Below are 72,089 nucleotides of genomic sequence, written 5' to 3'. Positions count from 1 at the left end.
AGTTTTTCACTGACACCGACTAAGAAGTAAATGTTTATTCTAATTTTCAAACTCACTCAAACTGAAAACATTCAGCTAAGTAGTAAGAACAAATCAGATTATGGTCTATTAAATTTAAAAAGCTCTCAGATGGAGTCAACCAAGATGACAACATAAGAGTCTCCTGAATTTTTCTCCTCCCAAGGATACACTGATTGTATAGCCACACATAAAAAATTTCATCTGAAAGAAAACAAGAAATTAGCTGAGAAAATCCTACATATAACAAGAAGGAGACAGTAACCACATCAAAACATGTCGGCAAGATCGAATCATGGAGAAATAGAAAATCTGAATAGACCAATTACTAGTAAGGAGATTGAATCAGTAATCAAAAACCTCCCAATAAACACAAATCTAGGACCAGATGGCTTCACTGGTGAATTCTACCAAGCATTCATAGAAGAATTAATATGACTCCTTCTTAAATGCTTCCAAAAAATGGAAGAGAAGGTAATACTTTCAAGCTCATTTTATGAGGCCAGCATTACCTTGATCCCAAAGCCAGATAAGGACACTACAAGAAAAGAAAATTACAGATCAGTATTCCTGATGAGCATAGATGCAAAAATCCTTAAGAAAATATTAACAAACTGAATTCAACAACACATTAAAAGGATCAGACACCATGATTCAGATATTCATGATTTATGCCAGGGATGCAATGATGGTTCAACATCCACAAATCAATCAATGTGATATATCACATTAAGAAAAAGAAGAATAAACATCATATGATCATCTCAATAGATGCAGAAAAAGTATTTGACAAAATTCAACATCCACTCATGATTAAAAAAAAAACAAAACTTCTAAACAAACCGGGTATAGAGAAAACGTATCTCACATAATAAAGGCCATATATGACAAGCCAATACCTAACATAATACGCAATGGTAAAAAGCTAGAAGCTTTCGCTCTAAGATCAGAAATAAGACAAGGATACCCACTCTTGCCACTTTTATTTCACATAGTACTGGACATCTTAGAGAAATTAGACAAGAAAAAGAAATTAAAAAAATCTAAATCAGAAGAAAAGAAGTAGAATTGTCTCTGTTTGCAGATGACATAATATTGTATATAGAAAATCTTGAAAACTCCACCAAAAAACTGTTAGGATAAACAAATTCAATAAAGTTGCAGGATACAAAATCTATATACAAAAATCAGTTGCATTCCTCTACATAAATAGTGAATTGTCAGGAGGAGAAATTAGTAAAACAAACCCACCTACTATTTACAATTGAATTAAAAAGAATAAAATACTTAGGAATAAATTTAATCAAGGAGATGAAAGATCTGTACACTACTATAAAACATTGATGAAAAGAAAATGAAAAATACACAAATATGTGAAAAGGTGTTCCATGCTCATGGATTGGGTACGTGCAATCAAGCACACATCTTGGTTGAAAGTTGCTGCTAGTCACCAGGAACAGATATTTTAGTTAATGGTTTTGTGTTTTTCTAAATATGGGAAAGATACAAGAATCTGGGTTCATAAAATATCTCCTGAAAATATCTAACTAACTCCCTGAGAGCCTGTTCTGTCCGTTTTCCCAGAGTACAGAGCACTTCCTTCCTGATCTCTGCCCTGATTTCTCTCCAGGTTGTACGGTAGGTCAGCGACTGCAGTGGCTGATAACTCAATTCTGGTAGAACCAGGTGGTGAGTGACATTCCTTAGTTGGCATTGGTCAAAGGACAAACTTTCAGTCATAAGATGAATAAAATCTGAGGATCTAACCTATATCATGCTGACTCTAGTTGATAACAGTGTACTATATAATTGAAATTTGCTAAGAGAGTAGAACCTAAATGTTCTCACACACACGCACAAAAGGTAAATATGTGAGGTGATGGATGTGTTAATTAACTTGGGGAAAATCCTTTCACAATACATATGTATATCACACCATCACATTGTACACTTTAAATATCTTACAATTTTATTGATCATTTATACTTCAATAAAGCTGGGGCAAACAAAGAATAGCCAAAAAAATTTTAAGGCTTTCTACAAACTCGTATTTATAGTAAATGCTGATGGGTTTTGCAGCAGTTTAATTTTTGTAATGCACTAAATTAGCTGTGGTGTGATGGCCCCATACCAATTTATTCAGGATTTTCCCATACACTTACGGGGTTGTAAGAGGCTAATGATACCTTGAGACACCAGCCTGCAGCACTCTGTCTTGGTACGAGATGTAGAAACCCCCCTTGACAAAAGTGTTCAGATTCTGACATTGTGGAAAACTTGAAATATTCCTTATAGAAAGAGCTGTTACTTATCAATACTTTTAAAACTTTGGCACCTAAACTTCTTTTCTGGAGTACAAATCTGATCATTGCAGAATAAATGTAGAACAGATCAAATCCAGAGATGATTATCAGCTGTATTGTTTTTCAGTTTCTACCTCTTGTGTAGCTACACTAAGAACCCTGGGCTCCTAGCAAACCAGGCTCCCTCTCTTCTGATGGGTTTCTCTTCCTCCTTGGTACCCAGCCAGGCTTGAAGCTAACTGCCTTGCCTGAAAAGCCCAGGAGCAGGCTTTATTGGCCAATTCAGTGCTAAGCCATGGGCACAGGGTTCCCATTAAGCCCTCTATATAGTTCACTACTTCTGTTCCCCTAGTGAAAGCAGGGATGGTTTCTTGTCTCATTGAGGGGATAAATTTTAAAATTCTGGTTTGAACTTAAGGGGAAGAAAACTGTTTCAATCTCTATGTCAGATAAAGAAACCATGCTGTGTGATAAAGGAGAGTTTAATAGACTACTGCGGTGTGAGATCAAAGGCCTAGCTAATAAGAAAGCCTGTATTTACTGCCTTTGTTTCCTTTGTGTATTTCTTTTCTTCAGGGACCTTAAGAGGAAAAAGGAGTCTTTCTGGATAAGGGCAGAACTAACATTCCTAGAACTTCTCTAATAGATTTAAATACTTGTGATCATCATAATAATATATCCTGACTTCACTCAGCATCTAGCACACGTCTTTTATAAGTGCTGTGTTGGAATGTTCTTCCTCCCCTTTATTCAACCGGAAACTTCTCTTCCTTCTTCAAGCATGTACCTTTCTCTAGGAAGTCTCCCAGAAAAAAAAATAGTTTCTCAGCAGCCTATAAAGACTTACATCTTAGCTTTTGTTAAATTGTATTTTAGCTATGTGCTTACATATTTGTGCATCTTGCTTAACTATAAGATTCCTTAAAGAAAAGAACCATCTTCTATACTTCTTTAAATTCTCATCACCTAACCTAATGCATCTCACAAAATGCTTATCAAATGACAGATAGTAAATAGTTTTGAATATGAAATGAAAATTTAAAGAAAGAACAGATGAGTTGATTGAATAATTAATTGAGATTTCTTGAGCCCAATTTCCAAAGCATAGCATGGAAATTGGAGATAGGGAGAGATGCAAGAGATGACTTCATAAAAGCCAAACTCTTCCATCTGCTTGTTACAATCTCTCTTCTGTTTTATTTTAAAGCCTATCTTCTATTACTCCTTTATACACAAGCCATATGAACATATTTGTTTTCTCAATACATGCCCAAAGTTTTGTTTCTGTGAGTTTGCTCATGCTTTCTCTTAACATGTTTTCCCAAAATCTGATGCACTTTTAGGGCATCTCAAAAGTCTTCCCCACCCCATGATTTCCTTGTTCTCTTCACATCCATGCCCAGCAAATGAATATCATTTGTGTTTCATCCAAAGAAAACAGTGTAACTTTTTTGTAACAAAAATGTCACTTGTGTATGTGTCTTAACTTGCCTACTGGAGAATATGTTCTAGAGTAAACAATGTTTTCTTGACATTTGCATCCTTTAGTGGTCTGGAAACACAGAAAGTTTTAAGTATTATTTTGTGAAATTTAATTCATGCAGAAGCCTCTGATATGAGTCCCAAATAAAATACGAATGACTATGTGATCTTGGGTGAGTCATTTTTTCCTTTTTAGGCTTTTATTATTCTCATTTGTAAATTAATATTATTGAGTTAAAATATCTTTAATGCCCCTTCAGCCTCTAATCTTTTAAGTTTTACATATTTTCTTTCAATAAAAAACTTTGTACATCTTTACTTTTTTATTCCAAGATTGGAGTACAGAAAGTTTACCATCTCCATGTAATCTGAAAAAATCGTTTTTTTCTATGAATGGTTTTGCCTTATAAATGTAAATTATTACTTTTAGTATTTATCTATGAGTGTTATGAAAATTTGTGCACTAGGAATAAATCAGAGCATAGAAGCAAAACTAAAACAAGCACAATCATTACTTTTATGAATAGCAGTAATGCTACAGCAAAACAAAAGTGCACCCTTTCTAATGCAGCTTCTATTCATTAGCATGATTAATTAATAAATCTTTTGGCATTAATATTTTAAATAATCTTCATTTTTCACTAAAGGACAAAGATGACAAATTTTGCTCAGCAATGAGTCTAAGAATGATAGAAAGTCACAAATCAATTATCTTAGTCCCATCTCTCTTGCTGAGTTGCTCTGTGACCTTGAGAACAGTTTTTCAATGACCTGATTTATTCATTTGTACGATGGATAGTATTTGTTTCTTTTACAGTCCCTGAATATTAGATTTAATTATGTTATGCAAAGAAGATTAAATGGAAAACATTTTTTAAAGACACTCTGAATTCAGAGGGGAGTTGGGCCCTATGTAAACTTGGGTTCTGTTTTTGTTTTTCTGAGCAACATTAATGACGAGATGTGAATCGATTCCTATCACTGCCATTTCCATACTATTCATTCTGCATTTATTCCCTCCCTTTCAGAAATGATTGTGCTCAACCGCTCACCCTCTGTCACGCCCCAGATGTACCTCAAGAAATGAATAATTTCCTCTTGGCTTTGTACTTCAATAGTTTATGGTAGTCAATGTCTGCTACTTTAGGGAATTCACTAATAAATATAAATATTGGTAGTGTCCTTTTCTTAACCTTCCCTGTTTTTCCAAGAACATCTATCTGAGAATCTTAGAGTGAGAACTCCATTTTTATTTGCTGAATTGAATCACATTTAGATTGATGGATTTAAGTACTGAAAATTTATAATTAATATGGAGGCAGATTCTTTCTCTTAAATTTCCTCAATTAGCTGATGAGGCAAACAAGTTTATTTGATATTCAGCTGAAGTACAAAATCCTCTCAGATTTATTGATGTCTGTGAATAGAAGATGGAGCACATAGAACAGGGTTAGGAGAGCCATTTACCTTCAAAATTGAAAGCCATGAAAATAAAGAGAAAGGAATCCTGGGGTCTCCTAAAACAGAAACCAGCTATCATATTTATTAGTGATCCACTTTTTGGATTTCTTATATCAGTATTTCTCAAGGTGTGGTACCTGGTCCATCAGCATAAGCCCCAACCCAATCCTATTGAATCAGACACTGGGAGGAAAGCTTAGCAATTTGTGTCTTAAGCCTGTCAGATAACTTTGATGTATAATAAAGTTTGAGAACCCTTGTCCTAAATCATAGAGGTAACTAGTTAGGAGAGTTAAGACTTGAACCTAGACATCCAAGGCCAGGAAATTTAAATAAATGGAGCAAAAAATATACTGTGTAATGTTATGAGCCACCTAAGCTTATGCTCTTTAAGTAATACCTCTCCTTAAGGCATTCCTAGAGACATGCATTTTTAAAAGACCATTTAGAAAAATATATTACTCTAATCACTATACTCCCTGTGCTATTGGGAGAGTGACTTTTTCATTTTCCCAGAATAAATTATTGGCCCCATTTCTCATGCCTGCATGCATCCACATCCATGCCATAGCCTCACTGTGCCCCTTGACTGTTGCCTTGGCCACATGACTTGCTTTGGCCAAGAGAGTATGGATAGATGTAAAAACATTCTATTTATGAGCATAGGCCTTAAGAGACATGTTTGGTTTTGCTTGACCTTTCCTGCTTCTGCCCTTGTTGTGAGAATATGTCCAGTTAGCCTATTGGTCAAATTAGACGCAGGAAGCTGAGTTACTCTGCTGACCTACTGGCAATGGATAAGCAGATCCAGGATACCTGACACAGTGTTAAGCAGAACTGGCTCAGCCAAGCTTCAACCAACCCAGAGATCAGTGTTATATCCTACTGGGATTTCATGATTATTATTTAGAAAAGGCTATCCAATGATCCCAGTTAGAGAAATTAGAGGAATAGACAAGATAATAGTTTTCAAAATACCTCTCAGCTCTAACTTCCATTAACTGTGAAATGGTCTTTAAATGGTGAATTTAGATATTCTAGTAGAAGATAAATAAAATGACCATCCTGTAAGAAAGGTATTTAAGGGCACATCAAACTCCATAGTTACTGTCAAAACATGTATAAAGTTGGCTATGTTTCCAAGAATAAAAACGAAATCTAACTTTAAACACTATTAATATGGATTCTTCTTTCTAATTCAGGTACATCAGCATATCTGAAAGTGCATACTGGAATCTTTTAAGATGAAAAATATGTATACACTAAGGACAGTAATAGAAAATGTTAGCATTGACATTTACAACCATTTAATTCTTCATTATAATAACAGATCTAGAATTTCATGGTATATGCTCAAGGTAATCACTAGATTACTGTATCAGGGGAAAAGATTGTTACGCTAGCAAGTTCTCTGGTTCAGCTCCTGTATAGTTTCCCTGAAAATGATAACTGTTATTTGCTGCTTGTATTTAAATCAAATAAATTTCTTGAACTTTCATAGAGAAGGATGGGTAAGAATAGTTTTTCTGGCTCTGTGGCTCTAAGGCTCTTAGTTGATCATGAAAATATAAAAAAATAAGGTAAAGGCTTCTATTTTCTGAGATTTGACTACTTTGCTTCTCTTCCTTATTTTTGTCTTCATTTATTGAGGTTATTATACAATTATTCTTCTTTGCTCAGTGACTATGTTGAATTGCATTGTTTGATTATCTAGTGTTATATCAATGTTACATTCCTGGCATAAATTACATATAGTCACAATGTTTTATGCTTTTAAATTATTTACTGGATTCAAATTTCCAATATTTTATTGAGGATTTTAATGTTTACGTTCCTTAGTGATATTGATGTGAAATTTGCTTTTCTTGGAATTTCTGACTCACATCAGATTACATTAAAACACTGAAATTTTTCAGTTTGTTTTTACCTTCGCATAACTTAGTCTCGATAATATAGTATTTAATATAGAGAAAAGGTATACTGGCATATTTTTACATTCAATAACATTTTTGTGAATAAAACAATGTTATTATTTGAAAATAATAATTTTCAAAAATGATCTCTGGAGATAACATCTTTACCCACTTATCAGATTTGCAGTTGAATCATTAGTTTGCAATGTTATGTAGAGGTTCCATGATATCCTATTTGTTTCAAATTATTGACTTACCACTTTTTGTTTTATTCTCAGTAGGTTGAGTTTGTTTGTTGGCTGGTTGATTTGGTGGTTGGTTGTCATTCCTTGACAAAAAAAAATATTATTTTCAAGCTGTATAGTCAAGCTCTATAGAAAGACAAATCCCAGAAAGAAATCATTTTATTTATGAGAAGAAATCACTGTATCAGGAAATGACAGTAGTCAAAATCCTTCTGATCAATGGAATTTCTGAGTGTAGACATACCAGGGGCACATTCTATTCAGAATTTATGTTAATGAGCAGGGAATCAGAACAGCATCAGCTTGGTACACTGAATTTGGACTATCTCATTATTGGTTTATTCTTGCAAGGGATTAGAAATATTTGAAAGTTTTGGCATCAACTCTGTTAGCCACAGCTGTGTATGTACCTCCCCAGAAAAAAATACAGCTTCACCCTCAAGAGCAGAAGTGTGTTTAGTCCAATGACTAAAGTTTCCTAGTCTCTGAACAGTATTTGGATAGAAATTGGTTACGTTTGCTTCAAAGACTGATTTTTCTAGATTCTGTGACTAAGAAAGACTCCTTCTGAATCATACTTTTTATTTAGATATACTTAATATATTAAAGAAGATTATATACATTCTGCTGATCTGAGAAAAATCTTGTCTCTTCCAGATGGCTTTATATTTTCATGGACCTACAGTCAGATTCATTAGATAGTATAGTTTCTGTTTGATTCTCAGAGACCAAACTTACTTCCATGTCTTCAAGTTTGCTGGAGTACAACATCGTAACACCAAATCCTAAGGATAGTTATCAGTAGTCTATTCCTGTAAAATATTTTATAATATAAGAAAAATTATTGTGGCATAAATGAGAAGTATTTAATAAGCAGTGCTGAGAAAAATGTTTAGCTACTTGAAAAATATGAATCAGAGCCTCAGTTCACAGCATTCACTAAAGACATTCCAAGTGAATTAAAAAGATAAACAGAAACAAGACATAGATAAACAAACAAACAAAACATACGGATAGGTTTATTTTGTTGCAAGTAATTCAATCAACTCTGGGTAACATAAAAATGTTTTTCAGATATTGCCAAATTTGGGGGAAAATAGAATACCAAGGTCTTGGGTAGGGCTGAAACCTGGAGAGTACAAATATCTCAGTCAAGAACTATTGAATGGTCTCACTGCAAGACTGCAGCAAAATCAATCAACTTCTCTCTCTTTTTGCTCCTGTTTGTTCTTCAAGGTCATATTCCAAGAGAAATAACTGAGCATGTTTGGCTTTGTTCTGGATATTCTTTTTGAAGAGCCAGCATGTTAATGGAACAGATGCATTCTCTGCTCTTCCATGTTCTAAGTTTAGCAATATTAGACTTAGAGAAAATGCAAGTTCTCCAATGGGAAAGATTAGAGGGTTATGAGTATGTACAATTCTGGGGAGTGTTTTTCACAGATTTAATGTCACATTTTCCAGTCTATTTTTTATCAGTAGTAAATCTAGTCATTTCATTTACGTCTGCTTAAATGCTTTGCCTTCTTGCTCAGTTGATTCTGAACTCAGGATGGAAAGAGGAATATCATTTAATAGCTTCCTAAAACACGAGCTAAAAAAAAATCTGTGCAAGTGTTAGGAATGTGGGAAATGGGACCAGCTCTTGTGAACCAACCAGCAGTGCTTAAGAATCCCAGTATGACCTCAGTGCATGTATTGACCCTTAAGACTTAGTAAGATGACCCATGTACTTATGTTTGACAACTTAGGTGATTGGTAGTGTCTACAACTTACTGATGCTCTTTACAATTTAGTGGTTGCCTTTTAACAGTTGAATGTCACATGAAGACACAACAAAAATTTACTGTTGACTTGTATGTGAACTTTCCCATCTTACTTGATACAGACTAGACTAGCTTTTACCTCAGCAGACTTGGCTTAAGTTGACTAAAATTAATTTTTTGTAAGGCTTACCTCAAAATAGTCATGATATATACAAACTTCAAGGCTCTGATGACTGAGATAATTTGGATGGTTTTATTTTGATTCTCAGGCACACCCAAAAGTTGCAGCTTTAAACTTCAGACACAGCGATGTTCTCTGCCTCTACAGAGCACAAGTATGTTAATTGGGTAGAACCGAGCATCAATAGGTAGTACTTGATCAATTGCCCCAAATTTATTTCTCTCTATGATGGTTTTATTTGCATTCATGTTCAAGGACTAAGAAAGAAGCAGTGGATGGAATAGTCACTTAGGCACAATAATTATACCCCTCTTCAAATATGGCTTCGAGTTGGTTCTGGCTTTTTTAGTTACACAAGATTTATCTAAGTGAAGTTGGCTTTATATTTGGAGACCAGTATGTGGCATCTCCATTCAGAAGGGACAAGATCTAAATGAGGAAAACTACAAAAATCTGATGAATGAAATCAAAGAAGAACAAGATAAATGAAGAGATATTCCATGTTCATGGACAGGAAGACACAATATTGTCATGATGTCAGTTTTTTCCAGCTTGATCTATAGATTCAATGTAATCCCAATCAAAATCACAGCAAGGTATTCTGTGGATATCAAAAAACATTATGAAGTTTATACTGAGAGGCAAAAAACCTAGAGTAGCTAATACAATATTGAAGGAGAAAAACAAAGTTGGAAGACTGAGGCAACCTGACTTTAAGACTTACTATAAATCTACAGTAATCAAGAGAGTGTGGGATTTGTGAAAGAACTGGCAAATATATCCATGGAACAGAATAGAGAACTCAGAAATAGACCCATGTAAATATGGTTAACTGATATTTAACAAAGGACTAAAGACAGTATACAGGAGCAAAGATAGTCTCTTCAATAAATGGTGTTGGAACAACTGAACATACACATGCAAAAACAATGAATCTAGACACAGACCTTACATCCTTTACAAAGATTAACTCAAAATGGATCACAGGCTTACATGTAAATCATAAAGCTATAAAACTCCTAGAAGATAACACAGGAGAAAATCTATATGATCTTGTATGATGATAAATTTTTAGACAAAATACCAAAGGCAAAGTGCATAAAAGAAAAAATTTATAAGCTGGACTTTATTACACTCAAAAACTTCTGTTTTACAAAAGACAAATGTCAAGAAAATGGGAAGACAAGCCATAGACTTGAGAGAATATTTGAGAGAGAATATTTGCAAAAGACACTCTTGATAAAGAACTGACATTCAAAATATAAAAAGAATTCTTAAAACTCAACAACAAGGGACTTCCCTGGTGGCGCAGTGGTTAAGAATCCTCCTGCCAATGCAGGGACACGTGTTCAAGCCCTGGTCCGGGAAGATCCCACATGCCATGGAGCAACTAAGCCCGTGTGCCACAACTATTGAGCATGCACTCTAGAACCCGCGAGCCACAACTACTGAGTCCGTGTGCTACAACTACTGAAGCCCGTGCAGCTAGAGCCTGTGCTCCACAACCAGAGAAGCCACCGCAATGAGAAGCCCACGCACCGCAATGAAGAGTAGCCCCCACTTGCCACAACTAGAGAAATCCTGTGTGCAGCAGTGAAGACCCATTGCAGCTAAAAATAGATAAATTAAATAAATAAAAATTTTTTAAAGAAAGATTAAAAAAAAAAAACCAAGTCAACAACAAGAAAACAAACACCTGGATTAAAAAATGGGCTGAAGACCTTAACAGACACCCCACCAAAAAAGATATGCAGATGGCAAATAAGCATATGTAAAAAATGCTCCATATCACATGTCATCTGGGAGACGCAAATTAAAACAACGAGATACTGTTGCACACCTATTAGAATGGCTAAAATTTGGAACACTGACAACACCAAATGCTGGCAAGGATTCGTGCTAACAGGAACTCTCATTCATTGCTATTGGGAATGTAAAATGGTACAGCCACTGTGGAAGACAGTTTGGTAGGTTCTTATAAAACAAAACATACTTTTACCATAATTCAGCAATTGTGTTCCTTGGTATTTACCTAAAGGAGTTTAAAACTTATGTCCACACAGAAACCTGCACATGAATGTTTTTATCAGCTTTGTTCATAACTGCTAAAACTTGAAAGCATTCAAGATGTCCTTTAGTAGGTGGATAGGTAAATAAACTGTGGTGCATCCAGACAAGGAAATGTTATTCAGTGCTAAAAAGAAATGAGCTATTAAGCCATGAAAAGACATGGAGGAAGCTTAACTGCATATTACTAAGTTAAAGAAGCCAATATGAGAAGGCTACATACTATATGATTTCAATTATTTGACATTCTGGGAAAAGCAAAACTATGGAGACAATAAAAAGATCAGTGGTGGCCAAGGACTGATGAGTTGGTGAAAGGATGAATAGGCAGGACACAGAGAATTTTTGGGGCAATGAAAATGCTCTGTATGATAACATAATGATGGATACATATTATTATCCATTTGTCCAAATACCTAAAATATACAGCACCAAGAGTGAACTATAAATTTACATTGTGGACTTTGGGTAATTATGATATGTCAGTGTAGATTCAACAGTTGTAACAAATGTACCACTCTGATGGGGAAGTTGATAATGAGGGAGGCTATGCATGTGTAGGGTGGAAAATCTCTGTACCATCCCCTCAATTTGCTGTAAACTTATAACTGCTCTAAAAATTATCCTTAATGAAAAAATTCAGTCTTTTCACACAGAAAGCAAGAATAATAAATCCATATTCTGAAATGTTTCTTTCCACTCACAGTGCTCTATTCTTACTTTTTCTCTGTGCTGTTAGTTTTCTGTCAAAAAATGACCTATTCTGGCATTTTTCCTGTATTAGATAAAAGGGTCACTGAAGCTGGAGAATCTCTCTGTTATTCAGCTGAGATGTGAGGGACACACTTAAGTCCCCAGCACTTGAAAAGTCGCCCAACTCAAGCTATTGTTTTTGAACTAAGACCTCAACTTCATTATTTTTGTAGGCTGAAATGAGAAGGGCTTTAAGAGTACTCCATCCTTAAGAATAAAAACTGCCCCAGCAAGAGCTCAGGAAACAGTATTACTATTTTACAAAGATCTTTATAATTATTTATGGAGAATAAAGAAATATATATAAGTGAAAATATGATGAGATCCTTGGGAAATTTTCTAAAATTTTGTAATTTTTCCATTCACCTAAGTGCATGGAGAAATTATGCAAACACCTATTAAGGGTCTACAATAAACCAATCATGACAAATGCATGCAAGGTGAATTCAGCCTAGTCCATACCACTAGTGAGTTTTCAGTTAGTGGGGTTGGGTGAGGCAAACTATATTTACATAATTAACTAGAGCCATACTCTTATAAGAACTGTACGAAAAGGAAGAATTAAATATATGGTGTAATTGGTTATACGAATCATGCTCTGCTATTAATGAGAAAACTCTTCTGAGTCCTTGATCTACAAATAGCACGTAAGCTAACTTGGCTCTTAAATGACTAAGCATATGTCCACTGGAATTGGAGATGGTCCTGGAATTCCTCATCTAAGGCCATTCCACATTTGAGTTTTCTAAGGCAGCACCAAACCTAGTATAAGCTGGGTTTAGTACACCATACATAAATGAGTTGTAATAATAATTATAACACAATTTTAATAAGAGTAATAATGGGTAATATTTATTCATCTCTAAGAAAGTTACAGGCACTGTGCTAAGCATTTTACATTTCTTATCTCATTCAATTCTCACAATGGCCCTTTGAGATAGTTATTAATATTATCACCTCAATAAAAGATAAAATGAGGGTTAGGGAGGTTAAATCAGTTGCCAAAAATCACACAAGAGCAAGAGGTGTGGCAAGAATGCACCCCAACAGTCAGCTTCCAGAATCCCCATTCTTCCCCAAGACCAGTCCTGTCCATTATGTAGTCCAGGGGAGAGCTCTCACACTCAGGCTGGATACCTTCTTCTGGATTTCGACCATTTCCCACACTGCTCCCTTTATCCCATCCAGGCAGTCTATGGTACTGGTAACAGCATAGACTTAGAAGACAGATACAGTTAGGTCCAAATTTTTTGCTGTCTTACCCAGGGCATGCCATTTTACCAATTTTAGAGTGATGGAGACAAATAATCACTTTGCATGTTGTTGTGAGGCTTAAATGATATAATATATAAAAATGGAATTTTAATCAAAAGGACCACCTTAGCTCTGTTTCCTGAATACACTTGAACTTCTCCAGTTTTAGGTCTTTTCTTACTCATTTTCTTCTACCTGGAAGATCTTTCAAATTAAGTCATTTCTCAAAATATTCTCTATATGGAAAACATTTTAAGCTATCAAAATCCTAACCATCCTTCAAGTTCCAACTTATATTTCACTCCCTCTGTGACTCCATGACCCATCTCTTCCCCGAGGAATAAGCCTCCCTCCTGAATCCACTGGTTTTCTTCTTAACACTTACCATAGTCTGCCTTGTATGAAACGGATGGGTTCATGGAGGGCTAGACCATAGCTTTTGTCACTTTGGCATCCTTGTTCTCTCCACCAGAGTCTTGCATAGTAATTAGTTTAGAATAGACACTCCATAGAGGTTTATTGAAGTGAGTTGTTTAGACTTAAACCATCGGAAACTTGATACTTCGGCAGATACATACAAATTAGGATGTTCTTATCCCCTGTAGAAATTATAGCTGACAGAATCAATTGCTGGTTGATAGCTCTTTACTCTGCTGTCTCTCTTACTTTGTGGACTTGAATAGTACAGAGGAACATTGTCTACATTATGGTATTAATATATCTTTACTGCTGTTTGTAGTGTGTGTAGACAGAAAAGGGCAAATTAACAATAAGGCCTTTTAGGCAAAATAAGGCGTAAGCTTGTCATGACCTACTCAGTCATTATTCTGAGTATTCAATAGACTCATCCTGCCCATCACAAAATTAGTTATGCAGTTTATTGTCTTCATAATATCATTTTCATTTGCAATATTTGCTAAACAATGCTATTAATTAAATGTGTGCGTGTGTGTGTGCCTGGAGGATATTAATGTAATAATTTCTTAATGTTTGTGTATAAGACCCATAACATTTAGTAGCACTTTAAGTCTACTTAATATTGTAAAGTTTATATGACTGGAAATCAAATAGCAACCTGCTTAAAATTCTGCAGAGAAAATAGCCCAATATCTAAGAGATAGCCACTATTAAGTAGTCTTTGAGACAGAGTGACGGATACGGTCTTCCACGCTCTGATCTTTATGTTTTCAGCCCCATTTCTCAGTATTTCCTCAGATGACTCCCATAGTCCAAGCAAACCGCTATCTTGACTGCCAGTTCTCCTGCCTCCAAGCCCTTGAGCATACTGCCCAGAGCCACCATCAGCATCTGTCAAAAATTAAAAACTCTATGGCCCAGTTCAATTGCTGCCTCTTGAATCCCTCAACATTTAATAATAATTTTGGTCCTCTGCCTGTGTCACTTTAAGTGACTCTTATTTTCTCTCTCATAATAATAATAGGAAAGGGCTAAGCATGTTAAAAAGATTTTCTCATTTCATACTTGCATAGACCCTAAGAAGAAAGTACTAACATTCTGTTTATTTACGGTAAGAAAAGTGAAGATCAGAAAGGTCAAATAACTTGCCCAATAGCACCCAGCTTGAAATTGGCAGGGGTGGGATCCAAGCCTGGACCATCTGTCTCTAGAGACCAAATTGTTAACACTTTTTTCTGCTAACATCCTTAAAGTGAGTACTATTGTGATCCGTATATTTTACCCCTGCTACTATACTCTGTGTTATTTGCAGCAAAACCTGTGTTCTATTTACATATAAGTGATTCTTTATATATAAGTAATTTGTATTCTTAATTTATATATAAATACCGTGTGCTCTCCATATAAAATTATAACCCTATTAGAATTTCCTCTTGCCTCTCAAAGGCTGCAAGGGGAAATAGGGACAAACAAAAGGAAATGTTCATTAATTAAACCATTGGATCATAGACAGAGCGCCCAGTCTCCCACAGTTGTTAAGAAAGCCTAACTATTGCTATTCATTTCTTATATTAAATGTGTATTAGCATAGTTAGAAATTTCATTTTCCGAAAAAGATTGAAAAGAGCAGAAAATAACTCTAAAAACAGATTCAGAACATGCTAGCTCAACGCTATTGAAACAAAATTTTACTCAAACGGGCACAGATATTGAACATTAAAATATGTATGTTCACTATAGTTGGCAAATATTCAAACAACATGATAATATTATGTAGAGCATTTTAATTTGAAGAATTATGGAAAATAAGCATTTTCAAAATTGGGAAATTAGAGTTATAATAATACTAGAGGCATATCACTATAGGTTAAGGTTGATTTTTTACCCCATACATATTGGCATAAATAATTTGCCAATTATTTGTTCTAGAAAAGTTTTATTCAAGAATATAAGCAATAAAAATATGAAAAGGGACATAGAAAATAAGAGCCAATGCTAAAAGAAAGAAATTGATATCCTAATTTACAAAGCATCATCTGAATATCCTGGTATTCTATGCAAAATATAAGAACACAGCAAACTAGATAGATTTGTATCACAAAAGAGGTAACTTATCATGTCTTCAAGAAAGATAAAGATTTTACTAAAACTAAATTCTGAAATATATTTTATTTGGTATGTAATATAGTCTATTTCTGAGAGTAGAAATTCTCAACCACAAATTTACAACAAATATAAAATCTGATTTATTTAAATCTTTTAATGATTTCTATGAGACTGAAGAATACAGTTAAAATATCTCAGTGGAGGCTTCTACAAGAAATATGAGCTGAGAGGAAAAACCAACATTTTTCAAGTATGTAAACATATATCATATAATTTGAATCAAATTAAAACTTAGAATATGTAGAAAGAGAAGGTCCCTTAGATAATTACCTCTAAATAAAATGATCTGTAAACTCAGGGGCATGGGATATATTTTGTTCACTTTAAAAGAGTATTTAAGTGTGGGGGGAGGTGAGAGGAAAACATAATTGAGAAATCCAAAGGCTTATACAAGACAGACTTTTAGAAGCAAGCAGCAACTTTTGTCTCCCCAAATTCTTGCCCCGTAAACCCTGCAAGTAAGGCAAAACAAAAGAAATGAAATGAGGGGATGCATGGAGAAATGAGTTCCTTGAAAATGAAAATGTTGCTTGAAAATGTTTAGTTTATCTGTATAGTTATTCCCTTTGCTTTGCTGTTACCATTAGAAGCATTTCTCCTCTAAGTCAACCTCTGAAATAACCAGTTTATTCATGGGTTGTTATCCTCCTTTTCAAGGATTTGCATTTATACAAGTTGCGACAAAGTTCTAGTGCGTTTAGAATAATCGGTTTTACCTCTCTTCTTCTCCATGTGGTGTCTTGATGATTAGGGATTGTTGGTTAACTGCTTTGAGTGTGTCAAAGCACTTTTTATTTTATTTTTTCAATTTAATTTAATTTTATTTTATATTGGAGTATAGTTGATTTACAATGTTGTGTTAGTTTCAGGTGTACAGCAAAGTGATTCAGTTATACATATACATATATCCATTTTTTTCAGATTCTTTTCCCATATAGGTTATTACAGAATATTGAGTAGAGTTCCCTGTCAAAGCTATTCATGAAATGAGTGCTATTCATACACAGCGGACGCTCCATAACAGTTTCAATATATGGGGAGCTTAAGGGAGAAGACTCACATGTATTGTTTCCTAAGATTATTCTGAAGGTCATATCTAAGAAACTACTATTTAGAGGGTCCCTTAAATAAAATGGTTGGATCTAACATTTTAAGATTTACATTTTAAGATTAATTTTGGAAATAGAAGTTAATAATAAGATGAATTATAATGTTATCCTTTCTTTTACAAGCATTGCAAATAATTGGTTAAAATTTTACAGAGAAATTTGGAAATTTCTTATTTTTCCTTTAATTATATGTAAAGTATAAATATCATAGCTAATAAACTGCTAACAATTTACACAACATGTCAACATACTGCCAGATTCCAAGTGAACATAAAATGTGTGTATGTGTGCATATTGTTATAACTGTTTGTAAACATATTTCATATAATAGTGCTTATAGGTATATAATAACGTAAACAAATAGGGATTACAGATAAAGAAGCCAAAAAAGAAAATGATGCCCACAATAGAGAAACCAGTTAGTATAGACATTTTTTTTTAAACTTACACTTTTTATAGAGTTCTAGACTATTATGGTGGTAGAGACTTTTAGGTCTCTTTCTGGGCATTTAATAGTCAAAACAGATATGAGATCCCAAATGACAAAGGCTGAATGTCACTCACTTTCAGTTCCAGCTCTAATAAAATCATTGCTTTATATAGTACATAAATCTTGCCACCATCTACATTCCAAAATGCTTCTCTCCATACAAATAATTCAGTATGCTTTTATTTATTTGTAAAACTTCTTTTATTTATTCCCCCAAACAGATTTTTTAAATAGCTATAGTTACCAACACACAGGAAATGGCAGTATTACTTTCTGCAGATTTTTTTCACCAATTTTATAAAGTATTCAAAGCATATTCTAAGCCATCTAATTTATACAATTTAAAGGTATCATTTTTGCATGTGTTCTAATCATCAGATGCTTATGAATATAATCAAGGGTAATAAAAGCTCCTTTAGTCTTAATCTGATTGTGAAAATGCTTAAAGATAGTCACCATTTCTTTGCCATTTCCGAATGTGATCCAAAAACACATGATAGACTAAACTTTCCTCTTTTCCACACCCTTACTCTTATTTCTGTATCCTATCAAACGTCAGAGAGATTGTGAAAGCAAGTGTTTTGTCTGTTACCTTGAAGTCAAGCTGTTAACAGTTCTGTGTGCATCTTCCTTCAGCGGTGAGCTATCCTAAGGCAGTCTGAAAAACAGAAGTAACAAACTGGGAGGAGAGTTAGGTACCACAGTAAGAATATTCACATATGTTTCAGTCCTACAGTGACAATGCTCTGAAAAGCAAGACAGTTCCAAAAGTAGCAGCAGGCTGCAGAATATTCATTTGCTTCCCCAAAATGTATTGACTAAAATTTTACAGGAACTTGTTTGATATTTGGAGGAAAGCTTTCCAGTCAATAACGAATGTCTATAACCGAGGATCAAATCTGGAGCTTGAGGATCCACACAAAATGTTTTACTACAAATAAAAAAATCCTGTTGCTGGAATGAATAAGCCGTATTTATTTATACCTTGCCCGTGAACATTTTGAAAGCTACAGATTCAGCAGTGACATATGGTGCATCCAAAAGGCCTAAAAAATCTTTTTTTTTTTTTGGACAGAGATGTTCCTTGGCTTTTTCTCACTATTCATGTTACTAGAGGCTGCTGTGATAAGACTATTTTTTATAGACTCTCAAAATAAAAGTCTGATAAAATACTACACTGTTTAGAAGTTTCTATAATACTATAATCTGTCTACTACTTTTAAACATGTGATTCAAACGAAAAGGTACATGGTGTAATATATACTTGCATCCCTCAATTTTAAATAAATTTAAATTCCAGACTTCTTTGTTAGAGTATGAAACTTCTACTCACTGCCCTAGTTGCTCTCTGTAAATATATCTTAGGAAAAGTAATTTTGAGATAGGTATTCCATTGAGTTCTCAGATTATTAGAAGGTCAAGTCTAAACTGCTATTACCGCTATTAATCTTCCTCTCTCGGTGACAGCATTCCTTGTGGCAGTCTCTGAATCTTACAGATGCATTGTAGTTCAATCACCCAAAGGGAGTTTCAACTTTAAAAATATATCCTTTGTGCAGTGGAAGAATGTACTGTAATTTAGGGTGAAGGAAGGCAAGCCATTTTCTATAAGGTCATTTCAAATGGAAATCACAGTAAGTGTGAAACCCTTATTATTTATGGCTACAGTATCACAACATTACCAATCCTTTTTTATCCATTTGACAAGTTTTACTATAATTATGAAAATCAGCAAGTCATCCTGGAATTTTAGAAAACACACTACATTGGATAAGGACACAAGTTTTCCTCAATGTGGCTCCTGTTCTCCTCTCTCCCCTGTTTTTTGCTGTTCAGTTGCTCATTTTATTTCAAATTGACTTTCATTTTATTTCAAATTGACTTTCATGGAATTATAGCATGCGGAACTGGAAAGGAATATTAAGAACATCATGCTGGGGGCTTCCCTGGCGGCGCAGTGGTTGAGAATCTGCCTGCTAATTCAGGGGACACGGGTTCGAGCCCTGGTCTGGGAAGATCCCACATGCCGCGGAGCAACTAGGCCCGTGAGCCACAACTACTGAGCCTGCACGTCTGGAGCCTGTGCTCCGCAACAAGAGGGGCCGCGACAGTGAGAGGCCCGCGCACCGCGATGAAGAGTGGTCCCCGCTTGCCACAACTAGAGAAAGCCCTCGCACAGAAACGAAGACCCAACACAGCCAAAAATAAATAAATTAATTAATTAATTAAAAAAAAAAAAGAACATCATGCTGCTCATGAGGAAACCAAAACATAGAGGCTTGGAGTGATTTAGCTAAAGGCAGACAGAGAAGTGGTGGAAGCACCTGATTTTCTTCTGGGTTTTGCTGCTTTTTATCATTAAATGATATAACGTATATGCCTGTGATCAAAATAACTTCTAGACTTTAAACAACAATAAAACTGCTATCATGTGACTAACAAAGGTACCCAAACATCCTCTAGCCATTTGATTTCCTCAGTGTTATGCAGTTTTCTTAAATTATATACTTAATCCTATATCCTTGATAGTTTTTAAACATCTCAGCCTTTATGCTCTCTGTGACTCCTGAAATTCAAAAAGCTGGTAATTTTTGGATTTTGGCATCATGAACAAACGAATCAATGTTTTTCTTTTTCTCTCTCTTATTAGGGAAAGAACAGAGAGATTTAGTGATAGATACTATGTTAGGAATTATGCAGTGTTTCAATCCTAGTTCACCCACTTTCAAACAGTTTCCAAAGAGGTCATAGAACACTCTAAGAAACAATGACTTGGGAGGAATTCTATTATTGTTGTTGTTGTTGTTGTTATATTAATTAATTAATTAGTTAATTAATTTTATATTGGAGTATAGTTGCAGCAAGGTAAGTCAGCCATATGTATATATACATTCCCTCTTTTTTGGATTTCCTTCCCATTTAGGTCACCACAGAGCACCGAGTAGAGTTCCCTGTGCTATACAGTAGGTTCTCATTAGTAATCTATTTTATACATAGTAGTGTATATATGTCAATCCCAATCTCCCAATTCATCCCACCCTCCCTTTCCCCCTTGGTATCCATATGTTTGTTCTCTATGTCTGTGTCTCTATTTCTGCTTTGCAAATAGGTTCATCTGTACCATATTTCTAGATTCCATATATATGTATTAATAATGATATTTGTTTTTCTCTTTCTGAGTTATTTCCCTCTGTATGACAGTCTCTAGGTCCATCCATGTCTCTGCAAATGACACAGCTTAGTTCCTTTCTAAGGCTGAGTAATATTCCATTGTATATATGTGACACATCTTCTTTATCCATTCCTCTGTTGATAGACATTTAGGTTGTTTCCATGTCCTGGCTATTGTAAATAGTGCTGCAATGAACATTGGGGTGCATGTGTCTTTTTGAATTATGGTTTTCTTTGGGTATATGCCCAGGAATGGGATGGTTGGGTCATATGGTAGTTCTATTTTTAGTTTCTAAGGAACCTCCATACTGTTCTCCATAGTGGCTGTATCAATTTACATTCCCACCAACAGTGCAAGAGAGTTCCCTTTTCTCCAGCATTTATTGTTTGTAGATTTTTTGATGATGGCCATTCTGACCAGTGTGGGTGATACCTCATTGTAGCTTTGATTTGCATTTCTCTAATAATTAGTGATGTTGAGGATCTCTTCTTGTGCCTCTTAGCCATCTGTATGTCTTCTTTAGAGAAATGTCTATTTAGGTCTTCTACCCACTTTTTGATTGGGTTGTTTGTTTTTTTTGATATTGAGCTGCATGAGCTGTTTGTGTACTTTTGGAGATTAATCCCTTGTCAGTTGCTTCATTTGCAAATATTTTCTCCCATTCTGAGGGTTGTCTTTTTGTCTTGTTTATGGTTTCCATTGCTGTGCAAAGCTTTTAAGTTTAATTAGGTCCCATTTGTTTATTTTTGTTTTTATTTTCGTTCTCTAAGAAGTGGGTCAAGAAAGATCTTTCTGGGATTTATGTCATAGAGTGTTCTGCGTATGTTTTCCTCTAAGAGTTTTATAGTGTCCGGTCTTACATTTACGTCTTTAATCCATTTTGAGCTTATCTTTGTATATGGTGTTAGGGAGTGTTCTAATTTCATTCTTTTACATGTAGCTGTCCAGTTTTCCCAGCACCACTTCTTGAAGAGACTGTCTTTCTCCATTGTATATCCTTGCCTCCTTTGTCATAGATTAGTTGATCATAAGTGTCTGGGTTTACCTCTGGGCTTTCTATCCTGTTTCATTGATCTATATTTCTGTTTTTGTGCCAGTACCTTACTGTCTTGGTTACTGTAACTTAGCAGTATAGTCTCAAGTCAAGGTGTCTGATTCCTCCAGCACCATTTTTTTCCCTCAAGATTGCTTTGGCTATTCAGGGTCTTTTTTATCTCCATACAAATTATGTAATTTTTTGTTCTAGTTCTGTAAAAAAATGACATTGGTAATTTGATAGGGGTTGCATTGAATCTGTAGATTGCTTTCAGGAGTACAGTCATTTTCACAATATTGATTCTTCCAATCCAAGAACATGGTATATCTCTCCATCTGTTCATGTCATCTTTGATTTTTTTATCAGCATCTTATAGTTTTCTGCATACATGTTTTTGCCTCCTTAGGTAGGTTTATTCCTAGGTATTTTATTCTTTTTGTTGCAATGGTAAATGGGATTGTTTCCTTAATTTCTCTTTCTGGTCTTTCATTGTCAGTGTATAAGAATGCAAGGGATTTCTGTGTATTAATTTTGTATCATGCAACTTTACTAAATTCATTGATTAGCTCTATTAGTTTTCTGGTGGCATCTTTAGGATTTCCTATGTATAGTATCATGTCATCTGCAAACACTGACAATCTTACTTCTTTGCCAATTTGGATTCCTTTCATTTATTTTTCTTCTCTGGTAGCAGTGGCTAGGACTTCCAAAAACTATGTTGTTTATTAGTGGAGAGAGTGGGCACCCTTGTCTTGTTCCTGATCTTAGAGGAAATGCTTTCAGTTTTCACCATTGAGAATAATGTTTGTTGTGAGTTTGTCATATATAGCCTTTATTATGTTGAGGTAGGTTCCCTCTATGCCCACTTTCTGAAGAGTTTTTATCATAAATGGGTGTTGAATTTTGTCAAAAGCTTTTTCTGCATCTACTGAGATGATCATATGGTTTTTATTCTTCAGTTTGTTAATACGGTGTATCACATTGATTGATTTGTGTATATTGAACAATCCTTGCATCCCTGGGGTAAATCCCACTTGATCATGGTGTATGAACCTCTGTAGGTGTTGTTGGAGTCTCTCTGCTAGTATTTTGTTGAGGATTTTTGAGTCTATGTTTATCAGTGATATTGGCCTGTAATTTCCTTTTTTTGTGATATTTTGATCTGTTTTCAGTATCAGGGTGATGGTGGCCTTGTGGAATGAGCCTGGGAGTGTTCCTCCCTCTGCAATTTTTTTGAAAGAGTTTAAGAAAGATGGGCTAATGCTCTTCTCTAAATGTTTGATAGAATTCACCTCTGAAGCCATTGGTCCTGGACTTTTGTTTGCTGGAAGATTTCTAATCACAGTTTCAATTTCATTACTTCTGATTGGTCTGTTCATATTTTCTATTTCTTCCTGGTTCAGTCTTGGAAGGTTGTACCTTTCTAAGAATTTGTCCATTTCTTCCAGGTTGTCCAGTTTATTGGCATAGAGTTGCTTGTAGTAGTCTCTTATGATTCTTTGTATTTCTGCAGTGTCAGTTGTAACCCTCCTTTTTCATTTCTAATTTTATTGATTTGATTCCTCTCCCTTTTTTCCTTGATGAGTCTGGCTAAAGTTTTATCAATTTTGATTATCTTCTCAAAGAACCAGCTTTTAGTTTCATTGATCTTTGCTATTGTTTTCTTCATTTCTATTTCATTTATTTCTCCTCTGATCTTTATGATTTCTTTCCTTCTACTAACTTTGGGTTTTGTTTGTTCTTCTTTCTCTAGTTCCTTTAGGTGTAAGGTTAGATTGTTTATTTGAGATTTTTCTTATTTCTTGAGGTAGGCTTGTATTGTTATAAACTTCCCTCTTAGAACTGCTTTTGCTGCATCCCATAGGGTTTGGGTCATCGTGTTTTCATTGTCATTTTTTTCTAGGTATTTTTTGATTTCCTCTTTGATTTCTTCAATGATCTCTTCGTTATTTAGTAGCATATTGTTTAGCCTCCATGTGTTTGTTTTTTTACAGTTTTTTTTTCCTATAATTGATTTCTAATCTCATAGTGCTGTGGTCAGAAAAGATGCTTGATATGATTTCAATTTTCTTAAATTTACCAAGGCTTGATTTGTGACCCAAGATGTGATCTATCCTGGATACTGTTCCTTGTGCACTTGAGAGGAAAGTGTAATCTGCTGCTTTTGGATGGAATGTCCTATAAGTATCAATTAAGTCTATCTGGTCTAATGTGTCATTTAAGCCTTGTGTTTCTTTTTAAATTTTCTGCCTGGATGATCTATCCACTGGTGTGTGTAGAGTGTTTAAGTTCCCCCACTATTATTGTGTTACTGTCAATTTCCCCTTTTATGGCTGCTAGCATTTGCCCTATATATTGTTCCTATGTCAGGTGCATAAACATTTACTATTGTTATATCTTCTTCTTAGAATGATCCCTTGATCATTATGTAGTGTCTTTCCTTATCTCTTGTAATAGTCTTTATTTTAAAGTCTATTTTGTCTGATATGAGTATTGCTGCTCCAGATTTCTTTTGATTTCCATTTGCATGGAATATCTTTTTCCATCCCCTCACTTTCAGTCTGTATGTGTCCCTAGGTCTGAAGTGGGTCTCTGGTAGACAGCGTATATACAGATCTTGTTTTTGTATCCATTTGGCTAGTCTGTGTCTTCTGGTTGGAGCTTTTAATCCATTTACATTTAAGGTAATTACTGATATGTATGTTCCTATTACCATTTTCTTAATTGTTTTGGGTTTGTTTTTGTAGGTCTTTTCCATCTTTTGTGTTTCCTGCCTAGAGATGTTCCTTTAGCATTTGTTGTAAAGCTGGTTTGGTGGTGCTGAATTCTCTTAACTTTTGCTTGTCTGTAAAGCTTTTGATTTCTCCATTGAATCTGAATGAGATCCTTTCTGGGTAGAGTAATCTTGGTTGTGGGTTTTTCCCTTTCATCTTTAAATATGTCCTGTCACTCCCTTCAGGCCTGCAGAGTTTCTGCTGAAAAATCAGCTGATAACCTTATGTGGATTCCCTTGTATGTTATTTGTTGCTTTTCCCTTGATGCTTTTAATATTTTTTCTTTGTATTTAATTTTTGTTAGTTTGATTAATATGTGTCTCAGTGTGTTTCTTCTTGGATTTATCCTGTATGGGACTCTCTGTGCCTCCTGGACTAGAGTGACTATTTCCTTTCCCATGTTAGGAAAGTTTTCGACTATAATCTCTTCAAGTATTTTCTCAGACACTTTCTCTTTCTCTTCTTCTTCTGGGACCCCTGTAATGTTGTCCCAGAGGTCTCTGAGACTTTCCTAATTTCTTTTCATTCTTTTATCTTTATTCTGCTCCACGACAGTTATTTCTACCATTCTATCTTCTAGCTCATTTATGCATTCTTCTGCTGCAGTTATTCTGCTATTGATTCCTTCTAGTGTATTTTTCATTTCAGTTATTGTGTTGTTCATCACTGTTTGTTCTTTAGTTCCTGTAAGTCCTTCTTAAGCATTTCTTGTGTCTTTTCAATCCATGTCTCTGTTCTATTTCCGAGATCTTGGATCATCTATACTATCATTACTCTGAATTCTTTTTCAGGTAGATTGCCTATTTCTGCTTCATTTATTTGATCTTGTTCATTTTTACCTTGCTCCTTCATCTGCAATATATTTCTCTGTCATCTCATTTTGTCTAACTTACTGTGTTTGGGGTCTCCTTTCTGCAGGCTGCAGGGTTGTAGTTCTTCTTGCTTCTCTTGTCTGCCCCCTGGTAGGTGAGGTTGGTCCAGGGGCTTGTGTAGGATTCCTGGTGGAAGGGACTGGTGCCTGCACTCTGGTGGGTGGAGCTGAGTCTTTTCCTTCTGATGGGCAAGGCCACGTCAGGTGTTGTGTTTTGGTGTGTCTGTGAACTTAGTATGACTGTAGGCAGCCTGTCTGCTGATGGGTGGTGTTGTGTTCCTGTCTTGCTGGTGGTTTGGAGTGAAGTGTCCAACACTGGAGCCTGCAGGCAGTTGGGTAGAGCCAGGTCTTCGTATCAAGATGGCTACTCTCTCAGGCTGGGGAGGGGTACAGCAGCTACAACAGAGATGTGTGTGAAGTGCCTGCATCAGCAGAGAACTTATATTATTATTATTAATTATTCTAATTATTGTTCAGTAAATAAATGTGTGGAACCAACATTGTCCCTCGTTGACATTATTTTTAAAATAGGAATAATGATGCCCACTTTGTTTAATCAAATTCTTGACGATTAAAGGAGTTCGTAAATTGTAATACCCCTAGAAACTGCAAATATATCTGCATTCCTAAAGCCTATATTCTGAAGTATGAAATAACAATTCTACATAATTTATCAATTTTTTCTATTATTTTCTTTTTAAGAGACTTTGTTTTGATACTTATTTCATATGTCAGGCACAGTACTAATGAGTTACAGGATACAAAATTGAATATAATATGGTTTCTACTCTCAAAAATGGTTCAATCTATACTTTTAAATAAGAGACATTTAAACAAATAAAAGTAAAGTGGTAAATCAAGGATGATACAAATGCAGAATGCTACAAAAAGAATGTGCTATAGTAATGTGAATAAAACAATGTGACTGTAGTGTGGGCTACATAGAGAACGTTTCATAGATGAAACACTCCAATAATATTTATAATATTGATAGCTTATATTTTCTCAGCACTTTCTGTATGCCACATACAGTGCTAAGCATTTAGCAAATAATATTTCCTTATAGCAATAATAATTCCCATTTTGCAAAACGGGAGACTAAAGAGTAACTATATAATTAGGCTCACACCAAGAGGTTATATAACTTATCCAAAAAAGTACAACATGTATATGGGAGAGGTAAGATTGAAATGAGCATAGCCTCATTCAAAAGTCCACATATACAACTGTGTTTAGTGAAAAAGACTGATTGGAGCTAGTTTGTAGATGTTCATTGAATCTTATATTAGAAAATTTGAAATTTATTCTGTAGTCAAAGGAATACAACATACAATACCATTTACTCATTGTGTCATCAAGTTAAAGTTCAAATTTTGGAGCTCCAATATTGCCTTATAAAATACTCTGTATCCCAGCTCAGAATTTTAAAGCCAGAAATATTATCAAAGGTAATGAAGCTATAAAAAACATACATTCAATTAAAAATTTTTTATCATGAATACAGATTCACTTTGCAAAAATATTTCCTTACAATGTTTTCCTTTAAATAAAATAAGGTGGCATAACTCCAATACTTAGTTTTTATTCAAATTTTAATCAAAATTAACTAGGATAATTTTAATAATCAAGTATTACAAAAGGGCTAATAGAAAGGCAATGATTCACTGCCCTACCATGTATTTTCACCAGTCTTGGTCCTCAGAGGTAACCAGTAAGCCTAAATGACAATTTTATTCTACTATGTCTTGATTTATGAATTTAGGCCTTGTCTCTTAATTTTACACTAAGAGGTAAGAATTTACCTTACTTGTACTATCACCCCATCTTTTTAAATCCAGTAGTTATGTCACTATTCTAAATTTCTTGTTATTTCAACATTTAGATAACATACCTACACCCTAATTTTTTCATTTCATCATCCATAGACTCCCCATGTGCCTCTCTATCCATAGACACACAAATAGCTCTCCATTTAGGAAGCAACACCAATGACACTTCCAAGGCCTATCTCTTATACATTTCTTTTACATTTTTAGAGTAATTAACTTTTATATTCTATTTGGAAACCATAGCTATCTTTCAAGATTCGACTATAGATTGATTCTAAAAATTGGCAACCAAATCACATCTATGGTAAAGTAAATATTCTCTACTAAAAAGTGAAGATTTGTGCTAGAATTATCTTTCTTCTCTCTGGGTCCAAAGTCATAATTCCTATACTTCTCTGTTCTTACAACTAAATTTCATAGGATTCTTATGATTTATGCTAGCTGCCCTGAATTCATTTGTGTTTCCCCAAGCTAGCTCTAGGGTATTCTAAGTGATTATGAGGAGAGAAAGAAAATAACTTACTTTTTAAAGACTTTCAATTAGACCACTTGTTTTCTTACCACATGTTACCATCATTGTCTGGCCCATTGGTCTTCTCTGAGTCCAGAGCCTCACTGATGTTCAGTGGACCAGACTGCTTGTCTCAGCCTTCAGTTCACCCTGGGCATAGTATATCTTTCACCTTTCTGTGCTATGTATCAATCAACATTCTTCCATCTTTATTCTGTCTACTAATATGTCTACTGAAATCTTTGGTTTATCATTTCTCTCCTATAAATATCTGTGTGAAGGTTTGCAAATGTGTACTTTTTCTTTGACATAAATCAGTAACACATGAACATTTATTTATGATGAAAAATGCATCCAGACTCTGAAAATATAAACCAATAATGCTGAAATATATTTGTTTGAAAAGCACAGTCTTGGAATGTCCTACATATGCAAATATACATATTTGCAACCTCTAGATATTCTCACGACCTCCTTCAGCTATGAACTGAAATTTTGACAATTCTCTCAAGGAATAGCTGGCATGAATTCAAAGTAGTATATATAAACCCCATTGGTACCACAGGAAAATCATCAAAGTAGTTGTCTTCTGTTAAATAGGCCAGACTCATCCAACTTGGACAATAGGTTTAAATTGTTAATTTATAGATTAGAGTAATAGTGTAGAAAAACTCAAGGCTAGGTTATCTTTTTTTCAAGGTCTCCCTAAGTACACTTTGTTAGCTATTCAGCCATTTGATCAATGTTTCAGCTACAGACTGACAATTCCTTTTCACATTTTCATCTATCATCTTTGGTCAATTTCCTCTGGGTTTTAAGACCCTCACATACAATCACTTAACAAAGTGGGGCATTGCAATTCCCCAGTTGTGTGTTTGAAAAAAAACGATTCACTTTTATCATGTTGCCATTATGTATATAGAATTTGTATAACTTTTCATATTTGCTTCTATAGGATAGACTTAGAAGATAATTGAGTCTAAAATCTAGCATTTGTCTAGTATCCTTAAATTCTTCAAAATAATGGTATAGTGTTCTCCCCTTATCCTATGGGGATGTTTGTAACTCTAATTGGTTATATCAGTCCACCTCACTTCCAGTAGGTCTCCAGTGTAATTTGGTTTTGGAAACAACTTTTAAGATCCTTTCCAGCTTTTATATCAAAGACTCACAACAAATATCCACTGCTTTCTAATGAGAGGCACCACAGTATTTTACCACTATAACTTTTTAGGATACAGCCAAATATTTCTCTTTACATTGTCTGAAAATATTTGTAAAATAACAGAATAAATAGTCCCTATATCTCTTTCAAACATGGTATACTTAGATCCATAATCTTGTATATAATCCTGCTTCTGTGTTGACCAATAATTACCAAATGTTACTCAGAGCTCTATCCATAACATCTACCTTCTTTTCTTGTCTGAGCTAAAAGAGTTGTTTTGATGTTATGAAACCAAAAAGAGAAAGGTAATCTGAGTCCTCAGTTTATTTTGATCACACTTAGTTTCTCACAAAATATTATTCATTCAGGTTGGGAGAACTTGTTATTACAGAGGTTCCTTTCAGCTCAAGAACAAACTATTTATGTTCTATTTGAGACAGTGAGTTTCTGTACCAAATCAAGCAATGCTTCCCTGAATGGAATTCTACTAGTCCTTAGTACTTTTGAGAAAGTCTTCTAAATCTCTCATAGATGAGTGCATATAATTCTATAATACCAGTAGATTGAAGTGTTCATATCTGCTCAAGAAAATATGAAAAGTCCCCCAAACAAGATATTTCTACCCAGGAACGATGAAGGACTTAAACTGATTAGTCTTATAAGGCTGAATGACACATTTATTACAAGCTGTTAAACAGGATTTTTTAGGATGAATGTGTTGGATGTCTTTTTGCTCTAGTCTTATCATCGTCCTATTCTATAATAAAGGTTATTCCTCCTTTAAGACTATTTGGTGTGAAACACACTAGTATTTGGGAGTGACTATCATCTAAAGAGGCAATTCTTAACTTCAGTGCTTTGGTATCACTCTTGTCTTCACCGGTTTTGAAGTGCATTGAAAATAATATTACTAATGATAAAGTACATATTTTAAAATAATTTTAAAAGGTTCAAATTATCCCAATAACAATTTTATTCTACTTGCATTTTATTCTGCTCTACTTGAATGAGAGACAAAGAGACGAAGTACTAATAACTTCACACAACCTATGGAATTGGTTGGAACTGAGTACATCCTATGTTATAGACAGTAGTGGGTAACTGTTAATTCATGTACTTTTTTTGTACTTTATTTTCCTTTAAAATCTTGTTTGTTTCATCAAGCTGAGGGTATACTAATGGGAATGTTATTCCCACGTGCATGCCAATTGTTATATTTTCTCTTTGCCTCCTTTGATTCAGAATATCGCTTTCTTGAGAAACTCACTGTATTACCTCTTTACCCTCTCAACTGGATCCTTCTCATCAGTATTGAAACATGGTCGGGGCTCTCCTATTAAAAGAGAAATTTAAGTCCCAGCAAAAACAACAAAAGAATCTTCCTTTGAATCCATATCTTCTCTCTTCCTCCTCTTCCTTATCTACCTATTCGAAGCCATTTTTGAAAAACCTTACTTTATATTACACTAGTCATTTCCTAACTTCCTACTAGTTATTGTTCAAAACATTCCAGCCTGGCTTCCATTACTCTCTTGAAATATGCCCCCTAAGGTCACCAAGGAGCACCAAATCACCAAACACAATGAACACTGTTCAGCCCAAGTGCAATATGAATTTTGGCAGCATTTGGTATAGTTTATCACTCCCTCGTTCTAGAAACTCTTGTTTCCCTTTTCTTCTATGACCCAGCACACTCCTGAGTTAGTCCCTGCCTTTTGGTTATGTGCTTAACCTGTCCATTAAATATTTGGAGTTCTTCAAGGCTTACTCATAGATTATTTTTTCTTCTCACACTAAACATTTTTCCTAGAGAATTTTATGTGGCTACTACATATGTGCAGATGACTTTCAAATTGATGTCTCCATCCTAGACTTCTTCATATACTTGTCATCTCTACTTGAATATCTCCAAAACCAAAATTATATTCTTGCCTCCATTCTAACCTACCTGGTCATATCCTATTCTCCCCTACCTCAATGTAACACCCGACCATCCATTCAAGTCATGTATGCTGGATATCTTGACATCTCCTTTTTCTCAACAATTACACCCTATTTCCAATTCATTATTAACTCCTCTCTATTCTACCTTATAAGTCTCTTAAATCTATTCTTTATTTTCTATCTTTAAGGCCACTATTCTAACCTAAGTAAACTACCCAAATCTCTGCAAAAACTTTAGACTGGTTTCTCCATCATCCATTCTGGTCCTCATCTATAAAATTCTCCTTGTTACAGTCAGTGTTAATTTTGAATCACAAATCATATTGTCTTATACACATTCTTTAAAGAATTCAACATCTTTCTATTGTGTTAAAGATAAAGAATAAACCTTAATGTGGTCTTGAAAGGTGCTGTACGGTCTGGCCCTCTACATTTTAGCCTCATCCTATAGCTTTTGGCCCTCTGCCAACCACACTGCACAGAGCACACATACATTTCTCTCTTCCAGGAATGATAATTCATAGAATCCTTTTTGTTTTTCCATGTAGGCTATGCAATCAATGCTCAATTTATTGCAATGATCAGCACTGTGTTATGCACAAATGGCAGAAGTATTTTGTCTTCAACTGTTGAGACTGATCACCTTGTAATTTAACTACTTCTTTTAGATCTCTACACAGTGTTCTATGTATTAGTTGGTCTTTTGCCATCATAAAGTAAGAATTTTTGATCAGTAAGAATTTTTCTGAGGTTCTGACATCAGGGAGAGGAACTCAGGGAGCAGAGCCCAGTTTAGAAACTGATCTTGTTAATGAGGTGGTGATGAAGAAAGCCTTCCTTATGTACCAACCATTCTTATGTGCTCTGTATATTTCACGGTCCAACCATTCACGTTTCAATCACAAAATAAACAGAAAGACTCACTTTCATATTGCTTCCGCTACTATGTTTTCATCAGATTTTGCCCTTGTAAATCAAGATAATATCTTTTAAATGTTTGAAAAATATCGCTTTTGGACACTGTGATTGAATGGAAAATTTGCTTCTTCCATACTATCCCCAATGCCAACATTAGAGCCAGTTTAAAGCATAAATAAAATAGAATCTCAGCCCGAAATCACCCACTGTCTATAACCGAATCATTTTAAGACCATTATAAAATCTTGTTAATTATAATTAAGAAATATATTTTTTTTTTAATTTCTGCTCTTCTATTAATTTAGTCCATTCCAAGCCCTCATTGTATCTCACCTGCGTTTATTTCTGATCTGTTCTCTTGGCCTATGGCGTCTCTCTTCTTCAATATATTCTGTACACTGATGCTGTCAGCATTATCTCAGTCTTTTTCTAATTAAAAAAAAAGTCTCTTTCACTGCTTTCCCAATGTACCAGGTCTTTCCACAAACTAGTAACTCTAAACATGATGTTCCCTCTGTCTGAATACTCTTTCCTTCCTCTTTCTTCTTGTCAAACTCTTACCCACTCTTCAAAAGTGAGCACAAATATCACCACCTGTGTGACGCCTTCTCCATATGCCCCAGGCAGAGTTAGTCATTCCTTCGTGATTGTTCCCAGAGTTTACTGTTATTTCTTGGGTGTAGTGCTGTTGTTTAATTTTTAGTGCATTTTTATTAGACTATAACCTCTGTAAGGACAAAAACTGTGTCTTATTCATCTTCACATACAAAACACATTGCCTTGCACATAGTAGGAACTCTCTGTATATACATTGACTAAATGCAAGAAGGGGTGTAATAAAATGATTTGAAATATGACATATTAAAAATCGTATATAACTTTCCCAAAGGTGAAAATAATTCTTTCTAAAACAGAAAAATAAGGAACAACAAAAAACTCAGACTAAAAAAGTATAAAATGTCCAGCCACAGGAGCTAATACCAGTGTACATTACTGGGAAACTACTGAAGAGAAATGATCACATACAGATAGTCCCTGGGGAAATGTGGCTAGTTAGAGAGACACCTGACAAAATGCCATGGCCAATTTTCCCCTTTGGGAAAATAAAAAAATAAACTTCATCTGGCCTGTTTTCAGACACTCATTTGAACCCTGCATAACATAGCTAACCAGTACCCGAATTTTTCTGCCTAGCTACTTACTAGAAAAGTCAGGGTTTCCTTTCAAAAGAGGACCAACCAATTTAATTTGAAAGTGTTAGATCTTTTCAACTATGTATGAACAGGAGATCCAGCAGCAAATATGACATTGTTCTCAGTTTGTGGAACTGCATCCACACTGAAATAAATATAATTAGTAAAAGGATAATAAAAATGTATGAAATAGTATACATAATATACATTGATTTCATATTATAGGACTCTTCTATGGATGAGAATAGGGGATTAAAAGTGGTTTGTTGAAGACCTCCCTGTTAGTTAGGATTAGAAACTAGTTTTTCAAATTTTACATCCAGGGCTTTTCCTCTAGATGTTTATTGTTATCCCTCAAAGCATGGAATACATATTATAAAGACTAGAGTTAAATATCATTTCAAACTAATGTTTTTTTGAATATGGACATAGATAAAATATGAACACAATATTTCTTATAAAATGAGTTTTAATTTCTCGTAAACTATTTAAGAACTTTCAATTTTTAAAATCAATCCCCAAGTTATAAGCAAAAATTTAAAACTGTATGAAACACTTATTTTTTTTTGACTTCTCATTAGCTTTTTTTTTAATTAAATTTTATTTATTTTTTTATACAGCAGGTTCTTATTAGTCATCAATTTTATCCACATCAGTGTATACATGTCAATCCCAATCGCCCAATTCATCACACCCACCCGCACCCCCCGCTGCTTTCCCCCCTTGGTGTCCATACATTTATTCTCTACATCTGTGTCTCAATTTCTGCCCTGCAAACCGGTTAATCTGTACCATTTTTCTAGGTTCCACATATATGCATTAATATACAATATTTGTTTTTCTCTTTCTGACTTACTTCACTCTGTATGACAATCTCTAGATCCATCCACATCTCAACATATGACCCAATTTCATTCCTTTTTATGGGTGAGTAATATTCCATTGTATATATGTACCAAATCTTCTTTATCCATTCGTCTGTCAATGGGCATTTAGGTTGCTTCCATGACCTGGCTATTGTAAATAGTGCTGCAACGAATATTGGGGTGCATGTGTCTTTTTGAATTATGGTTTTCTCTGGGTATATGCCCAGTATGGGATTGCTGGATCATATGGTAACTTTATTTTTAGTTTTTTAAGGAACCTCCATACTGTTCTCCATAGTGGCTGTATCAATTTACATTCCCACCAACAGTGCAACAGGGTCCCCTTTTCTCCACACCCTCTACAGCATTTGTGGTTTGTAGATTTTCTGATGATGCCCATTCTAACTGGTGTGAGGTGATACCTCATTGTAGTTTTGATTTGCATTTCTCTAATAATTAGTGATGTTGAGCATCTTTTCATATGCTCCTTGGCTATCTGTATGTCTTCTTTGGAGAAATGTCTATTTAGGTCTTCTGCCCATTTTTGGATTGGGTTGTTTGTTTTTTTAATATTGAGCTGCATGAGCTGTTTATATATTTTGGAGATTAGTCCTTTGTCTGTCGATTTGTTTGCAAATATTTTCTCCCATTCTGAGGGTTGTCTTTTGGTCTTGTTTATGGTTTCCTTTGCTGTGTAAAAGCTTTGAAGTTTCATTAGGTTCCATTTATTTATTTTTGTTTTTATTTCCATTACTCTAGGAGGTGGATCAAAAAAGATCTTGCTGAGATTTATGTCAGAGTGTTCTTCTATGTTTTCCTCTAAGAGTTTCATAGTGTCCCATCTTACATTTAGGTCTCTAATCCATTTTGAGTTTATTTTTGTGTATGGTGTCAGGAAGTGTTCTAATTTCATTCTTTTACATGTAGCTGTCCAGTTTTCCCAGCAGCACTTATTGAAGAGGCTGTCTTTTCTCCATTGTATATCCTTGCCTCCTTTGAAATAGATTAGTTGACCATAGGTGTGTGGGTTTATCCCTGGGCTTTCTATCTTGTTCCATTGATCTATGTTTCTGTTTTTGTGCCAGTACCATATTGTCTTGTTTACTGTAGCTTTGTAGTATAGTCTGAAGTCAGGGAGTCTGATTCCTCCAGCTCCGCTTTTTTCCCTCAAGACTGCTTTGGTTATTCGGGGTCTTTTGTGTCTCCATACAAATTTTAAGATTTTTTGTTCTCATTCTGTAAACAATGCACTTGGTAATTTGATAGGGACTGCATTGAATCTGTAGATTGCTTTGGGTAGTATAGTCATTTTCAAAATATTGATTCTTCCATTCCAACAGCATGGTATATCTCTCCATCTGTTGGTATCATCTTTAATTTCTTGCATAAGTGTCTCATAGTTTTCTGCATACAGGTCTTTAGTCTCCCTAGGTAGGTTTATTCCTAGGTATTTTATTCTTTTTGTTGCAATGGTAAATGGAAGTGTTTCCTTAATTTCCCTTTCAGATTTTTCATCATTAGTATATAGGAATGCAAGAGATTTCTGTGCATTAATTTTGTATCCTGCAACTTTACCAAATTCATTGATTAGCTCTATGAGTATTCTGGTGGCATCTTTAGGATTCTCTATGTATAGTATCATGTTATCTGCAAACAGTGACAGTTTTACTTCTTTTCCAATTTGTATTCCTTTTATTTCTTTTTCTTCTCTGATTGCCATGGCTAGGACTTCCAAAACTATGTTGAATAATAGTGGTGAGAGTCGACGTCCTTGTCTTGTTCCTGATCTTAGAAGAAATGCTTTCAGTTTTTCACCATTGAGAATGATGTTTGCTGTGGGTTTGTCATATATGGCCTTTATTATGTTGAGGTAGGTTCCCTCTCTGCCCACTTTCTGGAGAGTTTTTATCATAAATGGGTTTTGAATTTTGTCAAAAACTTTTTCTGCATCTATTGAGATGATCATATGGTTTCTCTTCTTCAATTTGTTAATATGGTGTATCACATTGATTGATTTGCATATATTGAAGAATCCTTGCATCCCTGAGATAAATCCCACTTGATCATGGTGAATGATCCTTTTAATGTGCTGTTGGATTCTGTTTCCTAGTATTTTGTTGAGGACTTTTGTATCTATATTCATCAGTGATATTGGACTGTAATTTTCTTTTTTTGTAGTATCTTTTTCTGGTTTTGATATCAGGGAGATGGTGGCCTCATAGAATGAGTTTGGGAGTGTTCCTTCCTCTGCAATTTTTTGGAAGAGTTTGAGAAGGATGGGTGTTAGCTCTTCTCTAAATGTTTGATAGAATTCACCTGTGAAGCCATCTGGTCCTGGACTTTTGTTTGTTGGAAGATTTTTAATCACAATTTCAATTTCATTACTTGTGATTGGTCTGTTCATATTTTCTATTTCTTCCTGGTTCAGTCTTGGAAGATTATACCTTTCTAAGAATATATCTATTTCTTCCAGATTGTCCATTTTATTGGCATAGAGTTGTTTGTAGTAGTCTCTTAGGATGCTCTGTATTTCTGCGGTGTCTGTTGTAACTTCTCCTTTTTCATTTCTAATTTTATTGATTTGAGTCCTCTCCCTCTTTTTCTTGATGAGTCTGGCTAATGGTTTATCAATTTTGTTTATCTTCTCAGAGAACCAGCTTTTAGTTTTATTGATCTTTGCTATTGTTTTCTTTGTTTCTATTTCATTTATTTCTGCTCTGATCTTTATGATTTCTTTCCTTCTGCTAACTTTGGGTTTTGTTTGTTCTTCTTTCTCTAGTTCCTTTAGATGTAAGGTTAGATTGTTTATTTGAGATTTTTCTTGTTTCTTGAGGTAGGCTTGTATAGCTATAAACTTCCCTCTTAGAACTGCTTTAGCTGCATCCCATAGGGTTTGGGTCATCGCGATTTCATTGTCATTTTTTTCTAGGTATTTTTTGATTTCCTCTTTGATTTCTTCAGTGATCTCTTGGCTATTTAGTAACGTAATGTTTAGCCTCAATGTGTTTGTGGTTTTTACGTTTTTTTCCTTGTATTTCATTTCTAATCTCATAGCGTATTGGTCAGAAAAGATGCTTGATATGATTTCAATTTTCTTAAATTTACTGAGGCTTGATTTGTGACGCAAGATGTGATCTATCCTGGAGAATGTTCCGTGCGCACTTGAGAGGAAAGTGTAATCTCCTGTTTCTGGATGGAATGTCCTATAAATATCAATTAAATCTATCTGGTCTATTGTGTCATTTAAAGCTTCTGTGTCCTTATTTATTTTCATTTTGGATGATCTCTCCATTGAAGTAAGAGAGGTGTTAAAGTCCCCCACTATTATTGTGTTACTGTCGATTTCCTCTTTTATAGCTGTTAGCAGTTGCTTTATGTATTGAGGTGCTCCTATGTTGGGTGCATATATATTTATAATTGTTATATCTCCTTCTTGGATTGATCCCTTGATCATTATGTAGTGTCCTTCCTTGTCTCTTGTAACATTCTTTATTTTAAAGTCTATTTTATCTGATATGAGTATTGCTACTCCAGCTTTCTTTTGATTTCCATTTGCATGGAAAAACTTTTTCCATCCCCTCCCTTTCAGTCTGTATGTGTCCCTATGTCTGAAGTGGGTCTCTTGGAGACAGCATATATATGGGTCTTGTTTTTGTATCCATTCAGCAAGACTGTGTCTTTTGGTTGGAGCATTTAATTCATTCATGTTTAAGGTAATTATCTACGTGTATGTGCCTATGACCATTTTCTTAATTGTTTTGGGTTTGTTTTTGTAGGTCCTTTTCTTTTCTTGTGTTTCCCACTTAGAGAAGTTCCTTTAGCATTTGTTGTAGAGCTGGTTTGGTGGTGCTGAATTCTCTTAGCTTTTGCTTGTCTGTAAAGCTTTTGATTTCTCCATTGAATCTGAATCAGATCCTTGCCCGGTACAGTAATCTTGGTTGTAGGTTCTTCCCTTTCATCCCTTTAAGAATATCATGCCACTCCCTTCTGGCTTGTAGAGTTTCTGCTGAGAAATCAGCTGTTAAACTTATGGGAGTTCCCTTGTATGTTATTTGTTGTTTTTCTCTTGCTGCTTTCAATAATTTTTCTTTGTCTCTAATTTTTGCCAATTTGAATACTATGTGTCTCGGCGTGTTTCTCCTTGGGTTTATCCTGTATGGGACTCTCTGTGCTTCCTGGACTTGGGTGGCTATTTCCTTTCCCATGTTAGGGAAGTTTTCGACTATAATCTCTTCAAATATTTTCTCGGATCCTTTCTCTCTCTCTCTTCTCCTTCTGGGACTGCTAAAATGCGAATGTTGTTGCATTTAATGTTGTCCCAGAGGTCTCTTAGGCTGTCTTCATTTCTTTTCATTCTTTTTTCTTTATTCTGTTCCGCAGCAATGAATTTCACCATTCTGTCTTCCAGGTCACTTATCCGTTCTTCTGCCTCAGTTATTCTGCTCTTGATTCCTTCTAGTGTAGTTTTCATTTCAGTTATTGTATTGTTCATCTCTGTTTGTTTGTTCTTTAATTCTTCTAGGTCTTTGTTAAACATTTCTCACATCTTCTCGATCTTTGCCTCCATTTTTTTTCCGAGGTCCTGGATCATCTTCACTATCATTGTTCTGAATTCTTTTTCTGGAAGGTTGCCTATCTCCACTTCATTTAGTTGTTTTTCTGGGGTTTTATCTTGTTCCTTCATCTGGTACATAGCCCTCTGCCTTTTCGTCTTGCCTATCTTTCTGTGAATGTGGTTTTTTTTCCACAGGCTGCAGGATTGTAGTTCTTCTTGCTTCTGCTGTCTGCCCTCTGGTGGATGAGGCTATCTAAGAGGCTTGTGCATGTTTCCTGATGGGAGGGACTGTTGATGCGTAGAGCTGGCTGTTGCTCTGGTGGACAGAGGTCAGTAAAAGTTTAATCCACTTGTTTGTTGATGGGTGGGGCTGGGTTCCCTCCCTGTTGGTTGTTTGGCCTGAGGCAACCCAAAACTGCAGCCTACCCGGGCTCTGTGGTGGGGCTAATGGCGGATTCTGGGAGGGCTCACACCAAGGAGTACTTCCCAGAACTTCTGCTGCCAGTGTCCTTGTCCCCATGGTGAGGCACAGCCACCCCCGCCTGTGCAGGAGACCCTCCAACACTAGCAGGTAGGTCTGGTTCAGCCTCCCCTGGGGTCACTGCTACTTCCCCTGGGTCCCGATACACACACTAATTTGTGTGTGCCCTACAAAAGTGGAGTCTCTGTTTCCCCCAGTCCTGCCGAAGTCCTGCAATCAAATCCCGCTAGCCTTCAAAGTCTGATTCTCTGGGAATTCCTCCTCCCTTTGCCTGACCCCCAGGTTGGGAAGCCTGATGTGGGGCTCAGAACCTTCCCTCCAGTGGGTGGACTTCTGTGGTATAAGTGTTCTCCAGTTTGTGCGTCACCCACCCAACAGTTATGGGATTTGATTTTATTGTGATTGTGCCCCTCCTACCATCTCATTGTGGCTTCTCCTTTGTCTCTGGACGTGGGGTATCTTTTTTGGTGAGTTTCAGTGTCTTCCTGTCGATGACTGTCCAGCAGCTACTTGTGATTCTGGTGCTCTCACAAGAGGGAGTGAGAGCACATCCTTCTACTGTGCCATCTTGAACCAAATCTAAAACTGTATGAAACGCTTTTAAAGAAAATAGATGATACAATTTAATAAGAACTTCATAGAAATGTCTCCAAAATTATTTTCCCAATAATGTATATAATTGTTTATTTACAGTACACATATAATTGTCCTTGATCCTAAATACCCCATTACCTTAAGCTCAATATAATATACAAAGGAGGATTATTCCATTCATCATATTTCTGAGGATCATTCCACTGTGAGGAATGGGTAGCTTTAATTAACTCCTTGATTTAGGAGCACTTTTTTGAGGCAATATACAGGTTTTGCCTCAAACACTAACATTAGTACTATTCTGGGAAAAATTAGAATAACTATTCTGAACTTGGGACCAAACATGAAGGCCACAAAGATATGAGTTGCTATTTCTTTAGTTTCACTGCCTTCATTTGATGTTTGCATCTTGAAAGCTAGATTCCCTCTCCTTTTATTCTTCTTGGGTTGTATGATAAGAACCTTTTGATCCAATGACACCCTTCGTCCCCCAAACCATCTTGAGAGCGTACATTTTCACTTGATTTTTACTTGCTAAGGTAGTATGAACAAATATGAGTGTCAATCATTTATATAAATATGCCTAGAGCACAAAAAAGAGGTTGATTTACCTTTTGACCTATCCATATTTGAAGTATTCCAAAGAGTTAGACCATTTTTGAAGCCTGTTCTCTGTTCAAGACAAAGTAAACTGGTTCACTAGAATGATGTGCTGTCTCTGTTCCATTCCTGTATTCTCAGCTGGTTGAGGGGCATCTTATTTGATGGTTTCTGTCTTCCTAAAAACCAAATGTTTCTCTTTACTGCAAATTACTATGAGTTTTCTCTTTTCTCTACAATAGAATTGTAACATTAAATGTTTTCCTCAAGGTTACATGGGGATAAATTTTACTTCTTCAAGCTAGACTATGTCCTATTAAAACCAAAAAGAACAAACTAGCTAAACACATGCAAATATTGTAATGGCCTCCGTCTTATTTGCTTTCCTTCTAGTTTCTTCTCTAGCTAATACATCCTAGATTTTCGAAAATATTACTTTGCAACATTTAAATACCATGCCGTGAGAACATCATGTGCTGTTTGTTATATATAAAATCAATCCCCAGGTTATAAGCTTGGCTTTGCAGGCTCCCTACAGTGTGTATGGTCTCTTGTATATTGCCCGTTTTTATCTAAATTCCTCAAAGACAGAAATGGCAAATTTTAAAAACTGGTCATTATTGTTCACGCAGGCACGTTTAACACAAGAGGGTGGACTGCAGATACCAATGCTCTTCATTTACTATTTGCTTTTAAATAAAACTAATATCTTCCTTCAAGCAACGATAATGCCTTATGGATTAGACTTGATGTTCATTCTGAAGTAACTTAAGGAAAGAATCTTCTAACCCAGGAGCTTAGACTCAACTATTCTTTGGAATCACTGGATAACAAGTAAATTGTCAAGGATATGGTTTAGTTTTGTATATTTTCAGTGTGTGCTTAAAAAGAGTGTGGTGCTTTCCAGTAATGTCATGCTATTTGTATAATGTACAATGGCAGGGAGTACCATTCATATTTATTTGATGAATGGAGCCATTTTTAGCATGGTATGATAGCTTGTCTACACAATTGTACATGGTGATGCCTGTATTCTGAAGTTATTGTGTTCAGTGTCCAATACATATCCTTCAAGTTTATTCTGTTGATTATGTTGTTAACAATTTCCGTATCCTTACTGAAATTTTTGTTTGTTTATTTAATCAGTTACTGAAAAAGGTGTGTTAAAACTTTCCACTATGATTTGTCTATTTCCACTTGTAATTTTGTTGATTTTGGCTTATTTGTTTTGAAACTATGTGATTAAGATCTTATCAATTTAAACGTATTATTTCTTTCTGGTAAAAGAAGTCTTTGTTGTTATGAAATTACTCTCTTTATATTTAAAGAATACTTTTTTCCTTGAAGTCCATTTCATCCAATTTTAACATAGTCTATCAACTTTCTCAGAATTATTATTTACATAGGAAGATTTCCTTCATGTTTTGCTTTCAGCCCTTCAATGACTTTATATTATGCATCATCTTTTTTTTAAAAAATAGCATTTAATTACAGTTTGAATTTGTTTTCAGTCCAATATAACAATTTCTTAATTTTAAATAAAATACTTTCACTTCCATTTATTGTAATGACACATATTTGAGTTTATACCTATTATTTATTTTCTTAATTTCTTTTGCATACTGCTTTTCATTTCCTTTCTTACCTTTTTGTGTTTTTTATGTTTTCTGGATTGATCGTTTTATCATTACTGTCCCATTGTTTCCTATGCTGGTTTGAAACTTATGCATTTACTAATCATTCAGTGGTACTCTGGAAATTATAACATTCAAAATTAACTTACCAATGCATACAATTAATTTTTCCCAACCATATGAGGACTCAAGACATTTTCATTCTATTTTCACTCACTCTTGACCTACTATTGTGCATTTTCATTCTGTAATATTTAACACCTAAAATAACATTGTTTATGTAGTCAATGCACCACTAAAACTAAAGTTTTATCCACATAGTTATCATTTGTATGAGCTTCATTTCTTCTTACATCTCAAATCATAAGTCTAAGTATGGATATTGTTTTATATATCATGTACAGAATGCTTAGAATTCTTGAATCTGTGGATTGAATTATTTCATCAGTTCATGAAAATTCTTAGCTACTCTCTCTTGACTCTGTTTCAATCTCTATCTTATTTCCTTCCAAAACTCCAATAAAAATATTTTAGAACACCTCACTCTTAACCATCTTTTATTTTATTGCTTTCTATGCTAAACCAATTCACTAATTCTTTCTTTAGCTGTGTCTAAACTCCTATTTAATTCCTTCTATTGAGTTTTTTCTTTTTTTGTTGAAGTAAAATTGACTTACAATATTATATTAGTTTAAGGTGTACAACATAGTGATTCAATATTTGCATATGTTACAAAATGATCACCACAATAAGTTACCATCTGAAGTTATTACAATTTTATTGACTATATTGCCTTTGCTGTACATTACATCCTCATCACTTATTTATTTTATAACTGGAAGTTTGTACCTCTTAATCCCTTTCTCCTGTTTCACCTATCCCCTAACACCCTTCCCTCTGACAACCACATGTTTGTTCTCTGTATCTCAGTCTGTTTTGTTTTATTTGCTTATTTGTTTTGTTTTTTAGATTCCACATAGAAGTTAAATCAAATGGTATTTGTCTTTCTATGTCTGACTTACTTCACTTAGCATAATACCCTCTAGGTTCTTCCATGTTGTTGCAAATGGCAAGATTTCATTCTTTTTTATAGCTGAATAATATTCCAGTGTGTGTGTGTGTGTATGTGTGTATACCACATCTTCTTTATCCATTAATCTGTCCATGGACCCTTAGTTTGCTTCCATACCTTGGCTGTTATAAATAATGCTTCAGTGAACATAGGGGTGCATATATCTCTTTGAATTAGTGTTTTTCTTTTCTTCAGAAAAATACCCAGAAATGAAATTGCTGGATCATATGGTAGTTCTAGTTTTCATTTTTTGAGGAAACTTCACACTGTTTCCATAGTGACTGTACTAATTTACATTCCCACCAAAAATGCATGAGGTTTTCCTCTTCTCCACATCTTTGTAACATTTGTTATTTCTTGTCTTTTTTTTTTAATTAAAAAAAATAAATTTTATATGAAAAAAACCAATAAAGTAAATTGACAAAGGAAAGCTTGGGGAAATATTTACAATATAAATGAGAAACAAATAATTAATTTCTTCAATATGTAAAGAACTCTTTACAAATAAACTTTAATGACTAAAGAAGAAAATCAACAAAGTAACAGAAAAATGAACACAAGCTATGGGCAGTTTGTAAATAAGGAAATATAAATAATTCTTAACCATGTGAAAAGAAGTCAGCCTTCCCCAGAATAAAAAATTAAAATATTGTCGTACTTAAATATCATTCTTTAACTTTGATAAGTAGCCATTTTGCCAGGTGTGAAGTGATATCTCATTGTGGTTTTGATTTGCATTTCCCTAGTGATTAGTGATGTTTTAATTGGGGTTCTTGGAGATTTTTACTTCTGGAAATTCCAGTGGTTTGGTGATTTTTAATAATTTTCTATAAGCTATCATTGCTTCTAAATTTGCAAACTTAGTAAACACAGTTATGTCATTATCTGGGCCTAACTATGTGAAATATTTTTGGGTCTGTTTCTGCTGGTTTTATTTATGTATGTGTTTTCCCTGTGTGTTTAGTTATATTTTACACTGAGCTGCTTATTTTCTTGAATATGTTTATGGGACTACTTGAAAACCTAGTAAGCTGAATTAGATTTTCTTCTTCAAGTGGCCTAGAACCAATAGCAATCACTTTTAAACAGATTTTTTTTTTTTTTGACCATCCAGATCATATGAATTTGAGTTGCAATTCAGCTTGGTGGCTGACTTGTATGTACAACATCCCAGAGATAGGTATGTTGGTTTTGTTCTTTCCCTCTTTCTCCATTGGGTACCAAGGCAATTTTCCTTGCGTTCTGTTATGATTGAGCTGGGGAAGGGTGATGGTTGACTGATGTTTTAGCCTTTGGATTCCCAGCTTTACATAAAGTGTACTTAGGGGCTCCACTCCAAAGGATCATGGACTAGACTCCAAAGGATTGAGTTTACACTCTAAACCAAAAGTCCTGAATTCAAAAGTTTATTGCATACTCTTTCTACTGCTAGCTTTACACCTTCACTTAATTTGTCCCTAATAATTCCTATGATAATTTAGAGCAACTTCCCATTTGAAAAGTCTATAATTCTATAAGCAGCCATGAACCTCTGCCTTTCAAAGGTGTGGAAACTTGGACTCTAAGAGTTGACAGCAGTCTACAGTTCTTTTAGTAGAATGATGCTTTTATATTTATACATTTATTTAATTTTCAGACATGCATGTTTTAATTTTCCACAAATGTCATAAAACACCTCAAAGGTAGAGAGGTTTTCTCTTTCATCTCTGTTCTCATGGGTAGGTGCTTGGTGCCCAGCATGTACATATTTTAATTTATTTTAATTTGGTAGTCTGAGTTTCCTGAAGATATATTTCCATTCCCTAAGAAGGTGAAAACATCAGAGCAAATTCAAAAGGCCTGAATATGTCACAATTAGCTTTTAAGAAGCTTGCTTTAATTGGCAAAAATGCGAAGGCAATTTGACATTTTCTTTAATCAGAGAAAATGATACGCTTTTAAAGTTGGTTCTGTATTTTTCTCTAACACTTGGAAAGGACTCATCCAAATATTTCTAAATTTCCATCTTGTGAGTACCGTCTATACTTGTATTTATATGTCTCTCCTCTGTATATCCACTAACATGCTGCAATATAACCCAAAACACATACACACACACAAACACAAAAAGACTGTTTTGCTTAAAATCAAGAAAAGAATCCTATCTGGGTCAAATTTATTATTTCAGAGAAAATAAGAGATTTCCTGAATGCTAAAATGTAAATGAGAGACAGCATGGGTAAGCAGACTGGAGTTTAGAGACCTAACATTTTAATGCCAGTTATTTGTGCCCCCTAAGATAAATGACTAAACTGCCTCAATAATCAGGGAATTGGAATACCGTGGGGTGTTTTAGGAATAATGAATAAAAATTAGATAGTAATTTATGTTTGCAAAATATTATATAAATGCTAAAATATACAAATCATCTGAAGAGAATATTTAATATACATTAAATGATATGCCCTAATTTTTTTTGCTGATTTATGATTTTTGCCTCCTAGTCAAATAAAGTGTGATAAAAATTTCTACTCAATACACAGCCCACTTGAGAAGAAGAGTCTTACAGTAGAGAACATCTGTGGAAATTACTAGCTTGAATTATATTGACTTTCAGAAGTTGGGAGAAAAGTCTGACCTTTGAAGAACTTATCCTAATGGGATGTTTAGAGGGGTGCTCCATGGAGTTCAGTAGAAATCAATATCAAACTTCATTACAGTTTCTTTTCTCCCGAATGGCAACCTATTTCTAAATGTGAGAAGAAGATAAAATTATGCCCAGCCCTGCAATGATTGCACTAATCTGAATTCTCAGGATAGACTTCAAATCTTCTTTAGCCTTGCTTTTTAATCCTCCATGAGTATTGGTGATCCTTAATGTTTCATAACAGTCAGAGGTTGAATCATCTTGGCTTACATATTGACAACTGAAAGTTGCTAGTAAATTTAGACTGTATTTGTGAAATTTTTTTTAAAATGTCAGTTAAACCATTTTGATTAGATTTAAATTAATTTATGTGCTCTGCCACTTTTTAGTTATATGTTTTTCCTCTAGGTCCAAAAAGGAAATAATAATAAAATACATCTTAAATCATATATCCACAATAGCCAGCTGGTCTTCAGATAATGGATTACTGATGACAATATGAATGAAGTAATATTCTGAATGAAAATTTAGAGTTTAGGGTTTTGTATGTGTGTTGATTTTCTTTTCTTTTCTTTTTTTTTAATTAATTAATTTATTTATTTTTGGCTGTGTTGGGTCTTCGTTTCTGTGCGAGGGCTTTCTCTAGTTGTGGCAAGCGGGGACCACTCTTCATCACGGTGCGCGGGCCTCTCACTGTCGCGGCCTCTCTTGTTGGGGAGCACAGGCTCCAGACGCGCAGGCTCAGTAGTTGTGGCTCACGGGCCTAGTTGCTCCACGGCATGTGGGATCTTCCCAGACCAGGGCTCGAACTCATGTTCCCTGCATTAGCAGGCAGATTCTCAACCATTGTGCCACCAGGAAGCCCCTGATTTTCTTTTCTTTCTTCCTTTTTTTTTTGTTTTTAAACTTTTTATTTATTTATTTATGTATTTTATTTATTTATTTATTTTTGGCTGTATTGGGTCTTCGTTTTCTATGCGAGGGCTTCCTCTAGTTGCTGCCAGCGGGGGCCACTCTTCATCACGGTGCGCGGGCCTCTCACTGTCGCGGCCTCTCTTGTTGCGGAGCACAAGCTCCAGATGCGCAGGCTCAGTAGCTGTGGCTCACGGGCCTAGTTGCTCCGCGGCATGTGGGATCTTCCCAGACCAGGGCTCGAACCCGTGTCCCCTGCATTGGCAGGCAGACTCTCAACCACTGCACCACCAGGGAAGCCCCCCTTTTTAAAAAAAAAAAAAAAAAAAAAAAAAAAAAAAAATTTTGAATCCAGAGTAGTCCAATAATCCAAAGAACCTGGATCAGTTAAATGTCTGACTTTACTGCCCACTTGGAGTCAATAAATTGAATGTGGTCTTGTACAAATCCTGAGAGGAATGCCTAGACAATTCCTGTTCTTAAGGAGCTCCAAGTTTAAGAGAGAAAGAAGGCATGTGTAAAATGACTATGAAAATGATAACGACCACAAAAATGGTTGTGTGAATGTTTTGAGAGTTCAGAGATGATAGCTTGCATTTAGGAGTGCCTTAAATGTGGATTCAAACATTTAAAGGGGGAAAGATAGACTAGAGAGTGCTTTATAGATAGACTAAGTAACAATGAAAAACCCACAGAACTAGAAAAACGCAATTTGTAAAAACACAATTTGTAAAAACCCACATGTCTTTGGGTTTTGAGTAGAGTGATGCTTAGGAAAATTGGACCAGAAAGAAAAATTTCTCTGCTACTTTGATAAGCTGATGACTGTTATTTCTATTCTGTACTTAAAATTCTCGTTTTCAGTTTGTAAAGAAGTAAAACCGGTGGTGGTTGCCAGAGTGGGAGGCTGGGAGTGGGCAAAATGTGTGAAGTGGGTCAAAAGGCACAAACTTCCAGTAAATACAATAAAATCATGGGGATATAATATACAGCATGGTGACTATAGTTTAATGATACTGTATTGTATATTTTAAAGTTTCTAAAAGAGTAAGTCTTAAAAGTTGTCATCACAAGAAAAATATTTTTTGTAACTGTGCATAGTGATGGATGTTAACTAGACTTATTATGGTGATCATTTTACAATATATACAGATATCAAATCATTATGTTGTATACCTGAAACTAACATAAAGTTGTATGTTATTTATAACTCAAGTAAGAAAAAAAAAGAGAGAAAGCCTGTGGACTTCGGCTCATTAAAAGTTAAGAAAGCAATCATAATAGGTTTTCCTTTTTTTTTTTGCCCCTAAGGATAGCCTTGATAAAGAATACAATTCATTATTTTTCATGTCTAAGTTTAAAGACTTTCTCCAGTGAAAGTAGGCTGATTACTTTAGTATCAATCAAAACATTAGATATAAATGATTGGTTTTGTGGAGCTCAAAACCATTGCGAAGTGGAGCCCATGAAAATCTGCTGCAGATTTAAGGTCAGGCCTTGACATCAAAGAGGGGAAGATTTGAAACTGACTTGCATAGGGCAGATCATTCAGGCAAATCCTGTGCATGGGACATGATAATATCAAAGCTGGCCTGCTTTGGGCTTGCAACAGACAACGGGAGACAGCCTGAGGAATCAGTGTCTATTGATCTTCCATGTGAAAGGGTAACATTACGTGGGGTGGGTCTCTATTGCAAAGCACAAGGAGATAGTGGGATACTCACAGGTAGGTAATTGTCAGCAACAAACTTCATGCTGTTATTGTGAGTATAGTGGAAAGAACTTTGGACTTGGGGTGAAAAAAAATTGAATGGCAACTCTCAGCTTAAGTTTGAATGACATATCTATCACTAGCTGTGACCTTGAGCAAACCTGTGAATCCTCTGGGCTTCAGATTCCTCACCTTTCAAATAGAGATAATAATTCCTGGCCTATCTCAAAGGGTATTGTTAGAGTCAAAGAAAATAACTTCATAGACTATGGAGTGGTTTGAAAATTTTCACCTGCTAGAATGAATAGTTATATTGTAGTTATTTCAAAGAAGTTCTCTACATAAATTTGAAAGCCTCTTTTAAAGAATACCTGACTTGTGTGATTGTGATGTGGGCAAGTTTCTTAAATTATTGTGCTTCAGTTTCCTCAACTACATAATGGGAATAATAATATTATCTACCTCTAGGGATGTTATGGGAATTAAATTATACAGTGCTTAGAACAGTACCAGATACATAATAAGCTCCTTTTAACTATCTGTTAAGTAAATACATATATACATAAATACATAAGTACGTACATAAATACATATATACATAAGCATAAATAAATAAATAAATAATCAATCTCAGTGTGTTTCCAGCAAGGTGTAGAAGGGAAAAATCTTCAGTTATAATTGAGATGTTTACAGGTTAAGACAGGCAGGAAGGAAAAGAGTCACCTCTGTTCCCGCTGTGCTTCATCTTCAGCTTGATTTTCCCTCTGTACCTTTTAGAACCCTCATTCTTTTCATTTTTTCTTCTCATTTATTACTTTTCTAGGCTTCATCTCATGGAGGCGACCCCATTGAGAGCAGTGGCTACAAGAGCATATTTTAGCTGCAGGTGATGGAGACATCCAACAGGTTTTTAATAACCAAAGTGATTTAATTAACTTTTTATTTGATAAGGTTCACTGTAAATTTCTCCTAGACACAACAACCAGTATTCACAGAAGCAAAATTTCCCTGAAATCAGCATTTCTGGGCTGCTATATGATGCTGCTCTTATCCACACTAAAATGCAAGAAAAGAATCACCTTTCTGGGCAGTTCAGACAAAATAGTCCACGTAGGGTTTCACTAAATTCCCATCACCTAAACTAAGTACTGGGTATAGGGCAGTGTTCTCAAAACTAGTCACATTTCTCAGTAAGAGTACAGCACATATTACTCCTTCTTTCCCATGTCGGCAGTCACTTGTTAGTATATGTCTCTAGTGGATCCAGCAGCCAAAAACTAGGATGAAATGCATGTGTCTTCCAGTGTTTTAACACTGAAAGAATAGTCTCATTTGCTCCTCTTCTTCCTTACCTTACCCTTGATAACAAAAATGCATGTGGTAAAATCAATACTTTAGTACTGCAGGCTGATCACCAATTAGAATGTTTTTCATTTTAAGTCTGGAAAATATGTGGAAAATAGGAGAAAACACAAAGAAATTTAAATTCTAAAATCTGCCATTTTTAAGCATCAACAAAGCAGTAAATTTTAAATCAGTTTTCTGGGCAAATTCTCTTCACGCTCTTACAACAAATATTTTGTGCAAGGCCTTTGGAAAACTTCCAGCCCATCTGTTTTTACTCAGTTATTATCAAAACATGATTTTTTATGAAATTTATCATAAGTCTGACTGTCTGAAAGGAGCACATTTGATATAAATACCACATAATATAGAAATTAATGACTTTGTCTTAATAATTAATTAAAAATGACTTAATGTCTCATTTGTAGACACAAACAACGTCTTGATTTGTCTTTGTTTTTTAGGATTTTTTTGTTAGATATTAGAAAACCTGTACTCTTGAGACAGAATATTTCAGAAAGTAAGCTCACATTGTGTATGATTAGATGAAAAATATTGACTCTTTCAGCCCAGTATCCCAGATTCTTGTATTCTTGGTCAGAAACCACTGTTCATGTAATAACTAATACTGAACACCATTCTAAGATTTAATAAAAAGTTTGAAATGAAGATATTAAAGTAAAAATTTTCACAATCCCTTTCTAATTATTCTGAGTCTCTCTCCCACTGCTTTTACTACCCACATTCTGGTTTAAGCTTCAATTGCTTCTTATGCGAATAATTGAGACTACTTCCTCAGTAGATTCTCAGTCTCTATATTCTCTTCCCCTTCAGCCCACACAACATACTCCTGCTAGGATAATCATCCTAAAACATAGCCTTTGCTCATATGCCCCCAGGTACAAAGGACTTTAAATTCTCCCATTTACCAGTAGAGCAAGGTTCTATTTCCCTGACCTGATTTTAAAGTTACTGCTTTATTGCAAACAGACTGGACTAGTCACAGTTTTGTAAACATCTCCTTTACTTAAGTGTTTTTGTGTCTTTCCTTAAATAGAATTGCTTGCTTGCTGTTTATCTATCTTATCGTTCAATTCCTCCATTTTTATGTGGTGAAATCCTACCTAATTGTCAAGTGATTATTCAAGTGCCACTTTTATGACACCTTTTTAGGTGCTTCTCCACTCCTCACAAATTATGTTATATAGATTTTTCATCTTGCATTGCATAATTGCATCTCTCATGCTATGTGGAAGGCTTTGTGTTATGGTTATCTGTGTTATAGACTCTGAAGAACAGTAATCTGTCTTAGTTGTCTTTGTATAAAACACAATACTATGAAGCACAGTATTCATTTATTTGCTCATCTGTTAAAGATATGTCAAGAACCTCTTGAGTCAGTTACTGTGATAGACCATGAAACTATAAAGATTTACAACACAGAATAAGGGCAGTTAGCCTATGTGAAAAGAATTGAAAGCCTCTGAAATCAGACAGTCCAGGTCTCAAATCCTAAATCTGCTACACACTATTTGTATTAGGGGCCACACTTTGAATCTTGTGATGAGATTTGGGAACAATAATAATCTCATATTGTCAGGATTTATTGAAATATTCAATTTAAAACTTCTGGTACCTATGAGTTGCCCATTTTCTTCCTTTCTTTTTTCAGTCTCCTTAGAGTGCATACCGCTTATCAGTGGAAGCAAAGCCGAATGAAAAAGTTAGGCAATAAGTGTTAATTACCATAATAGACCTCTGTCCAACACAATTTCAGAGAGAAATGGAATTTCTAAAATTCTGATCTGGATCAGAGAAACCTTTACACTTGTTACATTTAAGCTGTACAAGATAATTAGGAGTTTACAAGAAAGTGGGACTATGTTCCAGACATGGGTAGAAGGTAGGGTGGGACCCAGCATTCAAGCACAAAGAAAACCTGTAACAAGTTAACGTGGAAATCGCTCTAATATTTAGAGCACTGCAGCAAATTCTGGATATCTAGAATAGAGTTCTGGAGCTCAGCGGAACAGGTGGAGGCTTACAGGGTACATTATAGCAGCCAGCCTGTGAAAGGAAGGGGCATGTTTTCATGTATGTCTATTTGTTTGAGGGAAATTTAAAATTTTTATGCACATTTTTATTATTTTAATTACAAATACAAAACATACAAAATCAAAAATTCAAACACAAAAATATGTGAAATGAAAATTGAGCTCCCATCTCACATATACATACTCTTTGGAAGTAACCACTGTTATCAATTTAATATGTTTAATACCAGAACTTTTCTAAGTATGTATACATATGTGATATACATATAAGAGAGGTTTCCCCACACTTTTGGTTACTTTCTTAAAAGTGATTAAGAACATATAAGTATTTTTAAACTTACTTTTGCCACTTAAAGTGTAGAGATCGTCTGTATTAGCCCCCGCCAAATACACACACAAACAAAAAACCCACCTCATTCCTTCCAAGGAATTTTATATTATTTTATAGCATATGGGATGATAATTTATTTAATCATTTCTTATCTGTGGACATTCTAGGATATTTCTAAATTTTCACTGTTGCATAATTGCTATGATATTAATTTATAAGTATGTATAGATCCATCCATCTTTTACTTGTGTCAGTATTATTATAGTAGGAATTTCTAGATATAGAACTTGGAGGTCAAAGTCTGTTGAGTTAAAATTATTGGATTTAACAGATAATGCCAAAATGTTCTCTGTTATGGACTGAATGTTAGCAGTCCTCCCAAATTAATATGTTGAAATCCTAATCACCAATGTGATGGTATTAGAAGGTGGGGCCTTTGGGAGGTAAGTAGGCCATTAGGATGGGGCACACATGAATGGAATTAGTTCACTTATAAGAACAGATATGAGAGCTTTCTCTCTCTCTTTCTCTCTGCTGTCTGCCATGTGAGGGTACAAGGAAATGAGGGCAATCTGCAAACCAGAAAGTAAGTTCTCATCAGAAATAGGATCTGCTGGCTCCTGGATCTTGGACTACCTAGTCTCCAGAATTGTGAGAAATAAATATCTAGTTTTTAAGCCAGTCTATGGTAATTTTTTATAGCAGTCCAAACTAAGATACCTTCCAAAAAATATTATATGCATATTATCTATAATCTCACAAAAGTGCCTATTTCCATACATTTGATATGTCAATCTTTTAAATATATGAAATTACAAAAGATGAAAATGGTATATTATTTAATATTATTTTTCCCATTTAATTGTGAGGTTGAACATTTTCTTGGCATTCATTAATGCATTTTTTTGGGGAGGTCTTTATTTATTTGTAAAAAAAGTTTATTTAGGTATAATTGATATATGATAAATTACACAGTTTTAAAGTATTACATATAGTATGATGTGTTTTTTCAACCCATTTTATTGAGATATAATTGATGAGTGGCTGTGGGTTCAGGAGGTCTTAAGGCAGCCAGCCTGCTGGTGGGTAGGGCTGTATCCCTGCCATATTAAATGCTTGGCCTGAGATATCCCAGTACTGGTGCTGACAGGCTGGTGGACGGGGTCAGGTCCCAGCTCTCATAACCTAGCAGAAGGATTCCAAAATGGCGCTTACCAGCACCAGTGTCCTTATGGTAGATGAGCTCCCCAAAATGATTGGTGCCATTGTCTATGTCCCCAGGGTGAGCTATTTGCCTCCTGACTCTCTGGAACACTCTCAAATATCAGCAGGTAGGTCTGACCCAGGCTCCTTTCAAATTATTTCTTTAGCCCTGGGTCCCAGAGCATGTGAGATTTTGTGTGCACTCTTTAAGAATAGAGTCTCTATTTTCCACAGCCCTCAGGCTCTCCAGAAAGTAAGCCCCAAAGCCAAACGTTCTGGGGCTCACCTTCTTGATGCAGGACTCCCAGGCTGTGGGGCCCAATGTGGGGCTCAGACCCTTTGCTCCTTGAGGAGAACCTTTGCAAATGTGATTATCTTCGCATTCATGGGTTGCCCACCTGGGTGTATGGGTCTTGACTATACCATGTCTCCACCCCTCCTAGCCATCTTATTGTAGTTCTTTCTTTATATCTTTAGTTGTAGAAGATCTTTTCTGCTAGTCTTCTGGTATTTCTTGTCAATAGTGGCTCTGTAAATAGTTGTCATTTTGGTGTGCTCATGGGAGGAGGTGAGCTCAGGGTATTCCTACTCTGCCATCTTGGCCACACATTTAAAAAACTGATTCATATCCTGTGCAGAATTTTTGATTGTATTAGATCTTTGTTTTGTTCTCATTAATTTTAGTATTAAGCCTTTGTCTATTACAGTTATTATTGTAGTTTCATCCTGGTTCTCTTTTGTCCTTCAAATTTGATTATTTTATGTTTTATTCTATGTAAGTTTTTTTTTCCTTTTTCCAAAGAGAAATTTGTCAAAATTTAGCCTTATGGTTTTTGAGTTTCATACCTTGTTTAAGATTTTCTCAATTCTAAGATTATAAAAATATCCTCACAAATACCTGGAAAAAAAAAGCTCTTAAAACATTTTTCATCCTTTCCTCTCTGGAACAACTGAATAGACAAAAAGAATAATACAGAGTAAATGTTACCAGATTTAATGAATTTACCAAATATTTACTCCTTATAATTACAAATTGTGACAGATAATTTCCAAATATAGTGAATGTGGGACTAATTAAAAGGAAGAGGAAGAATAAGCATATTGTGAAGATCGCACAGACTGCTTTCAAAAGTGTATGCTATAGTTTTGTAGGCCCAACTAATGATGTCTTTATTGAAACAGCAGAGTCTCAGAGGCACACCCAGGTGTGAAAATCCCAAGGGCACATTCTGCATTAATTATTGGCCGAGACAAGGAGCTACAAGCTAAACTGCTCAGACAAGCAACCTTTCAGATTTAACTGTGGCAGGAAAGAGAGAAAGCAGTGGGTTTAACTAACTTTGCTGTTGCTAGTGACAGTCAGCTGAAGACAAATATAAACTAAATCACATTTTTTTAATAAAAGTGACATATATGCCTTATAAGAAGAAAAGACTTCTACTTATTGGAAAGTTGGGAATACTGATACACTGAGGAAAGACAATGGTGAGAGAAATTGATGAGAAATTTGTGGGAAAATTGGTGATGAGGAATAATCATAAATGTACAAGCATGGCATTAATGTATCTTTAATCTAAAGATAAATAAGACAATTAAGTTACAAAATAAGAGTAGTTAAATAATAGATTAGAATAATTAAGCTAGAATGCAGAAGCCTCATCATTTGAGTACTGTCTCTTTGGATATTCCCTAGAAGAATTTATATAAGATCAAGAGATCAGTACTGTGAACTTTTGGTGAAACCATGTAAACATTCTATGTAATTTTGCATAAGGATTTTTAAAACAATTTTTCCATTTAAAAAAGAAATAGAGGTAAATAAATAAATAAAAATAAAGGAATTCCTTTAAAAAAAAAAAAGAGAGATAGAGGACAAATTACTCACTCTATTTTTTAAGTCAGTTTCATAAGTTAACTTATAAGAATTTTTCCATTTCATTGGTATTTTTACTATTTTTGGCATTAAAAACAGATTTTAAAAGTAAAATTGACATACAATAAACTTCATATTTCTAAAGTATAAAATTTGATAATTTTGACATATGAATGTATTATTCATCAAACTCCTTTAACTCAGCACAATTATTTTGGGGTTCATCCATACTGTTGCATGTGTCAATAATCCTGAATATAATACAATTTGTTAACCCAATCAATAATTATGGACATTTAGGTTGTTTCCAGTTAAGAACTATTACAAACAAAACTGCTTTGTGCACATCTTTGTATGGACATAAAGTTTCATTTCTCTTAGGTAATTAATAGAAGTGGAATGGCAGGATCATATGACAGGTATATGTTTAACCTTGTAAGAAATTTCCACACTGTTTTCCAAAATGTAGTGTTTTACATTCTTTGTCAGCACAGCATGAAAATTCCATCTTCTCCATATCCTTTTCAACACTTGGCAAGAGCAGGCTTTCTAATTTTTGTCATTCTAACAAGTATGAAGTGGTACTTCATTGTGATTTTAATTTGCATTTCCCTAAGACTAATGTCAAGCATATTTTCATGTGCTTATTTACCACTCATGTATCTTCTTTAAAGAAACTGCTAAAATCTTTTTCCATTTTTTAACTGAGTTGCTTAATTTTTCAAATATTGAGTTTCAAGAATTCTGTATATATTATGGTCAAAAGTCCTTCATCAGATATATGGTATATAAATATTTTCTCAAAGTTTTGCTTGTTTTTCCTTCTCTTAAAAGTGTGATTTAAAGAACAGAAGAACAAGCCTTCCAGTTTCAGCTCTGACATGTAAAGACCTTGGAAACTGTCATTCTCATCCTTACAACAAGAAAAAACTGAACAAACTGAAAAATCAGTAACCTTTTTTAGACCAATCAGAGAAATGTTTGTGAAGTTGTATCTCCAAGCAGTTCCCAATTACATTTTTCTATTAATATTGATAATTAACTTATTTTCATATGTTTATTCAGTAATTGGATATTAGTTCTTCTATTCTCTGCAATTTCTCTTGTACATTTTTTCAGTTTTATTTTTTATCCTTATTGATTGATAAGTTTACTTCATGTATTCAAATTTTAATTCTTTGCTAGATTTATATGTTGAAAATATATTCTCCCAGTTCATGACTCAATATTTTATATTTTAAGACATTTTTTGGATTAAAAAAGTTCACAATTTTAATTACCAAATTTAAGTTACCAATATTTTCCTTTATGATTTTTTGTTTTGTGGCTGTGTGTGTTTTGTGTAGAAAATACTTTCTACACTAAGGTAATAAAATATTCTCCATATGATTTTCTAACTATTTATAGTTTTATCTTTTACATGTATGAATTTAATGTAAATAATGTTGATTTTTATATAAAATCTGCAGTAGGGGGTTCAATTTTATTTTATTTTATTTTATTATTATTTTTTTAAATACCACATTGCATTTTATTTATGATCTTGGGTATAACTATTTTTTTTTAATTTTATTTATTTATTGATTGATTTTTGGCTGTGTTGGGTCTTCGTTTCTGTGCGAGGGCTTTCTCCAGTTGCGGCGAGCGGGGGCCACTCCTCATCGTGGTGCGTGGGCCTCTCATTATCGCGGCCTCTCTTGTTGCGGAGCACAGGCTCCAGACGCGCAGGCTCAGTAGTTGTGGCTCACGGGCCCAGTCGCTCCACGGCATGTGGGATCCTCCCAGACCAGGGCTCGAACCCGTGTCCCCTGCACTGGCAGGCAGACTCCCAACCACTGCACCACGAGGGAAGCCCTTATTTTTTAACATAAATAACAAATGTTCTTTTTACCAAATCGAAGCTCATACTGCTCGCCACATGACAGGTCAATAAATCAAGAGACAAAGTGTTGGGGCAAGGAATAGCAACTTTGTTTGGAAAGGCAGCAGGCCAAGAAGATGGTGGACCAGTGTCCCAAAGAACCATCTCACCCCAGTTAGAATTCAGGTTTCTTTTATACTTAAAGGGGAGGGGATGTGGCTGGTTGTTACAAACTTCTTGGTGCCTGAATCCTTTGTTCTTGCAGCTGTAAACGTAGGTCTGGTCACAATGTTCCTGTAAGACTCCAACAAGACATATGTTACTTTCTGTTCTGTAACTTTTTATCTCTATATGAATGAAAAGTGTTATACCTTTAAAGGTCAAGCCTGGGAAGCAGAGCCTTGTGAATGGGCTATCAAGTGTATTTCAGGCTATATAGGCAACATTCTTTTACAAAGGTGCAGAGCCAGCCTGACTAAAGCACAGGCAACAGAGAACAAAGGTTAGAGCTAAAGGATCCAATATGGAGTCAGTTTTGTTCTTCTCTGTTACATTCTCACATAAACTGTCAAGTTCAACCTTTCCCCAATGACCTGTAAAACTACCTCTATCATATCAAGCATGCACGTTTATGTAATTCTGTCTCTGTGCTATTAATTCTGATCCTTTGGTTTAAGAATCTAAACTTAGGTTAGTAACACCCACTCTTAATTAATATGGTTTTATAGGAAGTTGTGAAAATTTGTGGGGAAATCTGTTACTATGGTTATTTTCATTATTTACGTTTCCTATAAATTTTACAATTATTGTTAGATTTCACTGAATATATAGATTGTTCTGGAGTTGATATCTTCATCATGTTGAATATTTCAATATATGAACAAGATCTACCCTTTTATTTATTTATATATTAGTAAATATATTTCAACAAAATTTCATAATTTTCTGTATGAAATCTTACACATCTCTTTTTCAAATCATCCCAGTTTATTTTTTATGCTATTTTAAATAGTATATTTTAATTTTAAATTTATTTTATAACTGTTTATTGTTCTTATAGAATAAACACTGTTCTTTGCACTGATTCTATTGAAAGAAAATTTCTGATTCATTTTTCTTAGTTGGTATATTTTTAAATTAACAGATTTTTATTATTAAATTACTTAATAGACTTTTAATTAATAGATTTTAATGGTTTTAGATTTACAGAAATATTGAGCAGATAGTACAGAATTCCCATATCAATTCCTCCCCACCACACACACACACACACACACAGAGTTTCCTCTATTATTAACATCTTTCTTTATTATGGTAGATTTGTTACAAGTAATTAAACAACACAACAAAGGAACAAATACATTATTAGCTAAATCAATAGTTTACATTAATGTTCACTCTGTGTTGTACAATTCAGTGGGTTTTGACAGATACATATCATCATGGATACACCATTATAGTATCATACATAATAGTTTCACCACCCTAAAAATCTCCTGTGCTTTACCTATTCATCCCTCACCTCTTCTTCTCAAGCCTTTGGCAAACACTGCTCTTTTTATTGTCTCTATAGTTTTGCCATTTTTCAGAATACCAAATAGTTGGAATTATGTAGTATGTAGCCTGTTCAAACTGGTTTCTTTCACAAAGCAATATGCATTTAAGGTTCCTTCAGGTCTCTCTGTAGCATGATAGCTCATTTCCTTTAACCACTGAGTAATACCCCAATGGATATACCACTGCTTGTTTATCCTCTAAACTTTGAAAGACATTTTGGTTGTTGCTTCCAAATTTGGGTGATTATAAATAAGGTTGCTGTAAACATTGGTGTGCAGATTTTTGTGTAGACATAAGTTTTCAACTCAGTTGGGTAAATATTATGAGTTCTATTGCTGGATCACTGGTTATACTATGCGCATCTTTGCAGCAAACTGCCAAACATTTTTACAAAGTAGCTGTACTGTTTTGCATTCCCACCAGCAATGAATGAGAGTTCTTGTTGCTTCACATCCTTGTCAGTATTTGGTACTGTCAAATTTTGTTTCTGTTTCTTTTTTTTTAAATTTTAGTCATTGTAATTGGTGTGTAGTTGTATTTTATTATTTTTTTAACATCTTTATTGGAGTATAATTGCTTTACAATGGTGTGTTAGTTTCTGCTTTATAACAGAGTGAATCAGCTATGCATATACATATATTACAATTCCCTAGCGATTTTCCCAGTGAGATCAATTCTCAGCTGGATTTAAGAAAAGTTGTTGATTTTCAATTTGTTCAGCATTCTTCTTGTGAAAATGCAAGTGACTACTTCCAAGCTCCTTACATGCCAGGGCTGAAACCAGAAGTTTCTCTGATTTGTTTTTAATTCATTAAAAATATCACATTCCATGCTTACTTTTCTGTCATAATCAATCATGAGACACAGAGTACATCTACTATCATTTCACTTATTCATATCATCTATGCCCTGTAGACATGTGATCTTGAGTTCATTCATTTAGACATTCTAACACAGACTTAAGTATTTGGGGAACAGGAAGGTGAAGAGAGTTATTTCCTTATAATAACATCTTAAACCTTCCAGTGGATTCTATCTCATTTTGGAAACAATGGAAATAGTCATATTTTTAGCTACACAAATTGACACAATTTTTTTTATTGAAAAGAAAAATATGTTTTTTACAGCCTTTTTTTCTGATAAAGTGTAAATTGCCTTTTATAATATTATAATTATGGTTTAAGATTATAACCAACTATGGCAGAAGCTCTCAAAATGCAATATGACATTTAATATGATTTGAAGTCACTTAAGAAACATGCAAAAATACATATTTCTGCTAAGACATGGAAATAATTAGAATTATTATAAAACTCTTCAATATGAAATTGAAGAAATAGAACAAATATTTATAAGAATTTTGGAAGTAAAATGAATTTAGAATCCACATATGTAGAATCCAACCTTGGCTCTAGAAGTTGGTAGAATTAGGGATTTCTAAATCTCATTTCTCTAAAATGTGAGTGATTAAAAAAATACAAGTACCTACAGATACCAGGGTTGCCAGAAGAATGAAATATGATAATAGGCAAGAAAGTTTATTGTTAAAATAAATACTACATTAAGTGTATGTTATTATACTCAATTCCTAAAGCTATTATATCCATGAGAAGGAGGAATAAAAGGGAGAGAGAGAGAGGGGGAGATGGGGAAGGGAAGGAAGAAGAAAAAGAGCGAGCTTAAATATTTCACCTGTTTCTAATGTCCACCATAATTTAAATTGAATTCCTCATCACACAAATAAATCCCTGTAATATCATGTAGTGGCTCCCAGATGATTCCATTTCAAACCCCAAAGATATATCTTTTCCCGGATGAAGGCTTCACTTCAATTCATTAGGAAGAAACACTGGAATCAGATTGTCAGGGTTAAAAGTTTAATATTTGCTTGCTAAGATAGAGGATGCAAGATTTTTTTTTTTTTCTTTCAATCTGCTTGATTCTCTCGTAATCATCCAAAGAGTATTTGACTGAAGTCTCTTCTGTGGGAAACAGCTCCCAGAATAGTAAATGGCACACCTAGGTGAAGCTGAGCAAGTAAAGATAGGAGAAATACTAAAAGTATGTCCTTTAAATATATCTTTTTTTAAATTAAAAATAAATATTTCATAATGTCAATGCCATATTCACATCAAAAAGATTAACAAAATTTCCAAATAACCTCTAATATCCAGAACGAAAATTACTTAGTTATTCCCAAAGGTTATTTATAGTTGGCTTGTTCAAACCAGGATCCAATAGTCACACATTGCGTTCAGTTGTTATATCCTATTAGTCCTTTTAAATCTAAAAGCCACTTCCAAATTTCTCACTTTTTTTAAATGACATGAACTTGAAGAAAATGAGCCAACTGTCATACAGTATTTGATTGCTCTATTCACTTAACTTCTTCCTCTATTACCTAAATTTCCAGTGAAATACAAGTTCAAAAGTTTTGAGTATATTCAAGTTTAAAATGTGGGAGAGAAAACATCATAGGTGATGGTATGTAATTCATGTGGTATCACCTGAGAACTCACCTGAGAACTTGTTTTATTGTGCGATGTTTAATTTTTTTTGACATTTATCTTTAAACATATTGAGTTTAAAGTGCTTGTGGGCATTTAGGTGAGTGTGTCCAATATATACTTAGATATTTAGATCAGGAGCTATGGAAATTTACGTGAATTAGAAAAAAAATTGGTAGGTTAAAGACATCAAGATATAACATGCAGGTAGAAGCAACCTAAGTGTCCATTGACAGATGAATGGATAAAGAAGATGTGGCACATATATACAATGGAATATTACTCATCCATAAAAAGAAACAAAATTGAGTTATTTGTAGTGAGGTGGATGGACTTAGAGACTGTCATACAGAGTGAAGTAAGTCAGAAAGAGAAAAACAAATAATGTATGCTAACACATATATATGGAATCTAAAAAAAAAAAAAAAATGGTTCTGAAGAACTTAGAGGCAGGACAGGAATAAAGACACAGATGTAGAGAATGGACTTGAGGACACGGGGAGGGGGAAGGGTAAGCTGGGACGAAGTGAGAGATTGGCATGGACTTATATATACTACCAAATGTAAAATACATAACTAGTGGGAAGCAGCCGCATGGCACAGGGAGATCAGCTCGGTGCTTTGTGACCACCCAGAGGGGTGGGATAGGGAGGGTGGGAGGTTCTTCTGACCATTTTTTTTCTTTTTTTTTTTTTCTCTTTTAGATTCCATATATATGTGTTAGCATACGGTATTTGTTTTTCTCTTTCTGACTTACTTCACTGTGTATGACAGTCTCTAAGTCCATCCACCTCACTACAAATAACTCAGTTTCATTCCTTTTTATGGCTGAGTAATATTCCATTGTATATATGTGCCACACCTTCTTTACGCATTAATCTGTTGATGGACACTTAGGTTGCTTCCGTGTCCTGGCTATTGTAAATAGAGCTGCAATGAACATTTTGGTACATGACTCTTTTTGAATTATGGTTTTCTCAGGGTATATGCCCAGTAGTGGGATTGCTGGGTCGTATGGTAGTTCTATTTTTACTTTTTTAAGGAACCTCCATACTGTTCTCCATAGTGGCTGTATCAATTCACATTCCCACCAACAGTGCAAGAGGGTTCCCTTTTCTCCACACCCTCTCCAGCATTTATTGTTTGTAGATTTTTTGATGACGGCCATTCTGAGCGGTGTGAGATGATATCTCATTGTAGTTTTGATTTGCATTTATCTAATGATTAATGATCTTCAGCATTCTTTCATGTGTTTGTTGACAATCTGTATATCTTCTTTGGAGAAATGTCTATTTAGGTCTTCTGCCCATTTTTGGATTGGGTTACTTGCTTTTTTGATATTGAGCTGCCATGAGTTGCTTGTATGTTTTGGAGATTAATCCTTTGTCAGTTGCTTCATTTGCAAATATTTTCTCCCATTCTGAGGGTTGTCTTTTCGTCTTGTTTATGGTTTCCTTTGCTGTGCAAAAGCTTTTAAGTTTCACTAAGTCCCATTTATTTATTTTTGTTTTTATTTCCATTTCTCTAGGAGGTGGGTCAAAAAGGATCTTGCTGTGATTTATGTCATACAGTGTTCTGCTTTTTTTTTTTTCCCTAAGAGTTTTATAGTGTCTGGCCTTACATTTAGGTATTTAATCCATTTTCAGTTTATTTTTGTGTATGGTGTTAAGGAGTGTTCTAATTTCATTCTTTTACATGTAGCTGTCCAGTTTTCCCAGCACCACTTATTGAAGAGGCTGTCTCTTCTCCATTGTATATTCTTGCCTCCTTTATCAAAGATAAGGTGACCATATGTGTGTGGGTTTACCTCTGGGCTTTCTCTCCTTTTCCACTGATCTATATTTCTGTTTTTGTGCCAGTACCATACTGTCTGGATTACTGTAGCTTTGTAGTATAGTCTTAAGTCAGGGCATCTGGTTCCTCCATCTCCGTTTTTCTTTCTCAAGATAATTTTGGCTATTCGGGGTCTTTTGTGTTTCCATACAAATTGTGAAAGTTTTTGTTCTAGTTCTGTGAAAAATGCCAGTGGTAGTTTGATAGGGATTGCATTGAATCTGTAGATTGCTTTGGGTAGTAGAGTCATTTTCACAATATTGATTCTTCCAATCCAAGAACATGGTATATCTCTCCATCTATTTGTATCATTTTTAATTTCTTTTATCAGTGTCTTATAATTTTCTGCATACAGGTCTTTTGTCTCCTTAGATAGGTTTATTCATAGATATTTTATTCTTTTTGTTGCAGTGGTAAATGGGAGTGTTTTCTTAATTTTACTTTCAGATTTTTCATCATTAGTTTATAGGAATGCAAGAGATTTCTGTGCATTAATTTTGTATCCTGCTACTTTACCAAATTCATTGATTAGCTCTAGTAGTTTTATGTTAGAGTCTTTAGGATTCTCTATGTATAGTATCATGTCACCAGCAAACAGTGACAGCTTTACTTCTTCTTTTCCAATTTGGATTCCTTTTATTTCTTTTTCTTCTCTGATTGCTGTGGCTAAAACTTCCAAAACTATGTTGAGTAATAGTGGTGAGAGTGGGCAACCTTGTCTTGTTCCTGATCTTAGTGGAAATGGTTTCAGTTTTTCACCATTGAGGACAATGTTGGCTGTGGGTTTGTCATATATGGCCTTTATTATGTTGAGGATAGTTCCCTCTATGCCTACTTTCTGGAGGGTTTTTATCATACATGAGTGTTGAATATTGTCGAAAGCTTTCTCTGCATCTATTGAGATGATCATATTGCTTTTCTCCTTCAATTTGTTAATATGGTGTATCACGCTGATTGATTTGCGTATACTGAAGAATCCTTGCGTTCCTGGGATAAATCCCATTTGATGATAGTGTATGATCCTTTTAATGTGCTGTTGGATTCTGTTTCCTAGTATTTTGTTGAGGATTTTTGTATCTATGTTCATCAGTAATATTGGCCTGCAGTTTCTTTCTTTGTGACATCTTTGTCTGGTTTTGGTATCAGAGTGATGGTGGCCTCTTAGAATGAGTTTGGGAGTGTTCCTCCCTCTGCTATATTTTGGAAGAGTTTGAGAAGGATAGGTGTTAGCTCTTCTCTGAATGTTTGATAGAATTCGCCTGTGAAGCCATCTGGTCCTGGGCTTTGGTGTGTTGGAAGATTTTTAATCACAGTTTCCATTTCAGTGCTTGTGATTGGTCTGTTCATATTTTCTATTTCTTCCTGGTTCAGTCTCGGAAGATTGTGCATTTCTAAGAATTTGTCCATTCCTTCCAGGTTGTCCATTTTATTGGCATATAATTCCTTGTAGTAATCTCTCATGATCCTTTGTATTTCTGCAATTTCAGTTGTTACTTCTCCTTTTTCATTTCTAATTCTATTGATTTGAGTCTTCTCCCTTTTTTTCTTGATAAGTCTGGCTAATGGTTTATCAATTTTGTTTATCTTCTCAAAGAACCAGCTTTTAGTTTTATTAATCTTTGCTCTCGTTTCCTTCATTTCTTTTTCATTTATTTCTGATCTGATTTTTATGATTTCTTTCCTTCTGCTAACTTTGGGGTTTTTTTGTGCTTCTTTCTCTAATTGCTTTAGGTGTAAGGTTAGGTTGTTTAGTTGAGATGTTTCTTGTTTCTTAAGGTAGGATTGTATTGCTATAAACTTCCCTCTTAGAACTGCTTTTGCTGCATCCCATAGGTTTTGGGTCATCGTGTTTTCATTGTCATTTGTTTCTAGATATTTTTTGATTTCCTCTTTGATTTCTTCAGTGATCTCTGGTTATTAAGCAGTGTGTTGTTTAGCCTCCATGTGTTTGTATTTCTTACAGATTTTTTCCTGTAGTTGATATCTAGTCTCATAGCATTGTGGTTGGAAAAGATACTTGATACAATTTCAATTTTCTTAAATTTACGAAGGCTTGAGTTGTGAACCAAGATATGATCTATCCTGGAGAATGTTCCATGAGCATTTGAGAAGAATGTGTATTCTGTTGTTTTTGGATGGAATGTCCTATAAATATCAATCAACTCCATCTTCTTTAATGTATCATTTAAAGCTTGTGTTTCCTTATTTATTTTCATTTTCGATGATCTGTCCATTGGTGAAAGTGGGGTGTTAAAGTCCCCTACTATTTTTGTGTTACTGTTGATTTCCCCTTTTATGTCTGTTAGTATTTGCCTTATGTATTGAGGTGCTCCTATGTTGGGTGCATAAATATTTACAATTGTTATATGTTCTTCTTGGATTGATCCCTTGATCATTATGTAGTGTCCTTCTTTGTCTCTTGTAGTAGTCTTTGTTTTAAAATCTATTTTGTCTGATATGAGAATTGCTACTCCAGCTTTCTTTTGATTTCCATTTGCATGGAATATCTTTTTTCATCCCCTCACTTTCAGTCTGTATGTGTCCCTAGGTCTGAATTGGGTCTCTTGTAGACAGCATAAATACGGTCTTGTTTTTGTATCCATTCAGCCAATCTATGTCTTTTGGTTGGAGCATTTAATCCATTTATATTTAAGGTAATTATCAATATGTATGTTCCTATTACCATTTTCTTAATTGTTTTGGGTTTATTATTGTAGGTCTTTTCCTTCTTTTGTGTTCCCTGCCTAGAGAAGTTCATTTAACATTTGTTGTAAAGCTTGTTTGGTGGTGCTGAATTCTCTTAGCTTTTGCTTGTCTGTAAAGCTTTTAATTTCTCTGTCAAATCTGAATGAGATCCTTGCTGGGTAGAGTAATCTTGGTTGTAGGTTTTTCTTCTTCATCACTTTAAATATGTCCTGCCACTGCCTTCTGGCTTGCAGAGTTTCTGCTGAAAGATCAGCTGTTAACCTTATGGGGATTCCCTTATGTGTTATTTGTTGTTTTTCCATTGCTGCTTTTAATATTTGTTCCTTGTATTTAATTTTTGATAGTTTGATTAATATGTGTCTTGGTGTGTTTCTCCTTGGATTTATCCTGTATGGGACTCTCTGTGCTTCCTGGACTTGATTAACTATTTCCTTTCCCATATTAGGGAAGTTTTCAACTATAATCTCTTCAAATATTTTCTCAGTCCCTTTCTTTTTCTCTTCTTCTGGGACCCCTATAATTGAAATGTTGGTGCATTTAATGTTGTCCCAGAGGTCTCTGAGACTGTCCTCAATTCTTTTCATTCTTTTCTCTTTATTCTGCTCTGCAGTAGTTATTTCCACTATTTTATCTTCTAGGTTACTTATCCATTCTTCTGCCTCAGTTATTCTGCTATTGATCCCTTCTAGAGAATTTTTAATTTCATTTATTGTGTTGTTCATCATTGTTTGTTTGCTCTTTAGTTCTTCTAGGTCCTTGTCAAACTTTTCTTGTATTTTCTCCATTCTATTTCCAAGATTTTGGATCATCTTTACTATCATTATTCTGAATTCTTTTTCAGGTAGACTGCCTATTTCCTCTTCATTTGTCAGGTCTGGTGGGTTTTTACCTTGCTCCTTCATCTGCTGTGTGTTTCTCTGTCTTCTTATTTTGCTTAACTTACTTTGTTTGGGGTCTCCTTTTTGCAGGCTGCAGGTTTGTAGTTTCCGTTGTTTTTGGTGTCTGTCCCCAGTGGCTAAGGTTGGTTTGGTGGGTTGTGTAGGCTTCCTGGTGGTGGGGACTAGTGCCTGTGTTCTGGTGGATGAGGCTGGATGTTGTCTTTCTGGTGACCAGGTCCATGTCTGGTGGTGTGTTTTGGGGTGTCTGTGGCCTTATTATGATTTTAGGCAGCCTCTCTGCTAATGGATTGGGTTGTGTTCCTGTCTTGCTAGTTGTTTGGCATAGGGTGTCCTGCACTGTAGCTTGCTGGTCGTTGAGTGGAGCTGGGTCTTGGTGTTGAGATGGAGATCTCTGGGAGATTTTTGCCATTTGATATTATGTGGAGCTGGGAGGTCTCTTGTGGACCAGTGTCCTGAAGTTGGCTCTCCCACCTCAGAGGCACAGCCCTGATGCCTGGCTGGAGCACCAAGAGCCAGTCCTCCACACGGCTCAGAATAAAAAGGAGAAAAAAAAAGAAAGAAAGAAAGAATATAAAATAAAATAAAATAAAGTTATTAAAATAAAATAAAAAATAATTATTAAGAAAAAAAATTTTTTTAAGTAATAAAAAAAAAAAAATACGGACAGATAGAACCCTAGGACAAATGGTAAAAGCAAAGCTATACAGACAAAATCACACACAGAAGCATACACATACACACACAAAAAGAGAAAAAGGGAAAAAAATATATATATATATCGTTGCTCCCAAAGTCCACCTCCTCAGTTTGGGATGATTCATTGTCTATTCAGGTATTCCACAGATGCAGGGTACATCAAGTTGTTTGTGGAGCTTTAATCCGCTGCTTCTGAGGCTGCTGGGAGAGATTTCCCTTTCTCTTCTTTGTTCGCACAGCTCCCGGGGTTCAGCTTTGGATTTGGCCCCGCCTCTGCATGTAGGTCGCCTGAGGGCGTCTGTTCTTCGCTCACATAGAACGGGGTTAAAGGAGCAGCTGCTTCGGGGGCTCTGGTTCACTCAGGCGGGGGGGGGGGGAGGGAGGGGTACGGATACGGGGCGAGTCTGCGGCGGCAGAGGCCAGTGTGACGTTGCACCAGCCTGAGGCGCGCCCTGTGTTCTCCCGGGGAAGTTGTCCCTAGATCACGGGACCCTGACAGTGGCGGGCTGCACAGGCTCCCGGGAGGGGCGGTGTGGCTAGTGACCTGTGCTTGCTCACAGGCTTCTTGGTGGCGGCAGCAGCAGCCTTAGCGTTTCATGCCCGTCTCTGGGGTCCACGCTGATAGCCGCGGCTCGTGCCTGTCTCTGGAGCTCCTTTAATCAGTGCTCTTAATCCCCTCTCCTCGCGCACCAGGAAACAAAGAGGCAAGAAAAAGTCTCCTGCCTGTTCGGCAGCTCCAGACTTTTTCCCGGACTCCCTCCCGGCTAGCTGTGGCGCACTAGCACCCTTCAGGCTGTGTTCACGCCGCCAACCCCAGTCGTCTCCCTGGGATCTGACATCCGAAGCCCGAGCCTCAGCTCCCAGCCCCCGCCCGCCCCGGCGGGTGAGCAGACAAGCCTCTCGGGCTGGTGAGTGCTGCTCGGCACCGAGCCTCTGTGCGGGAATCTCTCCGCTTTGCCCTCCGCACCCCCGTGGCTACGCTCTCCTCCGTGGCTCCGAAGCTTCCCCCCTCTGCCACCTGCAGTCTCCGCCCGCGAAGGGCCTTCCTAGTGTGTGGAAACCTTTCCTCCTTCACAGCTCCCTCCCACTGGTGCAGGTCCCATCCCTATTCTTTTGTCTCTGTTTTTTCTTTTTTTTTTTTTTTTGCCCTACCCAGGTACGTGGGGAGTTTCTTGCCTTTTGGGAGGTCTGAGGTCTTCTGCCAGCATTCAGTAGGTGTTCTGTAGTAGTTGTTCCACATGTAGATGTAATTCTGATGTATTTGTGGGGAGGAAGGTGATCTCCGCGTCTTACTCTTCCACCATCTTGAAGCTCCTCCTCTACTTAATTCTTAAATGGAATACCCTACAGATCTCAAAGCTCTGTCTCTGTAGGAATTGATCTTCATCACTCTACCCTGAACACCCTCATGCCCTGTAGTCTCAGCTCTGTTTCCTCAACTCAGATATTCTGCAGACTCTGCCTTGGTTCCCCCTCCCTGTGCCAAATCCTGGAAACTTCCTCAGTGTGTCAGCTTGGGGATATCATAAGTTCTCTCAGGAATTAGTGTCCTCATTGCCTGATGTCCAGTGTCTTAAGAACTGTTTTTATATAATATTTGTCTGTTTTTCATGTTATTTCTGGTGGGAAGGTAAGTCAGCTTCCTGACAGTTCATCTTGGCTGGAAGTAGAAGATGCTTTGGCTCAGTTTTTAAATTGCTGCTGTCATTCTTCTCCATTAAAAAAAAGAAAATCTGACCCTTTAATTTATACCTCTTTTTTTTTTTAACATCTTTATTGGAGTATAATTGCTTTACAATGGTGTGTTAGTTTCTGCTTTATAACAAAGTGAATCAGCTATACATATACATATATCCCCATATCTCCTCCCTCTTGCATCTCCCTCCCACCCTCCCTATCCCACCCCTCTAGGTGTTCACAAAGCATAACTTAGGGGAAATACTATGTCCATTATTCATATCTGTAAATATTTCAAATAAGTGCCATTTTCAGGTCAACCTAAGTTCAATCATTAACATTTCCATGACCGTAAATTAGTTAATATTTTATTTCAATTTGAAATTAAAATTTATAATGCTATTGAGATGTCTTATAGACTCACCTAATACCAACAGGGGGAAAAGTTAAAAGTTAATCTTTAGTCATCCCTTATTTTTGGACATTGTACTGGAAAGTTATTTGCATTAACTGATTTTCAATATACTCAACAAAGTATCATATCTGTCCAAATAATACAAGATATACGACTCAACACATCCAGTATTACTTTTTAGTTAAATAATAAACTAGATTTATAGAGATTTCTAGGTTATGCGACCAGGGAATTTGGTAGAGCTCTGCCCTTGTTCCTATCAAAATGCATACTAAGAGAAACAAAGAAAGAAAAGAGCAAGGGAACTATAAACTAAATATGGAAGAAGGCATATGCCAAAATCCAGAGGGACTTTACCCAAATTACATTAATTATGAGGAAAAGTTTAAAAACACTATCATAAGCTAGTAACTATATGCTCCATCTTCTGATAGAAAACTGTATGAACAGCATCAAAGAAGCTAGAAAAAGACATTCATTAAACTCTATTGTTCCCATAATTCTGGGATGAGAAGGCTTAACTAACTTGAGAAATAAATTGCAGCTCTCTATTTGCATAGGAACTCTCTAATGAGCACAGGAGCGCTCTAATGAGCTCATTTCCCATCTACTCTCCTTACATCCATCATTCTTCTCTTTCAAAATCCCAGTAGAGATTGCAACTCTCCAAAAAAATGCTGAACATAGAAATATATGGAAGGTGGCATATTGGGTCTTGGAACACAGAACTCAAAGAAACAAAATCTTGTAAACTGGGTCATTGACAGAAGGAATTATAGAAACAAGACATACCAAGAAATAAAGTTGAGGGTCTTGAGTCCAAGTTCCAAATGTCTGCTCTTATACCGCATTCCACTTACAAGCTACATTTTGTTTGTATTTCTTTGTCTTCTCTATGTCACTTTCTTCATTTAATAAGAAGAAAAATGAAACAAAGCATGTGAAAAGTTTAGCACAGGATAGTAAACATTCAGTAACTGTTAATTATGGTCATGGTTATTGTCATCATCATCACAATCATCATCAGTATCATCATTATCATCATCATTACCTTTATTAGTCCATCACCATTCCCATCATTATCATTCCCTTTATATTGTTGTATAGAAAAAATTAATAGCAAAAATTTAGCTTAGTAAGAGGAAAAAAAGTGATGAACCTAAAACGTAAGACATAGGTTCAAAGCCCTAGTTAATAACATAAATGTGCAATTACCTGGACTGTTTATTTTGCATCTCTTCCTCAGAAACCTGTTGTAATAGTACATAGCTTCAGATATCTCCTCCAAGAAGATAGAGCTAACAATGCTAGAAAGAAATTTAATATGATTTAACTATTTTTCATTAAAATGCTGAGTGTATTGGAAATAGAAGGAAATTTTATTCATGCAATAAGGAATGTCTGTCATTCTGAAATCCAGTGCCAATATTACACTTAACAGAGAAACACTGGTGGCACACCCTTAAGTCTGGATAAACAGCAATAAGACAAATAAATAAGAGCTCTATCTATTGGAAAGAGCGATACTGTCCTCATTTTCTGATAATAATATCTTTTACTTCAAAACCCTAGAATTTCTTCTGAGAAGCCCCTGGAATTAATGAGGGACATGAATAATATGCTAATTTACACCAAAATAAATCCCTGGTGTATTGAATTTTGAAAATAAAGCTGCTTAACTAAAAGAAAATGTAGACTAATTTTTCCCAAAACGAGGAAACACATTCTAAACATAAAATCAATGGGAGAAGTCAATAAGGGTAAGATTCAAACATTTTTTCACATTAAAATATGTATCCTAAAACAAAAAAAATGGCAAATTATAAAATGAAACAACTGAAAAATGTTTAATGAAAAAGCTAAATTTCTTGGTAATTAGGGACTTAATACAAATTCACAGGAATCAAAAATATCCCATCATATCAATGGGGAAGGCATGGATTTATGGTTTATTTTAAAAAGTACTGCTAATACACATATGAAAATAAATAGTAATCAAAGTAATGAACGATAAAATAAGAATATATTTAATTAAGATATTAACAGGGACTTCCTTGGTGGTCCAGTGGTAAAGAATCCGCCTTACAATGCAGGGGATGAGGGTTCGATCCCTGGTCAGGGAGCTAAGATCCCATGTGCCACGGGGCAGCTAGAGCCCGCGGGCTGCAAACTACAGAGCCCACATGCTCTGGAGCCTGTGCGCCACAACTAGAGAGCAAAAACCCACACACCACAACTAGAGAGAAGCCTGAGCATCACAACGAAGATCCTGCATGCCACAACTAAGACCCGATGCAGCCAAAAATAAATTAAATAAATTAATAAATAATACATAAATCTTAAAAAAAAAAAGATATTAGCAAATATTTTATAAAATATATAAATTAATATTCACAGTGTATGCTCTTAGTACAGCACACTCATATATTATTACTGGTATTTATCAGTTTATTATATTCAATCTTTTTCATACAGCATACTTGTATAAATTATATTACTCTATTAAATATTCACAACAACCTTAGGAAGTAGGTACTGATGAACATCACTTTACAAAAAATAAATAAATAAATGTAGAGGCACAGAGCGCTTAAGAACTTGTTCAAGAACACAGTTAGCTAGAGCTAAATTGAGGCTTAAATTCATGTGGTCTAATTAAAGATTTCACCTAGTTAATCACAGCACTACTCTGAAAATTAGTACAAACTTTTCTGAAGAGATTTTAAGCACATCATATCAAAGATCTTAAAAAATACATATTTTTTGATCTCTTAATATAATCTCTAGATGTATTACCCAAGTATCCAAAAATACGAACAAAGGCTTAGACATAGAGATGAATAACACAACATTATTTATTAAAAAGTAAAAATAAGATAAATACATATTAGAATAGTTAAATAATGATACACAATTTATGAAATATTATTCAATCATCATTGTGTATTAATACAAATTTGCAGTATTACAAAAAATGTTTGTGATAAAATATGACAAAATGAGAAACAAATATAATGCAAGCAAGGAAAGGAATAAAAACA

The sequence above is a fragment of the Eubalaena glacialis genome, chromosome 6 (assembly GCF_028564815.1).
Source record: "Eubalaena glacialis isolate mEubGla1 chromosome 6, mEubGla1.1.hap2.+ XY, whole genome shotgun sequence".
In the NCBI taxonomy this organism is placed as follows: Eukaryota; Metazoa; Chordata; class Mammalia; order Artiodactyla; family Balaenidae; genus Eubalaena; species Eubalaena glacialis.
Note: the sequence above shows the minus strand (reverse complement) of the source record.